Source organism: Microtus oregoni, unplaced genomic scaffold, assembly GCF_018167655.1.
Source record: "Microtus oregoni isolate MIOR12 unplaced genomic scaffold, Mior012 000021F_ref0000039, whole genome shotgun sequence".
Classification (NCBI taxonomy): domain Eukaryota; kingdom Metazoa; phylum Chordata; class Mammalia; order Rodentia; family Cricetidae; genus Microtus; species Microtus oregoni.
In genome coordinates this window covers 19,209,314-19,281,402 of record NW_024543080.1, presented here as the reverse complement: position 1 = coordinate 19,281,402, position 72,089 = coordinate 19,209,314, and the positions used below count along the sequence as shown (strand labels likewise).

Here is a 72,089-nt window from a genome sequence, read left to right as displayed (position 1 = left end):
TTAAGGAGGAGAACCATTAAGGAAGATACCCAAATCAACCTCTGACCTCCACATGCACATTCGTAGGCATGTACATCTATATACATACATGGATGAATACATACAAAATGTATTAATTTTATTTATAAAGTTAAATTTATTTTCTTCCTTGGGTCTTTTTGAAAGTGATTATGCAACACAAAAGACTTAAGGTATTTGCTGGTTTTCTTCAACAGGCATCAGAAAAAAGTAAGTCACAGAAAAATACTAAGGAGTAAAAGTTCATATTTTCAAGAGACAATATTCTTAAACACCTGAAAAAATTTCAATTGGCATGTAGGCTCTAATTCTTACATAAAAATAAGTTCTATACATTTTTATCTGAATATAAAGTCAATAGAAAATAAAGCATTCAATACATATACGTTGAAGCTATTTATTAACTAGTTCTACTTGGCATCATTATCACTGTTGGAGCTGTCACTGTCATAAATGGAAATGTTTCTAATTGAAGACACCATCATATCTGCAATGCCTTTTTTGGGGTTTTCTTCCAAGTCAGTCTGTATTGCACCAACTTCTGATAGTTTCCATTCCAGTTCTACAATAGATAAAAACCCACCATTAAACTGGATAAAAATCTCGGGGAAATGGAGATAAATTTCTCATCTACATGAAACAGAAGTTGACCTTAATAAAATTAGCATGGAAATTGGGGATGGTGAGAGGGCTCACCAGATAAAGGAGCTTGTCACCAAGTCTGACAGACAACCTGAGATTGATCCCTGAGACCCACATGATGAATCTTCTAATGTTATCCTCTGACCATGTGCACATATTGCATGCTGTTACACATACACACACACCATGTACACTATGGCATGCCAGTACACACACATACACACTAATCACACTATGCTATGCCAGTATACATACACAGCCTGCACACTATGGCATGCCAGTATACACACACACAAATCACACTATGTCATGACAGTATTCACATACATACATACAACATACACGCTGTGGCATGCCATTACACATACACACACACATACACACACACACAATAGACCAAATGTAAAAATTAATAGTGTGGAAGTGAAGATCATTTAAACCTGAATGATAAAGTGTTACACTATCAGAATTACATTGGGTAAAGTTATCCTTAACAGGAGAAGTAGGTAAAATGTTCATCTCAAAATGAGTAAAATAAGGTCAAAAGTGTATACCAAGAGGCTAATAAGCCAGATGTGGTGGTTTGTGCTGTAATCCCAGCATCTGGGAAGCTGAAGCAGGAGAACTGTCACAAATTCCACCCAAAGAAGGGATATAATAAAAGATCTTGGTAAAAATAGGAAGACAAAAGTGACCAGGAAAATCAAAATTGGATCTTTGGAGCATGTCGTGGCCCACAAAGGGAATGGCACTATTAGGAGGGACAGCCTTGTTGGAGGAAGTGCATGACTGTGGGGGTGGGCTTTGCATTCTCCTTTGCTCAAGCTTCCCTCAGTGTGACACTCAGTTCATTTCCTGTTGCCTGCTGATCAAAATGTGGGAGTCTCAACTCTAGCACCATATCTGCCTTCACACCGCCATATCCTACTATTTTGATAATGGACTGAACCCCTGCAACTGTAAACCCAGCCCATTAAATGTTCTTCTTTATAGAGATGCAGTGGTCATGTGTCTCTTCACAGCAACAGAAACCCTAACTAAGAACAGTCAGTAGCTGAGGGTTGGGAAGAAACACTTACAAGATAAGGAAGAAGTCAAGTAACAAGGAATATATATGGGTCATAACCAAACTGACAAGATACTGTCATTTCCTGGGCATCAGATGGGCATGCACAAAGTAAAGTCCCTAACTAAACAAAGCTCTGGTACAGGGCGAAAAACTAAGGAGTTCATAAAGATTAAAACTCAATATTTAAGAAATAATGGACTATTGGAAAGAGACACACACCAATATACCTGAAAATAATTTAGACAGTTAATAGGAGAATTCTTAAAAATATATATATATATATAAATTACCAAAACACAACACTAACTTCAGTGTTCTATTAATACAGGGATTGAAAAAATACAGCAGAGACCTCAGAAATATATTGGTGCATGTAAAAATTAAGAAACAGAAAACACCTCATCCCATGCACCAGGATGTTTATTTTCAAAAACAAAAACTAACCAGTGCTGAAAGGGTCAGAGAGAACGTGGGCGCCTTGAACGCTGTTGGGTAGAGTGTGATGTGGTATAACCGCCATAGAAAACTGTATGGCAATTCCTAAAATAACTTATGAATTACTGTATGATCTGGCAATTGCAGTTCTGGGTATTGGCAGATGGATAGAGACAGGAACTGCAGCAAGTGTCTGCACACTGGCTTTCTTGGTGGCAGCATTTATTACAGATCAAAACAGAAGGACTCTGACTGTCCATCTAGCCTCAAAAAGAACGGAAGTTGCAAGGCAGGACGCACTTATCTATGCTTCTGCAGCCAGGAATGCTGAAGCAGGAGGACTACAAGTTCAGGGCCAACTGGGAAGATTCCCCCCTCAAAAAGAAATGTGTAGAATAAGATAAGGAGAACGACTAAGATTGTAAAAGTTCATATTTTACATACTTTGTAGTTTAAAAGTAAGTTTAAAAACAGTGGGAAATGAAGTTTCAGTAAATGGCACTAGGGCAACAGAAAAAACTTAGATCCATTCTTTGTAATACTTCATTATAGTGTTATTTAACACCTAACCAAAAATAAAAATAAACTACTAAGAGAAAATATAGGGGGATTTCTTTTTCTTTTTCATCTTAAAAATATATATGATGGCTTTTAAAGGGAAGCATGATAAGTATAATTTAAAAAGGTTAGTAAATTTAAAAAAAGATTAGTAAGTTTGACTCTACCAATACAATTTTTGCCTGACAATAAAGTGAAACTAGACCCAGGTATGCATATCTAGAGCCTCGGCTACTTGAGCTGCGAAAGGAAGATTGTTTGAGCCAGACTCTGTATCAAGAGAAAAGGAAGAAGCAGTGTTGGCCTGGAAGTGTAGCTCAGTGGTGGAGGCTGGGCTCAATCACAGATAATACATGTACTCAGAGAAAGGAAATTTGAAGTGGAGAGCTGCCAGGAACCTGTGTGCGACACCATAGAAGCAGTGGACAGAACGTCACAGACTTCTGCAATCCACGGAAAGAACACACTGAAAAATGAGCAAAGCAAAGGGAAGACACCAAATGACCAACATCTATGAAAGAATGCTAATCCCACTAGTATTCCAAATTTAAAGAGTGACAGGATATTCTGTAGTGACATTATAGCTGAGGGTAGAGCACTCGCCTAGTGTGCATAAGGCCCTGCCCTGAGTTCAATTCCCAATATTGCCAAACCCAAAACGATAACATTGTCTATTTGTCAGCTTGACAAAATCACAGCAGCAAAACAATTCTAAGACCTGATAGGGATGTGGGTAATGAGAACTCTCTTACAGGGCTGATACGAGGGAAGTCAACAGCACCGTTGGTAGCGCCTTGTTTCTTTTCCTTTTGCTGTGATAGAAACACTCTGGCAAAAGAAGCTTAAGGGAGAAAGGGTCTATTAGCGCACAGTTCCAAGTTATAGTCCATTATGTCTGAAGTCGGGGGAGAGCAGTGGATACATGCATACATGCTCAGCGGGCTTTCTCCACTCCTACTGCAGCACCCTCTGCCTAGGGAGGGGTACCACCCACAGTCGATGGGGCTCTCCACCTTACTTAACATGATAAAGGTAATTCCCCCTTAGACAGCCCAAAGTCCACCTCTCAGGTGATTCTAACTTAACAAGTTGACAACACCATCACAGATACCTTCCTAGTGGAGTTAAAAAGTGGAAAAGACAAAGAGATTTTTCACAAATGGCACAAGGATGACAGAAAAATTGTCATTAGAAAATGACAATCAGCTCACTTTCCCTCAGAAAGGAAGTGACAAGCACATAAATTAAGAGGTATTTAATGAGAGAATGATAATATTTAAAGTTATTAAATCAGATATAAAAGGAAGACGTTTGAAAAATTGTTAAGCTTAAAAAACAAGGTTGAGGATCCTATACTGCAATTTACTGAACAGTTTCAATTTTAAATACAACCATTCCTTACATTTCTCTGTGTGTGCACAAGCTAAAATACGTATATATATGCTCACATGCACATTATGGCTAAAGTACAAGTAAATGACCCAGTCCCTCAAAACATAAATACAGAATAGTCATATGACCTAGCAATATAATTCTGGGTTTATTTCCAAAATTACTGAAAATTTTAAAATTATTTTCAGCATTATTCATAACAATCAAAAGGCAAAAGCAATGTACGTGTCGACTGAAGAAGGAAGGATGCCTGCGATGTGGCTGTTAGACACTGAACACTGCTCAGACTGCAGAAAGGAAACCAAGGGACGAATGTTGATGATGTAATGCTGAGTGACAGCAGGCACAAAAGAAAAAAGAAAACTGTATTATCCTACTTCATGATGTGTCTAAAACCATCAACTTCATAAAGACAGAAAGCATATTGGTGGCTTCCAGGGGTGGGAGAGAGGGTAATGGAAGGCTGCTGTCTAATGGGTCCAGAGTTTCACCATACGAGATGGTAAGAGCTGTGGATAAGGATGCAGGTTCCAGCAACACAGCGATGTGAGTATCAGTGTCACTGAACGGCATAATCTAGCGCGATGATGCTAAAGAATTTCAGCTTCACAAAACAGAAAGACATTTAATCAGTCCGGGGACACATGGTAGGATAAATGGAAATGAGGAGAACCTTAGGAACAGGGTTTGGAATGGAAGGTGGGGAATTTAGGTAAAGGTAGAGACTATAGGAGAAAGTGTGAGCACAAAGCTCACTGGGGTCTTCAGTGACTAAGCCCAGCCCGACTTAGGCAGGCACTACCCAGGACTGAGGAACAGAGCTGAGGAGGTAGACTGGATTCTAAATGAGATGGTTTGCATTTTAAAAGTTATTTTAGTCAGACACATTAAGAATTTTAGGCAAAAAGTATTACGATATTCTAAGCATGCAGACAGGAAACCTGATCTGGAGGTATTTTAAAAGGGAACTGAATTGGGGCTGGAGAAAGACAGATCCCAGCCCCACGTGGCAGACCATGAATGCCTGTAACTCCGGTTCCAGGGAATGTAACACCTGTTTCTGGGTTCCATGTGCAACAGACATGCACACTGGCACAGGGACACACACACACACACACACACACACACACAGAGGTAAACACATACATGCTAAAATAATTTTTAAAAACTTTAAAAGAGAAGAAAATTAAGGTAGAAATTTTGTTTCAAAGAAATAAACTTTCATACTCGTTCCTCTGGAGAGCTTTTTAGTTGTTACTTTATAAACATTAAAAAATAACATCATTACCTTCTAGCTTGAGATTTATCCCTCCACATTCTATAATTCCGATGAATTTGCCTTCTATCTGACCATTTTTATAAACAAAAATTGTTGGTAAACAGTTGTCATGGTAGTGTTCAATGCAGCTATTCACGATGGCTTTAAGAAATTTAGTTTCTGGGAACTTTCTTGCTAGGAGGCTAAGATGCTGGTTAACCAATGAGCACATGGGGACGCTGAAAAAGAGAGTGTATAAAAGAATGAATTCAGAGTATTTCAAATGCAGATTGCTTCCCTTAGTCTAGTAAAGTAAGAGAGTATCTATGGCAAAAATAGAAATTTACCTCTTATATAAATGCATATTTGTACCCTAGGAATGATGCTGGTACTCTGGGAATTGGCATCCTAATTTAAGTGAACTACATTCTATTTAGCATTTCTTTAATCGCTTAGCATCCTGGGTGGAAGAAATAGGAACACAAAGAACAGCCATGTCTAGGGACTGTGGGGCAGTCCTGAGCTGAAGTAAAGAGATCCAACTCTTTCACTCCAATTGCACAGGTGCTCACATCCAGAGTGTGTTATCTCAGACTTCTTTGGCTTTCTAAGAAACTTCACCCACAGTCTTCCACATCCTGGATTCCGGTGTCCAGAATTATTTTTCATCTAAGATTTAAAGCTTATTGAAATCAGAATCCCAAACTTCCCATTCTTCCCGCTCCATTCATCGCAGAAGTCCTGCCCCACACACTCTCCCCTCCATCTCTTCCTCCTAGACTCCCACTCTGAGCTCAGCATGTGAGCTCAGGGCTGACTTCCTGCCACCCTGTGCCCACACACCTCCATTTTCTTCCACACTCCTTGGTTTTATTCCATTTCTCTCTTCTATGTTCTCACTTTCCCTTCTCCAAAGAATTTCTCCACTTTACATAAACATATTAAAGCTCAAAATCTTGTTTTTTTTTAAAGAAAACCTTATAACTTCACATCCCTTTCTAATAACCATTTTCTTTCCTTGTAGTCATAACCAAGATGAAAAGGTGTGTGTGTGTGTGAAAAACTAACAACAAAATCTGCCCTCTTGCACTTCTGTCGCTCTGTTCTTGGGATGCTCTCTTTTGGTTTCTGTGATGCCATGTTCTGTTAACTTCCTTTTGACCTTTGACTTCCCTCTTCTGTCTCCATGTTAAATTCAAATGTTTTTCCAGGCAGCTAGTAGATGTCATTTCTCTTCTTTATCCAACTCCATGCTCAAAAGGTGGAAAAACAAACTGATATTTTTTTTGATATTTCTTAAATTGGCTTAGACCAAAAATCTCTCTACAATGTCTATTCAGTATCAAGTCATATCAACTCTACCTCCTTTTTAAATTGCTATCTTCTCTCTTTGGCCATCACTTCACTGGCTCCTTATCTGAGCTACATTAAGTTACCATAAATCTGTTTCCAGATTTGTTACTCATATCTATCCTTGGCCCTACTTACAAAGGGAACACAACATGGAAGTGTCATCATAGAACCCTCATGGAAGGGTCATCATAGAACCCTCATGGAAGGGTCATCATAGAACCCTCATGGAACTGTCATTATATAACCTTCATGGAACCGTCATCATAGAACCTTCATGGAACCTTCATGGAACTGTCATCAAATAACCTTCATGGAACCGTCATCATAGAACCTTCATGGAACCGTCATCATAGAACCTTCATGGAACCTTCATGGAACTGTCATCATATAACCTTCATGGAACCGTCATCATAGAACCTTCATGGAACCGTCATCATAGAACCTTCATAGAACCGTCATCATAGAACCCTCAGGAAGTATTGTGATATACCCCTCATGGAAGGGTCATCATATACCTCTCATGGAAGGGTCATCATAAAACCCTCATGGAAATAAGTCAGACTGCCCACATTGCCCAAGCTCAGGAAACTCCAGTGGCTCCTCCTCACTGGCATAGAATTTGAACTCCTTCATGTCCCTTCAGAAGGTCTTCATAATGCGGACGCTGCTTTCCTGTCCAGCATGGTAGTCTGCCTGACACTGCATCACACTGTATGACTGAGGCAGATCTAATATTCCAAACTCTGGAAGTATTGTGATACTTTGGACTTCTGAACTTCTGTTTATGTTGTACAGTTCATCTAATATACCTCACTCGAGTCTGTCTACTTTCCCAACCTAAGAAACTTCTTTTCTTTTCTGATGCCAACACCAGGATGAGAACTTGCTGTGTAGTTATTTCCTCAGGGTTGAAACATTTCCCCCTGGAGGGAGTTATGGAAATTTGGGGGGGCCAGGAAACCATCGAGATTTACAGATTTAGAAAGCCCACAATTGCAAGACTCCTAAGCCTACAAGACCCTGGGAATGGAGCTCCGCTGGTGCTTGTCTAACACGCAGGAAGTCCTGGGCTGGGTCCCCACTCATTTCAGAATGTTGAGGGGTGGGAGAAGGATCAGTAGTTCAAAGCCATCCTTGGCTGAGTTTGAGGTCAGTTTAGTGGGGTGTTGGGGGGGTATATAGGAGGTTTAGTTACCAAACACTCACCTCTTTTCTAACAAATGTGGCATTCTTCAGATTGGAAATGAAAATATTTTAGTATACTTAATTTAATCCCTAAAGATAAAAGTTCTATAATGTATTCATGTGTAATACATGTTCCTTTCTCTTTAATACTCCTCATCGTAGGCATCACAGACCCTAAAGCTAGGAGCATTTTTAAAGCATCATGGCACCAACAGTCTGAAATACTGTGGTAATAATTACCTTGATCTGTACAGATGAATTACAACCCACAAATCCTTTTCTGCATTTGTAACTTCATTCACATACTGATTTCCAGAAATTTCTCTCAATTCCCCAAATTTTTGTTTCTTCTTAAGTGCTTTCCATTCCTGTAACCGTTTTTCTCTAGTTGAAACAAAAATGTTAGATAAGTATCATATTCTTTTATTACGTATTTATTTATTATTTATCTCTTCTATGAGTTTATTTGTTCCAGGTGCTTGCATGTGCCTAAGGAGACCAAAAGGCTTTGGATTCCCTGGCAGTGGAGTTACAGGCAGTTGTGAGTCATCTGATGGGGGTTCTGGGAACTGAACACTTTAGCATATGCATATATGCATGTGTGTGCCTGTGTGCATATGAACACGGGAATATATGCATACCACATGTGTGGAGAACAGAGAACATCTTGTAGGAGTTGATTCTTTCCTTCCAGCAGGTGGGTTCCAGGGGACAAAGTCACCTTGGCAGAAGGCACTTCTGCCCACTGAGTCATCTCAGTGCTCCTCATTTCCTGCATTCTTGATGTTCTGGCATCTAGAACTTTGCTAATCCTTTAAGGAACATTCATTTCAGAACTGGCTGGTTCTGAGAAGGAAGAAACACTTGCCAAACAGCACATTCTTCAAATGCAAGCCAGCCAACTCCGAAAGCACATCCTTGGTCATTTTTTATTTTCTCTTAGTTTTTGAAGCAGGATTGGCTATGTCCCTGAGTCTGGTTTCACACTCCTGGGCTCAGACTGTCCTCCCAACTCAGCTCCCAAGTGTCTGGGGCTTTGGGCATACACCACCATGCCTGGTTTCAATCATCTTTTTTTCCTGTGGCTGTTTTTTTTTTTTTTTCTTACAAGGCTCCCTGCCCTAGTCATCCCAGAACCTGGTACCAGCTAACTAACAACAGACCTAACCCAGAGCCCACCAAAATGATTCAAACTAGCCAATCATAAGCCTTTACCCTGCCTTGCATGTTCTTTCCCACAGAAACTACAACGAAGGCTGTGTCAGAGATTTTTCCCTTGCTGCTTTTGATCCTGACCTAGTCAGGTGCTTCCTTTTGTGGGACCACGTGCCAGGGTACGCCCCCTTGTCCCCGAGAATGGTAACTGTTCAGTGGCACCCACCTCCTGATCATACTTGTAGCAAAGTCAACAAAAACTCCTGCACACACTTTGGAACACATTGGCCTCGTCTCATACGGGAAGCATGCCAGATGACGACTCCCTTTGGAGTCAAACCCAATGAAATCCAAAGAGAATAATGATGCAGAGCTAGGTCTACCACTAGGCACCTTAGAGGCACAACTATCAGCTTCTCTCTTCCCACTCATTTTCCCTCCCTAGTTCACTGGAAAGGTTAACACGGGTTAATCCTGCCACCAGGAAGACCCTGTTGAGTGGCCTGCAGCTTTCTCTTAGCAATCAAATCAACTGTGACTCGCGTACATAGACAGAAAACCCTCCAGCTATTTTAAGCAAAAAGGAACTTAATCTGGGAAATTAAGTGCTTTGCAGACTTTCTGAAAAGGCGGAAAGAGCAGGCTCTAGGCTGAGCAACCAGGAATGACTCCCAGGACAACACTGAAAAACTGGTCTGCCAAGGCGTCTTTGCCGCAATCCAGAAACTGGGGAATCTGGATTCCAGTTGTTGGCCCACATATTACATTACTCTGAGACTCAGAGAGGCACAATAACAACCGCTGGCACTAGGAACCAGTCTCCCTAGCAACAATCTGAGGATTAGAAAGTGCTGTCAGAACAATGGCTCCAGAATTATGACGCAAATTCTAGGTTCAGACCACTTAAGTGAATGCAACAGGCTTTTCCCCCCACTGCTTTCTCCATTAATTTAGCTTTGAACCCAAATATTCTATGAGTGTGTTAGCAGAACCTGAAACCCATTTGCTATCCTTGTTGCAATGGAGTTTGGGAAGAAAGTAGCTTTAGCTCCTAGCTTCTGTGCTACCTTGACATGCATCCAGAGAAAGGAATGCATGTCAAGGAAGACAGTCTAGTGTATCTGCCACAAAAATAGACTGCAGATACATTCACAGTGACGTTTAGGCTTTCTTCTCCCTTTTAGCTACAGGAGCATCTGGGTTCAATTCACTTGCTTTTTCATAGCTGGTTTCATAGCTGGCATTTTTGTCTCTAATTTCATGAATAAGATATTTTTCACTTCTTTATCTTAACCCGAGGCTTTGCTAGAACCTAATTATCATTGTAGATTCCTCTTCGGTGGCTTGCAGGAAAATCACATTTGCCAGCTTCCGTGTGAGAGTAGATGGTGACAGAGAGAGGTGAGAGTGGTGTATCCATCTCTGGCTCTCAGTCCTAAAGTGTCCTGTGCTGCCTTCCACACAGATCCCTGACTCATATGGGAGGAGGTTCAGGATTCTAAGGTGATCTGGTCCTAAAGTACCCAGGTCACAGTCACTGCCTGAGAAAGAGCAGCTTGGGAGGATAAAGGAGATGGATCAAAACGTTAAGGGTTCATTACCATGATACAACTCAAAATGCTTTCAAAATTTATTTTTATTTTATTTATGTGTATGGGTCTTCTGCCTGCATGTATATCCATGTGCCACTTGCATTCCTGGTACTCATGGAAGACCATGGAATACAAAAGAAGGTGTCAGATCCCCTGAAACTGGAGAGGGTTGTGGGCCTCCGTGTGCATGCTGGGAAACCAGATCCTCTGGAAGATCAGTCAGTGTTCCTAACCACTGAGCCACCTCTCCAGCCACAATGAACTTTCGATTGGCACAAATAAATCTTGTATCTATTTGCAGTTACCTCCTACTTGTTCATTCCAAGATCTGGCATCTAGCAATCTGTCCTACTTATACAGCCTTTTCTGACTTATTTCTTTCTCTGATGGTATTTTCAAAGCTCATATATTTGGTATTCATAGTAGCTACAATGCCCAAGGCAACTTATGGAAGGAAGAGTTTAGATACTCTCCAAATGGCTTATGGTTCCAGAGGGACAAGAGTCCATCATGGTGCATAAGTGTGGCGGCATATAGGCATGGCAGCCAGAGCAAGAAGTTGAGAGACCACACCCTCAACTCCAAGCATAAAGGCAGAGAGAGAAAACTGGAATCAGGGCAAGGCTATGAACTCTCAAAGCCACCCCACATGAGTGATGTAGTCCTCCCTACAGTGATGTAGTCCTCCCCACGGTGATGTAGTCCTCCCTGTGGTAAGTGACATAGTCCTCTCCACGGTGAGTGATGTAGTCCTCCCCACAGTGATGTAGTTCTTCCCGTGGTAAGAGATGTAGTCTTCCCCATGGTGAATGATGTAGTCTTCCCACTAAGGCTGCACTACTTCTCCAAACATTATTGCCAAATATTCAAGCCCATGAGAAAAAAAGTCCTACACCTTTCATATTACAAGTGCAACACTCCAGGAGAATTGAAAAGAAACTGAACTAAAATGAAGACCATACCGGAGGGTTTCACAAATCCAAGCAACCAAAAGAACGAATCAGAAAATTGAACAGTAGGACTATTGCTACTATTAACCCAGAGCACAGATAAAAAAAAAAAAAACGAAGAAAGTGAACAAGGACTAAAAGGCCTACAGGCCACTGTCCAGCAGCTCAACATAATATTTTGGGAGCCCAAAAGCAGCAGATACAAGGAAAGAGAACATTTTCAGAATTAATGGCCAATGTAATTAAAGACACAAGTCTAAAATCCAATATATCAGATACACTTCAAATAGGACAAATCCGAAGATACCCACATAGCAACACAGCACAGTCAAATTGTCAAAAGACAAAGGCAGAATCTTGAAAGAGCAAGAGAAAATCAAGTTATGGCATAAAACAGGTTCTTAGTGAGATTTAACAAGCCAGTTTCTCAAGTAGCAATCCCACGGTGGCACAATACTGTACCTATATATTTCAATAGCTTTTATGTCTTCTTCATCAAATTCATCCTCAGCTTCTTTCAACTGTGCAAGGGTCATCTTCTCATATGGTTTAACTAAAACAAAAATTCAGGTCATCTAATGGTCTGAACATTATTTCTACTTTATAATCAACTTTTAGAAAGCAAAACAAGCTAATGAAAAATCAATAACCCTAACAGCTTAGGTAACAGAAATCAATAATATCTTTAACAAACTTGTAGCAACCAGCTAAAGCATGGTAACATGTTACAAAAATTGTAATATTAGCATTTTTGATCTCCTTAAACGTCATAGAACTGACAGGATACTTGCGAGCAAAGATGGAGAATTAAATAGAACCCATAAATTTAGGTTTCCTCCAAGTACATGGAAATATTAATGAATAAGATCCTATATTGAATGAACAAAAGAGAAGGTAATTTCAAAGTAGAGGCATATGATAGAAGAAATCTCACCGTCTTATACACATATTTCAGCACTTTCATTAACTGGCATGTGCTTTTCAACACACAAATCCGACATTTTAGGTGGCACTCTCCTAACTTTGAGAGCACAGGCAGAGTTTATATTAAAAGATATCTAGTCCCCTCTCCCGTGTCACAAACTGCATTTTTACTGCCTTCACTGCATCATCCCTCCATGCAGCCCACCAAATGCACACTGTACCCATTGCCTCCTCCTGTAAGCGTAGCACCATCTCTTCAATTTCATCTTTTGGTTCTTCTTTTGGAGGAAGAATGCCAAAATTTCTTAATATTTCATTCCATTCTGTATCTTCATTTGGATCCTACAAACAAAAAAAGACAATCTATTAGCACAGTTTTACACTGTACAATGTGCTGACTGAGGGGTGGCACATCCAAATACAAAGCTGCCCATGGACTTCACAGCTAAGGTTTAGAGAACTACTTCTCCCACCAAGAGTGGGACTGCATCCTTTGATTAACAGGATACATCTATCCTCAGTATTACAGAGAAGTTTATAAGAAGATCATGCATATCAGGAGGCTCACAACCACGTGTGGCTCCAGTTTCTGGGAATCTGATGACTCTGCGCCTGTGAGCACTGCATGCAAATGCTGCACATAGATTCACAAGGCACATACACACAAAATAAAAAAAAATCGATATTGAAGCCAAAGATAAAATGACTTTAGCACACTTTGCGTAGGTCCACAAGCTCGACTCAGGTTGTGTCCTCTGGATTGAAACTTGGGTGCCACCAAGATGCTGGCCTCTCATTCTACTGTCATGGACCCCAACAACCAGACTCTTTGAAAGCGTTCCCCATCAGAGTTTAGTTCAAAAATGATCCTGAGAGGCAAAAGATATGCATATTATGGGTAAAAAATATTTTCTTCAAACACTATGAAATTGATAAAAACTAATATCCTGATATGCATTCTGGGAACCAAACTCAGGTTCTGTGAAAGAGCTGTTGGTGTTCTTAACCACTGAGCCATCTCTCCAGCCCCTTACGTTTTATTTTTAATTGGAAGTATTGTTTCTTTCATACAATACATTATGGTTATGGTTTCCTCTCCCTCAAATCCTTCCAGGTTCCTCCAACCCATCCAATGTCACATCTTTAGAAAACAAATAGGCAAGCAACAAAACCAAAATAAAAAGAAAAGTATGAGAAACAGAAACAAATATACAAGAATAAGACCCATAAACCCCACAAAATCAGGAATCATAATATATAAGCAAAAGACCAGTAAGGTTTTCTAAAAAAGGCCTAAACAAAGCAATATGAGACAAAATCATCTCCAAAATTCTGCTGAGTTTGTTTTGTGTTGATTACCCACTGCTGGGAATGGGGCCTACCTTTCAGTGTGTCTCATATACCCACTGAGACACCAGTGGAGTAGTTAGGGATGGGAGCTCCTGTCCACTTCCTCTTCTCAGCACTGGGACCCCTTCTGGCTCGGACCCATGCAGACTGTGTGCACGCTGCCATGGATTCTGTGAGTTCATACGTCCATCGGTCCTGTTGTGTCTGGAAGACACTATTTCCTTGGTATCTTCCATTACCTCTGGCTTTTATAATCTCTCTGTCTCCTCTTCCCAGAATCACGAAGGGATGGATTGATGAAGACATTCTATTTAGGATTGAGTATTTCAAGGTCTCCCACTCTCTGCACATTGTCCAGTTTTGGGTCTCTGCATTTGTTCCCGTCTAGGCAAGAGGAAGCTTCTCTGATAATGGCTGAGCAAGACACTGATCTATGAGTCTAGCAGAATGTTGTTGGAAGTCATTTTGCTGCTATGTTACTTTAGCAGAACAACAGCTCTGGTTTTCCCCTAAGCCCATGCTGTCTCTTCAGGTTTTTGACCACACACACACACACACACACACACACACACACACACACACATATATAGAGAGAGAGAGAGTCTCTCATCTACCACCTAAGCTGGCGTACCAGTCACCATGCCTGAATATCAAGCATTTTTTACTTGGAAAAAATACATAATATGAAGATGACCATTTTGGGCATTTACAGACACAGAGCAAAACCTGACAAAGCACAGCCATGCTGACACACACCCAGCCTTAGCATCCCTTTAGGGCTCTCCAATGCTCTTGCTATTTTTGAGACTATCTTGGGGACCCTTGAGAGTCCACGTACATTCTAAGGAGTATTTTTCTATTCTTGCAAAAATAATGCTAGAATTTGACAAAACGAATTGAATATATAGATTGCTGGAAGTAGTATTGATCTTTTGACATCTGTGATCTAACAAGGATCCTTGTAATTGGATTCCTGAGGAAGACAACATGATAGGAACAAAAGGGGGGAACCCAGGGAGCCCAAGAGCCAGAGAAAGACATCTCCCAGGGAACAACCATTTTGAGCCAGACACACAACTGAATCTACATGCAGATATTTATTTATTACCTTTTATATCATTTTGTAACATGGTGACAGGTGGGGCAGAAACAGATTGTGGATATATATCATTTCTGTTTTATTCCAAGTCATTACTCTTCTTCTTCTTTTTTTTTTTTTTGATTTTCGAGACAGGGTTTCTCCATAGCTTTTGGTTCCTGTCCTGGAACTAGCTCTTCTAGACCAGGCTGGCCTTGAACTCACAGAGATCCGCCTGCCTCTGCCTCCCGAGTGCTGGGATTAAAGGCGTGCGCCATCACCGCCTGGCTCATTACTCTTCTTTAACTAATTGTATACCTTTCCCTCTTAATGAAGGCAAGCATTTATTTCCAAGCTTTAAACCCAGGTAACAGTCCATGTTCCCAAGCAGAAACATGGGATATTTGGATACTTCCACTTTCTGTCTTCAATACTTCCCGGCAACGTTTTATACTTCTGTTCATGTACGTCTTCGGCCTCATTGTTTATCCTTTGTGTTCTATTTCTTCTGGTGTTATGATAAACGGAAGTTTTTATTGTTAGTACATAGACATATCTTTATAAAAATTTTATGGTCTTCAACTACTTCCTGTAGACATTTTCGGAATACAATAAGTGCAATTGTTTCATAACTGGCTTCTGTCCATTCTAACACTGGAACTCTCTGCAGCTTCTTTCACTGGTTCAGGATTGTGCTGCCCTTGTTCTTTTGAGCTCTACACTGTTGCTTGGCTTCTGCTTGCTCTCTTGGAAATTTCATTAGTGACAATTTGTTAAGATCAAACACAAAAAAGTCTTCCTCTACAACAATGTTGTTGTGAATTTGTGGGAAAGCTGCCATAGGTCAAAACTGTTTAAGGGGAAGGTTGGATTACTGACCACTCAGCATCGAGGTGGCCTTCCCTGAATTTCCCTAGGCAGTGGTCCTACTCACCCTCCTGGTTGTCTCCCACCCTTGGGCATACCATACTCTTCAGTTCTTAGTCACTGTGCAATTGGACCCAAGAACAAAATGCAAATTTTATCCCTTTCATGCTAAAACTGGCTTTGGAGATTGCAAAAACAGGATGGGTGGGGATTTACTGCTCCAGCACACACACACACACACACACACACACACACACACACACACGTGTCTGAGTTCGCAGCATGGAGGAACTTCTGGAGTAGTATAGACAAACAGACGGTTGTTAATATGTATATTGCAATAGGGAATGAGGAAATACCAAGCAGTGATCTGAAACGCAAATTTGCTTACTATCTTTAGCTGAAACAGAGAAAGATGACAGGGAGGCGAGTTCTAGGGGAGGCTACAAAGCAGGGGGACTTGGTTCACCCCTGTCTATGCCGGGACCCTCTTTACGGTAACATCCCATTGTGAATTAGAATCAGCTTTCTGCTATACACACACAAAGACTGATACCGCAAGTTGGAGATTTCTTTTTAGATGTCAATTTCTCTTTTTTTTGTTTTTTTTTCTTTTTTTTCTTTTTTTTTAAATTTATTTATTTATTAAGGATTTCTGCCTCCTCCCCGCAACCGCTTCCCATTTCCCTCCCCCTCCCCCGATCAAGTCCCCCTCCCTCATCTGCTCGAAGAGCAATCAGGGTTCCCTGACCTGTGGGAAGTCCAAGGACCGCCCACCTCTATCCAGGTCTCATAAGGTGAGCATCCAAACTGCCTAGGCTCCCCCAAAGCCAGTACGTGCAGTAGGATCAAAAACCCACTGCGATTGTTCTTGAGTTCTCAGTATTCCTCATTGTCCGCTATGTTCAGCTAGTCCGGATTTATCCCATGCTTTTTCAGACCTAGGCCAGCTGGCCTTGGTGGGTTCCCGATAGAACATCCCCATTGTCTCAGTGTGTGGGTGCACCCCTCGTGGTCCTGAGTTTCTTGCTCGTGCTCCGTCTCCTTCTGCTCCTGATTTGGACCTTGAGATTTCTGTCCGGTGCTCCCATGTGGGTCTCTGTCTCTGTCTCCTTTCATCGCCTGATGAAGGTTAATATTCTTGAGGATGCCTATGTGTTTTGCTTTTGGATTCACCTTCTTATTTAGCTTCTCTAGGAACATGAATTATAAGCTCAATGTCCTTTATTTATGGCTAGAAACCAAATATGAGTGAGTACATCCCATGTTCCTCTTTTTGGGTCTGGCTTACCTCACTCAGGATAGTGTTTTCTATTTCCATCCATTTGTATGCAAAATTCAAGAAGTCCTTGTTTTTACTGCTGAGTAATACTCTAATATGTATATATTCCATACTTTCTTCATCCATTCTTCCGTTGAAGGGCATCTAGGTTGTTTCCAGGTTCTGGCTATTACAAACAATGCTGCCATGAACATAGTTGAGCATATACTTTTGTTGTATGATAGGGCCTCTCTTGGGTATATTCCCAAGAGTGGTATTGCTGGATCCAGGGGTAGGTTGATCCTGAATTTCCTGAGAAACCGAAACACTGCTTTCCAGAGTGGTTGCACAAGTTTGCATTCCCACCAGCAATGGGTGAGTGTACCCCTTTCTCCACAACCTCTCCAGCAAAGGCTATCATTGGTGTTTTTTATTTTAGCCATTCTGACAGGTGTAAGATGGTATCTTAAAGTTGTCTTGATTTGCATTTCCCTGATCGCTAAGGAAGTTGAGCATGACCTTAAGTGTCTTTTGGCCATTTGAAGTTCTTCTGTTGAGAATTCTCTGTTCAGCTCAGTGCCCCATTTTATAATTGGGTTGATTAGCCTTTTATGGTCTCGTTTCTTGATTTCTTTATATATTTTGGAGATCAGACCTTTGTCAGTTGCAGGGTTGGTGAAAATCTTCTCCCAGTCAGTGGGTTGCCTTTTTGTCTTAGTGACAGTGTCCTTTGCTTTACAGAAGCTTCTCAGCCTCAGGAGGTCCCATTTATTCAATGATGCCCTTAGTGTCTGTGCTGCTGGGGTTACACATAGGAAGTGGTCTCCTGTGCCCATGTGCTGTAGAGTACTTCCCACTTTCTCTTCTATCAGGTTCAGTGTGTTCGGACTGATATTGAGGTCTTTAATCCATCTGGACTTGAGTTTTGTGCATGGTGATAGATATGGATCTATTTTCATTCTTCTACAGATTGACATCCAGTTTTGCCAGCACAATTTGTTGAAGATGCTCTCTTTTTTCCATTGTATACTTTTAGCTCCTTTATTGAAAATCAGGTGTTCATAAGTTTGTGGGTTAAAGTCGGGGTCTTCTATTCGATTCCATTGGTCGACTTCTCTGTTTTTATGCCAACACCAAGCTGTTTTCAATACTGTAGCTCTGTAATAGAGTTTGAAGTCAGGGATGGTAATGCCTCCAGACAATCCTTTATTGTATAAGATTGTTTTGGCTATCCTGGGTTTTTTGTTTTTCCATATAAAGTTGATTATTGTCTTCTCCAGATCTGTGAAGAATTTTGATGGGATTTTGATGGGGATTGCACTGAATCCATAGATTGCTTTTGGTAGAATTGCCATTTTTACTATGTTGATCCTCCCAATCCAAGAGCAAGGGAGGTCCTTCCATTTTCTGGTGTCTTCTTCAATTTCTTTCTTCAAAGACTTATAGTTCTTGTCAAATAGATCTTTCACTTCCTTGGTCAGAGTTACCCCAAGATATTTTATGCTATTTGTGGCTATCGTGAAAGGTGATGCTTCTCTGATTTCCCTCTCTGCTTCCTTATCCTTAGTGTATAGGAAGGCAACTGATTGTTTTGGAGTTGATCTTGTATCCTGCCACATTACTAAAGGTGTTTATCAGCTGTAGGAATTCTTTGGTAGAATTTTTGGGGTCGCTTATGTATACTATCATATCATCTGCAAATAACGAAAGCTTAACTTCTTCCTTTCCAATACGAATCCACTTGATCTCCTTATGTTGTCTTATTGCTATTGCTAGAACTTCAAGCACTATATTGAAGAGGTATGGAGAGAATGGACATCCTTGTCGTGTTCCTGATTTTAGTGGGATGGCTTTGAGTTTTTCTCCGTTTAATTTGATGTTAGCTGTTGGCTTGCTGTAAATAGCTTTTATTATATTTAGGTAGGACCCTTGTATCCCTATTCTCTCCAAGACCTTTATCATAAAGGGGTGTTGAATTTTGTCGAATGCTTTTTCAGCATCTAATGAAATGATCATATGGTTCTTTTCTTTCAGTTTATTTATATGGTGGATTACATTGATAGATTTGCGTATGTTGAACCAGCCCTGCATCTCTGGGATGAAGCCTACTTGATCATAACGGATAATTTTTCGGATGTGTTCTTGGATTCGGTTTGCCAGTATTTTATTGAGAATTTTTGCGTCGATGTTCATGAGTGAGATAGGTCTGTAATTCTCTTTCTTGGTTGGGTCTTTGTGTGGTTTTGGTATCAGGGTAACTGTAGCTTCATAAAAGGAATTTGGCTATGACTCTTCTGTTTCTATATTGTGAAATACATTAAGGAGTATAGGTATTAGTTCTTCTTGGAAGTTTTGGTAGAATTCTACATTGAAACCATCTGGTCCTGGGCTTTTTTTCGAAGGGAGATTTTTGATAACCGTTTCTAATTCTTCGCGAGTAACCGGTCTATTTAGATCATTCACCTGGTCTTGGTTTAGCTTTGGTATATGGTACTTATTTAAAAAAATGTCCATTTCTTTTGTATTTTCCAGTTTTGTGGCATACAGGCTTTTGTAATAAGATCTAATGATTCTCTGAATTTCCTCTGTGTCTGTGGTTATGTCCCCCTTTTCATTTCTGATCTTATTTATTTGCGTGTTCTCTCTCTGTCGTTTAATTAGTTTGGATAGGGGTTTATCGATCTTGTTGATTTTCTCCAAGAACCAGCTTTTTGTTTCATTGATTCTTTGGACTGTTTTCTGTGTTTCTAGTTTGTTGATTTCAGCCCTCAGTTTGATTATTTCCAGTCTTCTACTTCTCCTGGGCGTGTCTGCTTCTTTTTTTTCTAGAGCTTTCAGGTGTGTTGTTAAGTCCCCAATGTATGTATTCTCCGTTTTCTTTAAGTGGGCACTTAGTGCTATGAACTTTCCTCTTAGCACTGCTTTCATTGTGTCCCATAGGTTTGAGTATGCTGTCCCTTTATTTTCATTAAATTCAAGGAAGACTTTAATTTCTTTCTTGATTTCTTCCTTGACCCAGGTGTGGTTCAGTAGTTGACTGTTCAGTTTCCATGAGTTGGTTGGTTTTTGGGGGGTAGCATGGTTGTTGCCTTCTAACTTTAATCCATGGTGATCTGATAAGACACAGGTGGACACTGATATTTTTTTGTATCTGTGGAGGTTTCCTTTGTTACCAACTATGTGGTCAATTTTTGAGAAGGTTCCATGAGCTGCAGAGAAGAAGGTATATTCTTTCCTATTTGGGTGGAATGTTCTATAGATGTCTGTTAAGTCCATTTGCTTCATTACCTCCAATAATTCTCTTAATTCTCTATTAGGTTTCTGTCTGATTGACCTGTCCCTTGGAGAGAGAGGTGTGTTGAAGTCTCCTACTACTAGTGTGTGTGTTTTGATGTCTGCCTTGAGTTCTAGTAAAATTTCTTTTACATAAGTAGGTGCTTTTATATTGGGGGCATAGATATTCAGGATTGAGACGTCATCCTGATGAATTGTTCCTGTTATGAGTATAAAGTGACCATCTCGGTCTCTTCTGATTGATTTTAGTTTGAAGTCAGTTTTGTTAGAAATTAGTATGGCCACACCTGCTTTTTTCTTAGGACCATTTGCTTGAAACACCTTTTCCCAACCCTTTACTCTGAGTAGGTGCCTGTCTTTGTGGTTGAGATGTGTTTCTTGCAAACAGCAGAATGTTGGATCCTGTTTTCATATCCAATCTTTTAGCCTGTGCCTTTTATAGGTGAATTGAGCCCATTAATATTAAGTGATATTTATGACCAGTGGTTGTTTACTCCGTTTATTCTTATTGCTTTTGGTAGTAGAGATTGTGTGTCTCCCTTCTTTGAGATGTGCTGGTGAAGGGTCACTAGATGCCTGGGTTATTGTAGGCAGTGTTGGCAGTGTTGGATTCCTTGGGTTGCGATTTTCCTTCTATTACTTTCTGTAGGGCTGGATTTGTGGCTACGTATTGTTTAAATTTGTTCTTATCCTGGAATGTCTTGTTTTCTCCATTGATAATGAATGATAGCTTGGCTGGGTATAGTAGTTTGGGTTTGCATCCATGGTCTCTTAGCTTCTGCAGTACATCTATCCAGGACCTTCTGGCTTTCATAGTTTCCATAGAGAAGTCAGGTGTAAGTCTGATCGGTTTACCTTTATAAGTTACTTGCCCTTTTTCCTTTGCAGCTCTTAATATTCTTTCTTTAACCTGTATATTTTGTGTTTTGATTATTATATGGTGAGGAGATGTTTTTCTTTGATCCAGTCTGTTTGGTGTTCTGTATGCTTCTTGAATATTTAAGTGAATATCTTTCTTTAAGTTGGGAAAGTTTTCTTCCATAATTTTGTTGAAAATATTTTCTGGGCCTTTGAGCTGTGACTCTTCTTCTTCTATTCCTATTATTCTTATGTTTGGTTTTTTTATTGTGTCCCATATTTCCTGAATGTTTTGTGTTGAGAATTTGTTGGCTTTGCTGTTTTCTTTGATCTGTTCGTTTATTTCTCTATGGTGTCCTCAGCCTCTGAGATTCTTTCTTCTAGCTCTTGTATTCTATTGATTATGCTTGTTTCTGTAGACTCTGCTCGTTGACCTAGATTTTCCATATCCAGCTGGTCCTCAGTTTGTATTTTCTTCCTTGCCTTCATTTCAGTTTTCAATTCTTGAACTGTTTCCATTACCTGTTTGATCGTATTTTCTTGGTTTCCCAGTGTATCATGTACGTATTTACTCATTTCTTCAAACTTTTTGTTATACTTCTCATCCATTTCTATAAGGGCATTTTTTACATGTTGTTTAAGGGAGTCTATTGCCTTCATAAAGTCAATTTTTTCCCACTTCTTCTGTGTTAGGTTGTTCAAACACTTCTGTTGTAAGATCATTGGGTTCTGGTGTTTTCATGTTGTTTTTCAGATTATTGGGTGAATTCTTGCCTTGGCGCCTGCCCATCTCCTCCTATTGATCCTATCTAATGGGTCTTTTAAAAACCGGATCAGGTTTCCCTGCTGGCCAAGGGCTCCGCTTACAAAATGCCCTCGCTCTGTTTCCTGGTTCCTGCCGCAGGCCAAGAACCCTCTCACCCCTCCGAAGGGTCTTCAGGACAGGACCAGGCTCCCCATGTGCCAGTGACCTGGCCAACCAAAGGCCTACCTCTTTGATTTAATTGTAGTAGGGCGATCTGCTCTCCTTATTGCACGCCTGTCCCTGCCGTTTGGGTCTGCCGCCGTGCCGGTCCCCCAAAACCTCTTCCTGAATGCAGTGTCGCGCCGCCTCCATGCGTCTGTCCAATTTCTCTTTCAAAAGAATGATTTCTCTGTTTTCAGAGCTTCTCTTTTATTTGCTCGAAATACTTCTCATGCCTGAGAAGTTTGGGGTGAAAGCCTCTGGTCTCCTACCATCATTTAAGACCTCCTATTCTAGGTCCTAGTCACCTTGAAATTCTCCTGGTTTCCATCTTCCTAGCACGTCACCTCTCTGACATTCTCAGGGATCCCTTGATTCTCTTAGAAGATGCTCTAGAAGTTTCGTCTGCAGTTCCCACTCCAGACGTTTCTATTTTTATTTAGTAGGAGAACTGGATTGGGTACTGTAGCCAGATGTTACTACCAGTTCTAGTCATTATATTTTTCTTGAAATTTTGTTCTCTGTCTCTGTCTTTCTGTCTCTGTCTGTCTGTCTGTCTCTCAGCTGTGTGGATCACATGTCCCATGACATACATGTGGAGTACATTATCTTTCCATGGGTCTTGGAATCTCACTCAGGTCATGAGACCTGCATCATTGGGGTCGGCCAGCAAAGCGCTTTTATCCATGGAGCCATATCACGTTTATAGAACACTTTCTGCACCTCACAGTCCCTTGGTGCTTTCTTTCCTTTAGCATTGCTAAACTTCTTAAAATAGATGACTGGGAAGAAGAGGCACCGTAGCCCATTCTTGGCTGCTGCACTGGGTATTTCTCTGGCTCTCTCTGCTTGAGTTACCTACAAGCTGCGTGTTGTTGATTTCAAAGAACAGTCCTTATACACTGAGCTGAACTGACTTGAGTTCTTCCTGATAAAACATTCTTCTCAAGAGACACAATACTATATTCTTATATATTCAGTCAAACTTCTCAATTGTTCTTATTTAACTCATCTAGGACTTCGTTGCAATGTTACTTAACATAACTGTTTGACTGTGCCCTTCCCTTCACTTTGACAATGATGTATGAAATATTATCTAACAGAAATAGGGGCCACAATCTCGTTCCACAAATGGTAATAGTGTTTTGCCATGGTGTGGTTACCTTTAATATTCTCTCAGATATGCTCTTATGGGACAGGTCCGTGTTTAAAGCCTAAGAACCGGCTGTTGAATACATCAGTGGAAAACAATAGTCAGGGAAAAGAGAGGTCAATGTGTTGCTGTTTTCTGTTGGTTTCACTTCAGCAGAATTTCTGAAAAGCCAGTGCTGTAGAGCAGGACAGACTGCAGAGAGGGACAGACTGCAGAGAGGGACAGACCGCAGAGAGGGACAGACTGCAGATTGGGACAGACCGCAGAGCCAGAGAGGGACAGACTGCAGAGAGGGACAGACCGCAGATAGGGACAGACTGCAGAGTGGGACAGACAGACTGCAGAGCCAGAGCGGGACAGACTGCAGAGCGGGACAGACTGCAGATAGGGACAGACTGCAGATAGGGACAGACAGACTGCAGAGCGGGACAGACAGACTGCAGAGCGGGACAGACAGACTGCAGAGCGGGACAGACAGACTGCAGAGCGGGACAGACTGCAGATAGGGACAGACTGCAGAGAGGGACAGACTGCAGAGAGGGACAGACTGCAGAGCGGGACAGACAGACTGCAGAGCGGGACAGACTGCAGAGAGGGACAGACAGACAGCAAAGCAGGACAGACTGCAGAGAGGGACAGACAGACAGCAGAGCGGGACAGACTGCAGAGAGGGACAGACTACAGAGCGGGACAGACTGCAGAGAGGGACAGACTGCAGAGCCAGGCTAATAGTACAAATACACTTGCTAATAACCGTCTAATGTGAGCGAACTTGATTACACACAAATTATGCTTAAAACACCACAATAAATTGTATGTTCCACAAAACTGCCCAAAGTAAGTATGGTAAACCAAAAAAAATCCCAATGCACTTTACTAGGGAGCATGTAAGGGAAGGCTTTCTTGCATTGGAAAGTGCGGTTTTTACTCTGAGAAAGAAGAGGGAAGGAGCAAGGGAGGGAAGGAGAAAACAAAGGCAGATGCTCTTTAACTAAATTAAAATTTTATTATCAAGAACTCACAAATAAAAAACACCACCTTGTGAAATTACCAAGACCCAAAGTCTTGAAATGTACAGCTGTAATTTAACTTTTTCTATTTACAAAAATTTAAATGTGTGTGTGTGTGTGTGTGACAGAGAGAGAGAGAGAGAGAGAGAGAGAGAGAGAGAGAGAAGACAACCTCAGGAGTTGGGTCTCACTTCCCACCGTGTGGATCCCAGGGATCGAACTCGGGTTTTCAGGCTTGGCAGCAAGCACCTTAATCCACTGAGCCATCTTACAGGCCAATAGGTGCACTCCCTGCCTCCTTCTAAAAGAAAGTAAACAAGAGAGGACAGTTAAACCGAATCCACTTGGGCCAACGCTACTCCTTAATTCAACAATATCCCAGCATTTGGATTTCCGGGACTCAGAGGTAAAAGGCAATTCTGAAAATTGAGTGTCTCCTTCAGCCTCACATGGGAGTCATGAATATCGAAAACTGGCGTTCTCTTAAAACTAGACAGGAGATGCACAAAACAGCACTTAATAGAACGTAACTCCGGGGAGGGCCCACACCACTCCGTTCACGCCCTTCAGCTTGGAACTAGCCGGCTTATCCCACTCAGAGCTCCAAGGTCACCCACAGACCTGACCCTCACCTGCATGATGTTCTTTTATGCCCCTCACTAGGGCTCAAGGTCTCGGACTTCCTCCAGACTGGCATAGGGAGCCAGCCAGCTCTGGCTAGCAGTTTCTAACGCCCCGGGGGCGGGGCGAGGGTAACAGAACCTACTGCGCATGTGCAACGGTAAGCTCAGTTGCCAGGCAACACAGAGGCCCAGGTCCCAGGTGTGTGGACCCTGAGGCATCAGGTCTACCAGGATGGGGCTCTAGCTCAAGCAGTGGGGAGCCTGTTGGTCACGTGGTGTTCGTATTGCTATTCATTCCAACCTCTACCCCTGCCTTGTCCACTGCTCCTCAAGGTTGAATCCAGTATTCATGGAGGAAAACAAAAATTTCTTGGGTGGTGAACCCTTCCGAGGGGTTCTTAAACTGGGCCCATCATCTGTTTGAAGATAAATTTTAAGGACTATCTAGGCACTTTCCGTAAGTTGTGATTTTGATTTTTTGTGTCTGTTTTAATTTTTTTAATTTATTTTTAAACTTGGACCAAAATTTTCCATCAGATTATCAATGAGACTATAAGTTCCCCTGACACCACAAGCCTGTGGGTAGACGAGGAAGGAGAATGGAAGCTGGGGCATCAACCTGGGCTACATATTGTCTCAAAACAAAATCAAAACAGAAAAAAAATCACTAGAAAAAGTACCTCACTCCCTTTAGAAGCTCTGGTTTAGGTAGGAGACATAACCTGTTTACATTAAGAAAAGGAGGTTTTTTGTTTTGTTTTGTTTTTGGTTCTTTCGAGACAGGGTTTCTCTGTAGCTTAGGTGCCTGTCCTGGAACTAGCTGTTGTAGACCAGGCTGGTCTCGAACTCACAGAGATCCGCCTGACTCTGCCTCCCGAGTGCTGGGATTAAAGGCGTGCACCACCACACAAGTTTATGCACATGGTCCCAGAGATATACTCAAGAGAATTTTTTTAAAGCAAAGAAATGTACTTAGTGACACAATTTTAAACTTGAGTTCATCAGCGGAGCCATTGCCCTACAGTGATCAGTGCAGATTAATATAGATTCTACTGGCTTCTACACCCCAACCACCCTCTAGTGTTTGTGTATGACACACTGGTAAGCGGAAACGTTAGTAACCATGTCCTGGTATTTCTGCTTTTCACTTTTTCTCACTTTTACGTGAAGCTCCTTAAAATACACAAGCAATTCATGTCTATCCGGACTTTTAAGGGACCCTCCGACTGAATATTCAAGCCCCCCTCTCTTATTTTGACCAAAAAAGGTAGGGGGAGGGCCTAAAAAGACAAAATAGTGCATATTTTTTCTCATATGCAATATATGGATATAGATATGAAATCAGAAGAGGGATTTTTTTGGGCAGGTAATAGGGAAACAAGAAGGGTAGCAAGAACAGTGTGTGTGGGGGGGGGTAAATATGAACAAGAACAACTATAAATATGTATAAAATACCATGAGATATGATGTATGTTAAATAAAGAAATTATTCTAAAAGCCAAGTTAATAGAACTACCATGTACAAACAGCTAATTCCGCCCCATGCATTCACGGCTTTAGAGTAGAGGACCCTCACTGTGCTAAGGCTCACCCTGCCAAGGCGATTTCCTTTTAAAGGAAGAATGTGATTTTTTTTTTTTTACTCTCAGTTTCCTCTTAATTTATGTCTTTCCTAGCTCTTGGTAGGAAGAATAATTCAGGAGCTTTCTTCATGAAACATGTTATTGAAATTCCGCAGGTACGGTTATCATCAACTCCTGGAAAAGCTGTTTTTTTTTCCTGGTAATGAACGAGGTTGGATGTCCTCCACTGGTTACAAGGGGGAAACAATCTCAGAGAAACTAATCACTGCCACTTGGCCAGGGAAAGCCTTCTGATACATTTGTAGCAATCTGAAATCTACTCTGTAATATAGAAATCATAGCTTGCTTATTAGAATATTGACAAAGTCACAGCTGGAGTGGTTCCCACTGGTACTCTAACATAGCTAGGCTCTATTTTGTTCTTGTTTCATTTGTTTGTTTTTCTAGATAGAGGCTTGCTGCACAGCCCAGGCTAGCCTTGGACTTGCCTCTGTCCTGCCTTAGCATCACAAATGCTGCAATTACAGACATGGACTCTCATGAGAATCTGCATTCAGAGCTGATGACTCCATCACGGACCTAATCCAAATTGGAAAACCTAAAATTGTTCAGCCAGCTCTCTATGAGTGAGTGTCTTACCTAAACACCTAAAATGTTTGTGTGTCAACACTATCGAGAGCTACAGGACCTACGGAGCTTCTTTAAGAGCGGCTTCGCTGTGCACGATTAATCATTGCAACATTCCATGAAAGGTTTTTAAGATGCTGTTTTATTTTCAACAAATCAAACATTTATAATCTCAACTGTCACGGAGAATGCTACAAAGCAGGGGTTTGCAACAGAGTAAATTTAGGAGGAATCATTTTTTAAAACAAAATGTAAGTATATTATATATCTTATCGCACTGTTTCAATGGAAAATCAGTCGACATCTGTAAAAAGAAAAAAAATGAATTAGATTCACATATATGTGAGGCGAGGAATATGTACATATTATGCTTATACAGACATTTCTATGAATACTTTGTTATAGTATAATAACATTGGGAATTGAGATATTTCCCAACTGTTCTTCAGCCTCTCTCTCTCTCTCTCTCTCTCTCTCTGTATTTTTTCAATTTATCGCCTAATCACTCTCTAATGACAAATTTATTCTACACATATGTGTGCCTAATAGTTATAATATTTAATAATATATTTAACAATGTGAAAGTAGTTTACTAGAGCTTATTAGTCCCAATAAGAATATAAATATGTCAAGTTTTCCCCACATCTGCCTTAGACCATGGCGCAGTTCATCTGAAGCTCACGGAGAAGACTCTAGTACTGCTGAATGCTGCTGTGACCTAATCCAAGCCTCAGCCAGCCACATTTTGGCTCAGTACCAAGGATAAGTTGGTCTCCAACTCCTGCTAAGCTTCTTAGAGCTCTTGAGATGGTGAAGAAAAATCCCAAGTGCTGAAACTGAGGGTTTCCAAGAACTCACAGCTGAGGAAGCCACGCTGAATAGCTCTGTGGCCACTGAGGGGATCATCAGCAAATGTGACGTCATTGGCTGTTGTAGCTGGCGACTGGCCTTTTATATCTGATTTTGTTTAAGCTCTCATTTGAATGTTCTTGGACCACATGTGATGAGACCGATATCTTCAATAAAATAAGATCTATCAAAAAAGATTTTCTTGTTGGTTTACTCATCTATCTGCCATGATGTGATTCACATTTTATACTTATTTTCTTACTAAATGTTATCAGGATAAAGCAAGAAATTAGGTAGTCAGATGACAAAAGCAAGAGGGGAAATGACTGTTGAATTACTATTTTATTTGTAAATAAAATTGCGAGCAAAATAGACCAAGTAGACCCTAACAGAGGGAATGTACATAAAATTGCATTTTCTGAAATTCAGAGCAAAATTCATACTAAATTGTTCAGATTCCATGTCCGTTGTGACTGTGTAGAAAAGGTTCTGGTGACTTTAACTCCTCTAGTTGTTTCAATCTCTGGCTTTTCGTTTCTGCTTTTGTATATTTATAGTTTTGTCTTTTTCTAGAATAAACTGGGCAAAATAATGTATTTTTTCAAAGATCCAGATTTGCTTTAAGAAATTTCTGCTTTGCTCATTTTTATTTTTAAAGAATTTGTGTGTGTGTGTGTGTGTGTGTGTGTGTGTGTGTGTGTGTGTGGTGTGTGTGGTGTGGGGTGCCTGTGGAGATCAAAAGAGAGTGTCATATCCCTAGGAGCTATGGTTAATTATAAGCAATTGAGAGCTGTCCAGTGTGGATGGTGGAGCCAAATTCTAGTCCTTTGCATAAATGACAAGCATTCTTAACCTCTGAGTCATCTCTCCAGTGCTCCCCCACCTGCCACTTTTTAAAAATGTAATTTATTTTTTAAAAGAAAACAAACTATCTTTTTTCATTTTTACATACCAATCCCAGTTCCCTCTACTTCCCCTCCTTCCATTCCCTCTACCTAGTCCCCCATTCCTCAGAGAGGTTCAAGGCTATATCGACTCTCTACTATAGCTAGGCTACTATAGCTAGGGATCCGTCCAAAGAGAATATGTTTCCTAAAAGCCAATACATGCAGTAGGGATGAGTCCTGGACCACTGCCAGTGTCCCCGCAGTCTGTTCCATCCATCCATCTGTCACCCACATTTAGAGGGTTTAGTTTGGATTTAGGCTTGTTCCTTCCTTGTCCAGCTGAAGATGGTGAGCTCCCATTAGCTCAGGTAAACTGTTTCAGTGGGTGACCCCATCATGGTCCAGAGGCATCACCATCCCTGACATCAATCTCTGTTATAGAGCTACAGTAGTGAAAACAGCTTGGTATTGTCATAAAAACAGACAGCAAGATCAATGAAATCAAATTGAAGACACGGATATTAATCCATACACCTATGAACACCTGATTTTTGACAAAGAAGCTAAAAATACACAATAGGAAAAAAAGCATGTTCAACAAATGGCACTGGCATAACTGGATGTCGACATGTAGAAGAATGAAAATAGATCCATATCTATCCCCATGCGCAAAGCTCACCTCCAAATGGGTTAAAGACTTCAATAGAAATCCAACCACACTGAACCTGATAGAAAAGGAAGTGGGAAGTAGCCTTCAATGCATGGGCATAGGAGACCACTTCCTAAATATAACACCAGCAGCACAGACACTGAGAGCAACAATACATAAATGGGACCTCTGGAAACTGAGAAGATTCTGCAAAGGACACAGCCAAAAAGACAAAAAGGCAGCCTACTGAACAGAAAAAGATCTTTACCAGCCCCACATCAGACAGAGGACTTGTCTCCAAAATAAATAAAGAACTTACGAAATTAGACATCAAAATTCCAAATAATCCAATTAAAAATGGTGTACAGAACTAAACAGAATTCTCAACAGAAGAATCTCAAATGGCTGAAAGACACAAGGAAATGTTCAACAACTTTAGCCATGGAGAAACGCAAAAACAACTCTGAGATACCGTCTTATATCAGTCAGAATGGCTAAGAAAAAAAAACACCACTGATAGCTTATGCTGGAGAGGATGTGGAGTAACGGGGACACTTTTCCATTGCTGGTGGGAATGCAAACTTGTACTACCACTCTGGAAATCAATGTGGTGATTTCTCAGAAGATTGGGAATCAAGCTACCTCAGGACCCAGCAAGACCCACCACTTTTGTGGCTTCATGCATGTCAGCCACCACCCTACCCACTGAGCTGCAACCCTAGATTTATAAACATTTTTTGAGTATGAGTTAGTTAGAAGACAGAAGTACCTGCCAGTGAATCCCGGCCTGCTCCGGTGGAGCTGACTAACAGAATAGGAATGAAATCCCTGAAATTTTATGATGTGCACAATAAACAATGATGGTGTCATCATCTCCAAAAATCTCTTTGGATGACTACTATTGTGTCATAGACCAAGGAATACTAGGATCAAAGCAAATCTAACCCTGAAATACCAGTACTTCCCATTCCTAAAGCTTGCATTGCCCCTACAATTGAAGTTTTATATATAATGTTAGTGTATATATGCAATTGAACAATTGAAGCATATATGAGTATGGTTTAATTTGTGACAAACAGAATCTTCCAAGTTGAGTTCAGTTGTGAAACACATGCTGTTTCATGTTTATTTATTTATGTATTTTTGGAACACATACCATTTTAAATGAAACCTGTTGACCTCTTCCCATTGCGTGGCTGCAAAAGAATAGATTGGAAAGAAATTGTGACTAATGATGTGAGGTAATTCCATTGAAAGAAGCCTAATATTATAAAGAAGGGTCCTTACTGTACACTGAGGTGACCCGACAAGCTATGGACAGAACAGAAAAGGGCTTGTTGGACCCCACAGATGCAGTTTCTGATTTACTAAATCTGAGGTGGAACTTGGAAATCTATATTTCTACCAAGTTCAGAGACACTGCTAAAGCTGCCAGGACCATGATGAGTTTGAAACTACTCCGTTTTGCTTGTAGGGAACCAACATTCGATAAGAAATGTTCTCAAAATTCATTTTGATGCAAACCAATGCTAACTTTCCAAAGTCATGGTGTTTCATTTTATATACTCTTGCTGTCAATCCAGTCTTGCAATCCAGTCCAGTCCATTCTCCAATTTGCTGACGTAAATTTTCCCACAGGAACACGACCTTGGGCCTCAGGATAAAGTTGAAAATTTTCGGCTAAGTGTTTCATTAAATACATCCTGTCTAATCTCTGGTACCCACACGTAAAGTCATCTCTGTGTCACCTCGAGTCCCCAGGTAAGATGTTTGTCCCAACTCTCATCTAAAGCAGACTTACAGAGGATGCGGTAGGACGTATACAAATAACACATCATTTAATACAAAGGACTTGAGTATCCTCTGATTTTGGTTTTTTAAAACAATCCTCCTTAGATACCAAGGGATGTCTTTATAAGAAAGTCTGAGCTACTGGGCCAACAAGTTTCTAATTATTGTAGACCTCTGTGTGTTTCTTTGGGACTGAACAGCTGAGGGGCCAGGCAGGACAGAAACCTCCGCCAACACTGTACCTTCTTTTAAAATATTTTCTTTTACCATAAATTCCATATATGTGTTGGTGTATGTGTAGATGCAGGTGCCCACAGAGGTCAGGACAGAGCTCTAGATGCCCCGGAGCTGGAGTTATAGGCTGTGAGCTTCCGGAAGCAAATGCTAGGAACTGAACTCTGTAAGAGTAGTATGTGCTCTATCTTTTCATTCCCATCGATTAATACCTTCCCTAATACCTTTCAGAAGTCCAGGAAACAGTTGTTGAATACATTTATTAAATATCTAACTTTTTGGTTGTGTGTTAAGAAACATGCAGAAAACATGGCTATTTAGAAGTAGATTTATATACAAATGCAAAATGATAAACCTGGTCATAAAAATATCTCTACTTGTAGTTTTTATTATCATAGAATTTTTAACTAATAGTTTGTAAGCATAGTCACAACTCTTGTAACCTATTTGATCAAAACTCTAATAACCAATTCCTTGGCTTTTGTTTCTTTTACATAAAATATCATGAGATTAAACACGGGGTAGTGGAAGGGAGATCAGAGATGCTCTGGTTCCAAACAATAGGGTAGTGTGAGGAATAAAACCAAATCAAGTGTCTATAAGTTCACTGCAAAACTTCATTAAGACAAGTTAATTCGGTGAGTATACATTTAAAATACTTTGTTAACTTTCATAATGTTGATCATAAAATGCCATATATACATACCCTGAATAAAAAGTATCCCCTACTTTGACCAGCAAAAGGACTCCGGAATTCTTCCTGAAAGAAATAAGGATGGCATAGCAAATTAAATAACACTAAAACAAATGTGTAGCAAAGTTCAATATTATTTTAAGTTTTCCAACTCAACAAAAGGTACCAAAGGCCTGAGTAGAGTCTTCATATCATAGAGAGCTCTTACGTTTACACCTGAACCATTTCGACAGCCTCCAGTATCCCCAGAATGGTGTATTTAAAAATACATTCTTCATAGATTTTCTTTTAAAAATTTTGTCAAGTATATGTACATTCATCAATAAATAGAAAGAAAATGTCAGGTACGATGTATTTAAAAGTCTCTTTTTGACATTCTTCTAGAATAAAATACTCCCTTTAACAGAAGTGTTAGATGTGGTGACACGAACAGGGAAAATACAAGCTGGAATTGCTGTTAAAGCAAGAATAGAATACTTCTACATGGAACCCGAGGGACAGCTTTAGCCAATGCCTTGAAAGAGGTTGTCTTAATATTATTGCATGTGCAGAACAATAATGAAAAAAATGCCAAATAGGAACAGCTGTAATACAGGCATATTACATAGCGTTACTTAAGCATGCCACCCTAAACTATGAAAAGAAAATTTAACTTTTTGTAGTTTCTTTATAATTGACTTGTAGTGTCCTGTTTGCATTAATAATTCATGGAGATCAATAAATTTATCAGTCAAAACTGTTTTCTTATAAGTAGAGTTATATTCTTTATTCTAAGAAATGCCTCTCATATGTATTTAAGTTCATAAATCCTTGATTTACAGAAAATCTATCTCTAATTCCCAGTATTTGTACTTAATTCTTATTTTTATTATACTTCTCAAATTAAGATTGAACCATTGGTATTTAAAATGTATATGCAGAAACTGTGTGTTTAGGTACTTGTCTAAAAGCAGGTCCTGAGTATATTCAAGATTTAAAGAGGGCACAATGAAAATTAAAACATTCAAATGCAACACCAAAGCAAAGATTTTCAGGATGCTGTCATCAGAGACAGAGTCCTCAAAAACTGAAATACTTTGGAAAGGAGAGATTAAAAAGGGACTAAAGATAAAGAGATTTAAAAGATAGCTGTCTGCAACTACGATAGTCTCGCTCAAGCCAGAAAAGGGAGCCATGTGCTAAACTAGGCATAATAATGAATATCACTCAATCTTTCCTTGTGTAACTTGTGAGACTGAAATAATGTAGTCAAAATAATTATCTCTGGTTGATACAGACATTGTAGGAAATAAAGTCAACCTTTTAAAGTGTGCATTTATGTCTAGAAAACTTGATGACACTGACTTTCTTTTTCAGTCTGAGAATTCTACCACTTGGGGGTGGAGGGGTGCTGGACTTGAACCTAGGGCCTCCCACATGCCAGGGTGGTGCACTACCACTGTACTTTAGTCCCCATTTTGAGAATTCTACATAATTAAGGTGTCATTAAATCCCCTGTTAGGTTTCTCTTTAAAGTTAGCAGCACATAGCAGTATTCAACTGAAGCTAAAATTCTAAAACGTGCGTTATGAAGAATTAAAAAAATCAGTGTCAAAGTTAAGAAAAACACCAGACCCAAATTCAGCTTTTAAGTATGTAGTGGTAACCATATAATAATGAAAGTAACTATCATTAAACCATAAAGGGAATATCACAATGAAGACATTCTTGTTTGTTTGTTTGTTTGTTTTGCCTAGACTAAGGGTCAGTGAACTGCATGGTCACTTTTCATACTAGACAACTCATGGAAACTTATCTAACTAATGTGACTTCCCTTTTGTCACCTTGAGTTCTCAGAACCTGCAAAAGCCCAGCCAGGCTCCTAATAAATCAAAGGTGGTAATACTAGACCCAAAATACAAAGTCTCACTTTATTTTTTTTAATTTAATTTATTTATTTATTAAAGATTTCTGCCTCCTCCCCGCCTCCCATTTCCCTCCCCCTCCCCCGATTAAGTCCCCCTCCCTCATCAGCTCGAAGAGCAATCAGGGTTCCCTGACCTGTGGGAAGTCCAAGGACCACCCACCTCCATCCAGGTCTAGCAAGGTGAGCATCCAAACTGCCTAGGCTCCCCCAAAGCGAGTACATGCAGTAGGATCAAAAACCCATTGCCATTGTTCTTGAGTTCTCAGTAGTCCTCAGGACTGTTCTTTACTGACCCTGAAAAGTCCCAGTTTCTAGTTAACAGTGTGTTAACTTAGTTATAGTCACCTTACACATTAGTACTAGTTAACAGTGTGTTAGCTTAGTTATAGTCACCTTATATATAAATACTAGTTAACAGTGTGTTAGCTTAGTTATATTCACCTTACACATTAGTACTAGATTTAGGTCCTATTTTTGCTATTCATGGGAAAAATGGAACATTGACATTTGTTTTATGATGGGTATGTTTACGATCCTTATTCTTATCAATGTTTTAACACTTGGACAAAAAAAATAATTATACCACCCTGGCTATTTGTCAGCAAGAACACAGGGGTAATAAATTTTACTTGATTGGATTGTCAGTTCCTCCCTAAAGACCAAACACCCAGCAGTTCCACTTCTTAAATCAGGAAAACATTTTCTCAATGAGAATGACATGGAAGGTCACCCAAGTTTTCCTCAATGTCCAGGGCTCGAGCTAGAAGGGGCCAGAACACAGAGAGGGGAAAAGATTGCACAACGCGATTATGCAGGTTAACCAACCATGTGATGGTTCGGATATGCAATGTCTCCCAAAGGCCTTGTCATCAGCCTGTGGTCCCATTGAGAGGTAGTGGGATCTTTCCAAGGCAAAGCTAGTAGAAGGACATTATGTCCCTGCATGCATTCAACTTGAAGAGAATGGGGACACTAAGCTCTTCCTCCTCCACTCCGGTCACTGTAGAGTGAGAGGCTTTGGCCAACTGAACACCTTCACCACAACCACTTCCCCACAGGTAGAAGGCGATGCGGTTGATCAAGTTGACCAAAGACTGAAACCTCTAACTCATTGAGCCCAAATACTCCATTTAAGTCGTGTTTTCTCCAGCATACTGTCATTGTGACAGAAAGCCAATGTGAGGGCCTCACCCTGAAGAAGGGTAGCTTACAAAAGACCAGCGCTGCAGGTAGCAGAAGGGACTGCCCCCAGTGGCAAAGCCAGCATGCACTTTATGTTACAGACGCCCACCTTGAATCTCTTCATTCTTCTCTCATGGAGTTGAGGAACGAGCTGCAGCAACGGATGCACGACAGACGACTGAGGACATGAACACACACAATGAGCACCAGGCTCTTCAGCATTGGGTAGTACGACGCTTTCCTGTCTGTCTGTCTGTCTGCCTGCCTGCCTGCCTGCTTTTTACCCACTATTCTTGCCCCAGATCAGAGGACCAAAAAAGGGAGATTAAAGATATTACCCGACAGCCTGTTGTAAGCCACTTAAAGAACTGCAGTAAATAAACCGAGGAGTGGGATAGAATTTTCTAGTCCATAAACCAAGAGGGGGAGCAGGTTGCTAGTCCTACACTAAGCTCTTTGTCGTTATTTGAAGAAGCATTTTGCTGAGGGCCTCAGATCATCTACAGCGCCAACAGGTGCATCCCCAGATGCCTCTCTAGGGGGCAGAAAGCCATCTGCCATCTTCTACTCTTACTCAAAATAATTTGGTCCAAATGAAGGCAACTTGCCAGTATCAGTTTTCCCTTACAAACATTGCTATCTGGGTGCGTCTAGCACACACACCTGGAAATCCCCTTCATAAGCTAAATATTTAAAACGGAACAAGAACAAGACAAGAGGGGACAGAAAGATGACAACGTGCTACTGGCAACGGAAAAGGTGACAAAGACGCACTTTCTAAAAATGAAGAGATATATGGAAGAAAACGAAAGCGCAGCTGAGACACACAGCCACCTGATACAGCTGCACTTTCTTAAGGTCTGGGGCAAACTGAGCTTCCTCGCTAACAGTAAATTCATTTAACAAATGGATGACTTTCGATCCTAGATGATGATTATCTGCTTATGAATGCAACCTGTGTTTGCTATGTAGCTAATCTTACTTAAAACCCTCATCTGTTCACATGTAAGGTTATTCTGTGCGGTGCAAACTTCAAATAGAATTCAAGTTCACATTTACCTTTCCAGCACATGTTGAAGACACATTGTCCTTCTCATCCCCTAAACCGTGCACAGTAGTGGGTCCCAAGCTTGCGAAGACTAACTACTACAGACAAATAACTTCTATGCTTATTTATTTTTCTGGTGCAGAAGATAAAGCCCAGGGCCTTGTTTATAGCATGCAAGGACTCTACCTACCATGCTACCGCCCTAGCCAGTTTGTATTTTTAAAGTCCATGCAAAACTGAAACTAAAATGAAATAACAAAAGCAAACAACCCAAAAACGACCACCGAAACCACAGAAGTCTGATGTGACTTAAGCCTGGGTTACTCATTTCTGGGTACTCTGAGATGTTCATTCTCACAATGAACATCTACCTAATGGTAATGAGCAAGAACAGATGATATTTCCAGTTGGCCACCGATCCTTGTCTTTTGAAATAATTCTTTTTAAAAGTGTCTTTGGATGACACTACATTTCTCTTCCATTAATATCACCCCAAACAATTCATTTTACTTATTTGTTTGCTCTTAGACTTCTTCTTTTTTTTGGTCATTGAATACAAATTGATAAAGGAGGGGTTTCTCTCGTAAATGTTTTTTACTTACTACCATATATCTGGTATTTAGAGTTGTGTCCGACACAGAATTGTGAATGGGTGAATATAGGCACACACAGTTATTGACATGAAAAGTAAATATTGATTTCTATTCATTCACTCACATAGAAACTTAGTTCTTTTCCCTTTATGCCACTGAAGAAGCAGACACTGAGCTACATCTTCAGACCCATACATAACTTTTTGAGCACAACATATGAGTTGTAGTCTCATGCTATGCTAGATAATTTTTTAAAATTAGTTTCCTCTCAAACACATGCTAGTGACTACTTACCACAATATTTGAGTTTCCCGACTTCTCTGTCTTTGAATAATGAAATAAGAACTGTTAAAACAGAAAGGAGAGTTGCATATCAAAGAGCTGCGGCTTCCGCTGTTCTTCTATAGGGTATATGTATTCAGGAAAATCACCTTACCCTCTTAGTATTATCTTTCTCATTTTGTTCCTAGTGAAGAGATATATATCATTATAACATACATTATAAAACTTTATGTTACATACTTGGAAATTATGGAATGATGTAAAATTTCAAAAATATGATGTTGTATTTCAAACATAGGACTCAAGTTCATTAAGCATCTTTTGCTCCAAAAATAAATGAAAAATTGATTAAATATTACTTATAAAAATATAGTGATCTTTTCTATAAAATTACTTATAAGAATAAAAACTCAAAGCATGCTCATGTTTAACAGTGATGGGATGGGAAATTATAATGCAACCGCATAATAGAGTGTCCAGAGCAAACGAATAAGCAGACAACATCAGAGTACTTTTAATTGTCATGCTAAATAAAACTATGAGTTATTTTTCTATCATAAGCTTCCCTGTAGTCGCTTGTCTCTAAAATGTCTGTGTTTTAAGACTCATATCACTTTTTTTGTTTCATTTATTCTTAGCACCAAAGAAAGCCGATGGACAGATGTTACTGTCATTACTTTGATCTTAATTAGAAAAAAATATGTTTTATTACACTTTTGGAGGGGAACGTCACCACTAGAAAGAATAGATTAATTTGCCACTGAATCTGAAATTTCAGAAAAAACCGATGCCTTCAAACTATCAGTTTCTTTCCTTGAGTCATTGTTTGTGGAAGGTTTGGTGGCTGAAGTTTAGGGTAGGTTTGAAAGGCTAATGAACATCATTCGGAACCTAAGGCTTTCGCCTTTAATTGGGGGGGGGAGGGGGTGAGATTTGTTCAACCTGAAGCACAGGCTAGAACTGAGGGTTAATGGTGTGTGATCTCTTAGGTTTCCACCTGTCTTCACCTAGGCCAACGCGCTCTCCCGGAAAAATCAGATAATTCAAAGCAGAAACCAGGACACTGAAGCCATCAGAATTTTCAAACTGACATTGATAATTTTGTTGTCTGGTTTGGTTTTCCTTGTGTCTGCTTGTTTGTTTGTTTGCTTGTTTGTTTTTCCCGATGTTGGGGTGAAAGCTGAGGCTTCACGCATGCCAGCCAAATGCTCTCCCCAGCTCTGTTTTTCCATTCTTAATGTCCTACGCTATAACAATATTCAGCAGCTTAAATTCATTCTTGTCTCCCAGTTGTACGAGTGGGTGAGACAAGACTGTATATGATCATTAATTTGTTCCATCAGACCACATTTTATGCTTGAAGGAGACCTGTGATTTCCTAATTAGCTGATTATGAACTTTACCAATATGAAAATATGAGGTATCAGAGAAACTGAAGCATTTGTTTCTCATCCCAAGTCAGTGAGTCTTCTAGCTCCTGTTGACAGGCTTCCTAAATTGGGCGTATTTTCTTCAAGGAGGAGGAATTTCAAGATGTTAGTTTGGTTGGCTGTTTGGCTACAGTACTACAGTCTTACCTGAGGCTTCTTGCGAATCTCCGTCACCACATGGCAAAACTCCCTCAGTGCAGCGGATGCCTAAGGCAAACAAGAAGACACATGAGCTGGGCTTCTCTTAGCACCTGCACACAGGGTGAAGCTTAAGATGTCGGAAGCGCAAGTGTGTTCCATCTGCACTGCAAAGAGGTCCTTACTGTGGTCCACTGAAACTCTGTAGGGGTCAATGGATTTCTCTCAAAATAATCTTTTGGCTGCTAAAACATCCTTGGGCCAGGGCGATGGCTCAGCGGGTAAGAGAGTTTGCTGGGACTGCAAGAGGACTTGAGTTCAAATCCCAAGCACCTTCACTAAACTCTCCAGCATTGGGCACGGAGACAGGTAGATTCTGAGAGTGTGCTGATCCATCAGTCTAGATACAGGGACAAACTCAGGCTCTATAAGGTCCTCATCTCAGCAAACACGGTGGAGAGGGATGGTGGAAGATGCATGGTGTCTTCTATGGCCTCTGCTTGGGTGGACATGGGTGTGCATTCCCATGTACACACACACACACACACACACACACACACACACACACACACGTATGCACGCGTACTTGAGCACACGTACAAGAAGCAAAGAAAACCCTCTCTCTTTCCTTGCAGCAGCCATGCACCGATTGAGGCTTTCGCTATGGTCCTGTTAGCTCTCAACACTCGCTGAGAGATCATGGAACCCTATGACTAAAATAACCTGGGTCGTGCCAGCAAGGGATTAATCCTCCCTCCCGGCTTGTGGTGGAGTGCGTGTGCATGCCAAAGCTGTGAGCCTCACACAGCATTACTCATTCCTGGCTAATTTGAAAATCCTGCCATTGCTCTCAAACAATGGGAACCCAAGGACGAGAAGTCGTGCGTGGTGCCCCTAATCTGGGTGCCTCCCTTTCCAGGTTGCTGACTGCACGTCCCAGGATCAGGTTTGTCAAAACATCAGAGAGCAGAATTAGGACAGGAATCCTGTGGTTGGTAGCCAGCTGGGGCGTGGTAAGGAGTGGCACAAATGGACAAGCAGGGGCAAACCCTGCCGTGCACAGGACCTAGCAGAGTCGCCCCGTGAGCCACGGGGTCCTTATAGGCTCCTTTCTAGAGTAACGTAAAGCTGGGGCAGCGTGACCGTGGTTCAAGTGAAGAGCCTGGAACCAGACAACAGTGCGGATCCCATTTCTACCCCACACCGTGTTACTGCAGGCTGGTTACTTAATCTCTTTACACCTCAGTTTCTTCAGCCAGAAATCTGGGGTGACGTCACTGCAGGAAGTTCCTGGAAGGATTAAAAGCAGGAAACGCTCCGGTTTAATTTACGGTGGCAGGTACTCTCAGTTTAGAAAAGATGGCTCCATGTTGTCAGTATTCTCACCCATTGGACCTGGCGTGACTGTCTGTGCTCAGAAACACAGCTGGAGCCACCGTGCTGAAGGTCTGTTTTTTATCTTCCTCCTGCTGTCTGTTCACTTTCCAGGTAAATCGTTGGGATATATATGAACACAACATGCACCATATGTATACATGGTGTTTCAATGCGTTAGAAAATACTCTCCTGCACATAATTTGCATTCCGTTCTGGAAACGTATGGACAGGGGACACAGGACAGCAATTGGCACTTTTTGTATAGAGAAAATGAGGTCCCACCCGATTGTCACTTGCCCGGTACCTTAGGAAGTTGTAGTTGACTGTGTGGACTGGGAGCCAGGCCTTCTACTTAGTGATACACCTTGGTGGCCTCCGCAATGCCTGCTGATTCTATAGTTTGGAGTTAACTATTTTTCAGTTGTTTTATGGTGCTGGGGTGTCACATAAATGCCTGCTGGGTTGGTGCTCTATCACTGAGGCCCAGCCCCCAGCTATGGGGAGTGGAATGACAGAAGTCCACAGTGTGGCCTGCCCTTCCTTACCTGTTCCTTTCAGGCCACTCCTGGAGAATCTGGTAATAAAAGCCCTAAAGTTATTTTTTCAAATAGCCCATATGGAAATGCAGTAAAATCCAAAATAACAAAAGGGAAATCCTTAGCTATGTCCCATGTCAAAGAGGCATTTCAATCAAAGAAGACTGTATATACATGCGTATGTTGTAGTCGCTCCTTAAGAAACCGTGGCTAGGCTGGATGAGACTTGGCAATAACACTGATGTTTGACTGGAAACATTTAAAAATGATGCATTTTTGCTCTAGCTCCTCTCTGTAAGAAGCCTTTGTCCTCAACAATTCTTAAATGCCTTTCATACATGGGATAGGTGATATTTTATCTTGTATTTATGGGTCTTAAATTTTTATTTGGAAAAACATCTTGACGCACTATTCAGATTAGTCACATTGTTAATAAGAGTTAATGTGAAATTCATATTTAAAGTATTGAAATGTATTATAGACGTTATAGATGTAAATGACAGAGACAGCACACCTGCCAGGCTCTTGTTAATGGGAGGCCTTCCCATTAAGGGGAGGACAGGAGAGGAGTAGATGTGAGGAGAGGGAGGGGAGTCAGAGGAGAGAAGGGAGAGGAAACAGCAGTCAGGGTGTAAAATAAATGAAAAAAAAAAGAGTTAATTTTAAAAAGGTGTCCAGAAATGAAGTTCAATAAAGAGTTAACTTGTGGAGCTGGGGCAATGGCCCAGTGCTTAAAGAGACCGCTGCATAAGTGTGGGGGCAGAGTTTGGATCTTATGCAAAGGCAGGGTGAGTGTGTTAGCCCCATTTCAGCCTCAGAAGGTGGAGCTGGGATCCCTAGAGCTGGCTAGCAAGACTGGCCATATAGGCAAGGTCTGGGTTTGATTGACAGACCCTACTCCAGTGAATAAGGTGGGAGGTGAATGGAAGATGATTCCTGACATTAATCTAGAACCTTCACATGCATAGCACACATGTACAGTGTAGAGTGTACACCCACACATAGAGTGTGTCCACACATATGCACATATATATACATACACACACACATATATGTATGCTTGCACCACACACATACACATACAGATACACACATGCACACACACACAGATACACACACATATACACCATAAATAGAAAAGGATTAAGTTAGTTTATGTTGATAAAGTTTAAACAAGTGATTAAAAATATATCCAGTGGGCATTGTGGATATGAAATTATTTAATGCTGTTCCTGAATTATAAGTTCAGCACAAAGGCTTACATGCTAATATCTATCACATGTCACTCACCTGACAGTGCTTCTTGTGGTTTGAATACGTCTCCCAGAGACTCACACGTATGAACACTGGGTCCCCAGTTTGTGGCCCTTGGGGGAATCTGTGGAACCTTTGGGAGGTGGAGTTTTTGGTGGAGGAAGTAAATCACAGAAGATGGGCCTTGAGGTTTTATAGCCTGGAACCACTTCCTGTCACTGCCTGCTTCCTGTGTACTGATACAATGCGGCCAGTCAGCCTGCAGCTCCTGCCGCCATGCTTCCCCTGCCCTAAGGGACTGTATTCCCCCGGCCATGAGCCATATAAACCTTTTAGCCCTTCGCTGTTTGTTGGGATGCTTTTTCACAGCAGAGAGAAAGTAACTAAGGCAAAATTTGGAGTTGAAAGCAAGAATTTGAAATATTGTTCCAAAGATCTTGCTTCCCTCCCCTCTGCCCAACCCCACGCAAATGCCTCTAACTCTGGCAGGGAAATCTCTGCAGCTAGGAAACAGCATTACACAAGGCTGCATCTCCACTCCTGCCATATGGAGAAGCATATAAATGGTCACTTAGCCTGGGCCAGAGGATGTGGATGAGGTGTTTCTGTCAAAGACCCTGGAGGCACTGAATCCGAAAACAGAGTCAGTAAGGTGAAGTCTGGGTCCTTGCACTCAGACCTGCAGGCCGAAGCAGCAGCAGCCAGTAAAATCTGGATAGAGATAACACACTTGTCTCCCTGTGGAGGAGGTAGATCAGCACTCCCCTCACCCTCCTCCTATGAGAAAAGAAGTAAGCTACCTCCCTGGTAGCTGGAAGCAGGAAAGTGGGCATGCGCAGTTCAGCCTTTGGTCTTCTGCGCCAACACAGTGGTCAGCGGTCCTTGTGCAGTATCCACCTGGCCCTGATTTGAAAGGCCACCAAAGACATCCATGCCATAAACACAGCTTCGGGCTTAACTTGCCAGCATAGCTTTTTATGATTCCTATAAATCACTTTATTCTTCTTGTTTATAACAGTCTCTCTAGGTAGCCCAAGCTGGTCTAGAACGTTTGATCCTCCTGCCTCAACCTCCCAAGTGCTGGGCTCATAGGCAGTACAGTTTAAGACTGGTGGGAGACTCAGGGACACTGGCTAAGTCCTCCCAGAAAGCTCGATTCTGGTCCTAGATCTATAACAATAGCCAAACTAGCATTTTAATAAGTGTTCCAATGGGTTTCAAACTCACTCGGGAACAAGTTATCAGCTCTCTGGATAGAGCAGTAGGTATAGCATTTTTTTTTAAAAACACAATTTGATTTTGAAATTAGCATTTTGATAGTTTTCAATTTCCATAATAACTTTATTTTACTTAAAAATAAAAGGCTGCCCTTTTCAAACAGAAGCCCATGGTCCTGATATTACCTGAAGGTAATGCACTAATATAGACTGTGACAAGTCTCAATGAGTCTGAGGGAGAAATGGAGGTTTTTAAGCAGCAGCAAATGCCCGCGTTATTACACAACACCGCCAGATGAAATTACCTCAGCTTCGGAGTCAATAGACAGAAAGGATGAACAAGCTTCATGCACCTGCAGGAAACAAAGACCTCAGTTATTTTTGTGGAAGGAGACTGCTCGTTCGTTTCCCGACTGCTCAGACCCAAATAATCACACAGAAACTATATTAATCACAATACTATTTGGCCAATAGCTTAGCCATATTCCTTGCTAGCGCTTACATCTTGAACTGACCCGTTTGTATTAATCTATGTATTGCCATGAGGCTGTGACCTATCAGGAAGGTTCCATCTGGTGTTACATGGCGTCCCCCTGATTCCGCTTACTCTCTTTTTCCTGCCTGGCTTTAGTCTGCTAAGCCATTGGCCGATACAGCTTTATTCATCAACCAATAAAAGCAACACATATACAGAAGGACATCCCACATCAAGTTATACCCTAGAAATAGAAGAGACCAAAACATAAAGCAGACTTCACGGAGTTATCACATATACAGACAGCAATCAAAGAGCGATGGCAGCCTTGACCCCTCAGTTCAGAGAAGAGGCAACTCTATAGCCTTATAAGAAAGTCCTGGGTGTAGAGTGTGGTAGTATATGCCCATGATCCCATCTCTGCGGCAGGGGATTGCTATAAGTTAGATGCCATCTTGGACTACACAGTAGATTGAAGGCTGGGATGCATAGTAAAACCCTGTAGAAAGGAAAGAAAGAGAAGGAAAGAAGAAAGACGGAAGGGGGGATGTGAAAGAACAAAGGGAGAGAAAGGAAGTCCTAGAATTGGGAGCTGTCCAAGATTCTTCCCCAGCCATTGGGATATATGTCCCCAGTAACAGCTGATAGAGACCCTCAGAGTGTTTGATGCAAAGTGAAGAGTCCTGAAATCATTCAGCCTGAGCAACCTGACAACATGACCAAAAAAAAAAAAAAAAAAAAAAAAAAAAAGACCTCAAAATGGAGTGTGCTGTTGGTTGCTGTACAGATCTGCATTAGATATGACTCTGACGTCATTTCACTTAGCCTGATAATTGAATGACACACAGCATATAGGAAAACTCTTAGGACAATAGAAGCCACAGGTCTCCATCTCCCAAGGAATGCTTACGCGACTGTGGCTGGCAGCTGCTGTTCTCAGCCTTTATCCTAAGGAGAAAATGGTAGTGGTCTTACACTGTAGCGCACAAGCTGCCTCAGCTGGCACTGCCTATGAGCCCAGCACTTGAGAGGCTGAGGCAGGAGGATCAAACATTCTAGACCAGCTTAGGCTACCTAGTGAGACTGTTATAAACAAGAAGAATAAAATAAAGCAGCGATTTATAGGAATCATAAAAAGCTATGCTGGCAAGTTAAGCCCGAAGCTGTGTTTATGGCATGGATGTCTTTGGTGGCCTTTCAAAACAGGGCCAGAAAAACTAATAGCACTGATGCTCGGGGTGTCTGGAGTTGTTTCAGTTAAATCTTCTTTATAGCACGACATCACAGAGCCCCTTCCTGTGACAGAATTCTTTATTGGTCTACTTAATTGAAATTGTATTCTCACACCAGACTACGAGGGGTAGTTATGCTCCTCAACTTAACTTCTTAAGCTCTCTGTTGCTTCCAAGTTGACAGCCTCTTGAAATATAAGATTTTTGAGCTTAGGGAATAGAAAGAGCACAAGCCAGTGCAGAAAAGCATGATCTCACATCTGCCACAGCTCACAGAACACATCACCTGGCAAACCACAGGTATGTGAGGAATATTTAGAAATTGTGTCATGTACCTGCTCCCACTTACACACACACACACACACACACACAGAGAGAGAGAGAGAGAGACTTTTGAGTCAAGAATTACATTGTCTTTAACTTGATCAGAATCAATATTAAATAAAAGTTCTTGAATTGAATTTTTGAAAGACAGAAATGCAAGAAGAAGAAGAAGAAGAAGAAGAAGAAGAAGAAGAAGAAGAAGAAGAAGAAGTTAACTGAAGGGTGAGCTGAAAAGTCAATGCTCCCTGAAGCTGTATTGACTGGTACACAATGCTGTCATCTCCAAATACATGGTCTTTGCTTTGGTAGACTGGGAGGAAATGGCTTCTGAAGTGTTCATTGGTGCAGAGAGGCATCGAACCTGCATCCCAGGGGAATGTTGGGTAATCCTGGTACAGTAATCATATGCTACCACACTTGGCTAGCATGGCAAATCCTTTAAATATGTTTTCCTCCAAAAGAAGGACAATGTTGTCAGAGTCACTCTCCCCCTGCAAACCATGCTTCCCCAAATCTGTGAAGTGGCATGCGCACAGGAACAGGCAGCCTGGAACCTCAACTAGCTCACTGGTGCATCAAGCTGCTTACATAAAAATACCAGAAACTTCACAAACCTAATGAACCCAATTAGGAGAGTATTGTGAAGCTCTGGTCTTTTTTTCCTTGTTCACTGGGAAGGGGGCAGCAGCTCCATTCACTGCCTCACCATTTGGGTAAGCATTTGCCAGCTTTCCTCAGCTGACGGCTCCAGTGCTTTCCAGTGCTGCTAATGGCTTTTGAGACCTTGGCACGGTCCGTTGGTGAATCTGTTGGAAATGGACAGGCTTTTGCACATGGCTGGAGAAGCACATACTTCCAGTGTCTGGGCCACTCTGTAATGTAAAAGCTTCCAACAGGAAAAAACAAAACAAAACTGTCTTTTGTGTTCTTAGTGGGTCACTTTCTGTGCACTGTTATTGGGATTTTGTTTTCTTTGGGAGAAGAGATACAGGGTCTTACTGTGTAGCCCAGAATGGCTTTGAAATTGCCTCTTGAATACTGGTACTACAATTACATGCTACCATACTTGGCTGCATGTTATTAATTTATTTAACTTTCCTGTTAAAGAAGGTCAATGTTTTCATAGACACCTTTCTTCCTAGCAATTATGATCTAAAATATTTTTCAAAGCTATTCCCGAAAGAGATCATTTCATGCTAAAATACATTTCTATATTGTACATTAGTAGGAATTATTTCAACGATTCATCTTGCTTTCTGTTCTCCCCATGTTCTTTGATGACCTAGCGGAGCAGAGACCCTTCTAAGACACTTTATGAATATCTGTTCTGCTAAAGACTGTTCGGTACCTGGTACTTATCATTTCTTTGTCTTCTTACCTAATGTACTTTGTTGGGGGGGGGCTTAGTGACAGAAAGATTTCTCAGCTTGACGTACATATAATCGTCCGCCTTCTTTGTAATATTTCCTTCTGCTATTCTCATTTCATCCTCTCATAGACAACTCTTCTAATGTATTTGGCATATGCACCTTTCATTTGTAAATATTCTTGTAAAATCTATTTTACCTGCATGCATGGAAATTCTTTAAGATTTTTCATTTATTTTCTACTTAATATATTACTTAGAGTCTCATCATGATGCGAAGTGTACATCTATTATGTGACCTCTACCCTTTGCATAGCCCTCTAGATTGTGTGTGGTAACCTATTGCCGATCCACTTCCTAGGGACGGACAGACACTGGGTCCCATCTAATTCTTTCTACTGCAAACAGACTGCAGCTAGTCTCCTTGCACAGCTCTTTAGGCATCTTCCTGTGAAAAACTTGCTGGGGGCTCTCTTCCCAGGGGAGGAAGTGCTGGAGCATCTGAAATTCTGTTGGAGTTTTCGCTATCCTCACGCATCTCTCCTATTCCTCTATGATCTATCTTTTATGTTTGGCTCTTTAATTCTCCTCTTGTCATCTTTGTACAGGGTGTTGGTTTTATGTCTCTCCATACAGTGCACCCGTTTCAACCTGTTCTTCTCTTTCTCGAACTCACAGTATTGTTTATGTGTGTGTCCATTTCGCCTTTGGTCTGGCTTCCTCCAGAAACAGACTTTTTAGACAATGTTGTAGCTGGGGCTATAACTCGGGAGTAGAACACTTGTCTCACATGCCGAATTCTCTGGGTTGGATCCCCAAATGCCGCAGTCAATAAATCAGCAGAGTGGAAGAAAGGAAAACAGGAGAGGCTAGATTGCAAGTGTGTCTTTTTAGGTGTGAAGCTCAAAGCATCAGCAGAAGCACGAAGAAGGGAAACTGAGGAGAGAAGAAATTTAATAAGGGATCGTCATCATGACTGACTGGGTTCTGTCTGTCTGGAGAGTCTGGAAGAGAGTGCAGAATAGGTTGCTGCCGGCCACGCTGAGGGAGTTAAGGGGGCAAAAGTAATTTCCTACCACTGCCCTTCCTGCTCCATGTGAGTGCTGCCCTCTATGGTGTGGTGGTTCGGGGGGCCGACTGTGGTTTTGCCAACACCTGCAGAACAAGCAGAATCACAGAGGCTTTTTGATAAGAAATTAGCTGGAGGACCTGGGACGGCAGCTGTCAAAGGCTGGACTTTCCAAGTCCTAATTTTTACTCCAGGACTTCATGCCTTTATTTTTGGGTCCTCATATGACTTTTCCAAGTTGTCATTTTATAGGCATCTTCATAAGCAGGAACAGACAGTTCTCACCCTTAAGCTCCCTGTATTTAAAATGTCATCTGGATTTGTAGACATTTAGTTTCTCGTGTCAATGTTAGGTTAAATTTAGATGTTCCTTTCAAAAAGTAAGTGGAATTATTCTAAATAAAACCACACTGATAGTATGGACTTTGCTTTGACTAATTTGTGGAAGATTGGGTATTTTTATCATGGTGAATGACTTATACTGAGTCCTGTGGGCAAAGCAATTGTCCCAAAAGGGCTTAAGCTGAATCCCCCAACACTCACATAAAAAGTCACCACTCTTAAAATCACTATTGGGGAAGCAGAGACAGAAGGTATCATGGGACTCACTGATCAGTCAGTTCAGCCTAGCCGGTGAACTCCAGATCCTAGTGAGAGACCCTGTCTCTCTCTCTCTCTCTCTCTCTCTCTCTCTCTCTCTCTCTCACACACACACACACACACACACACACACACACACACACACGACAGACAGCTCCTAAAAATAACCTGCAACACATAATTGTTCCATCGAAGAAAGGATGTCTCTCCTTCTAGTCACATATTTAGCTTTTAATATAATTTATTTTTCCCTCTATAAATGGACTGTGTGTTTATCACCTGCTGGTTTTTGTTGCCCTTGTGGATGACACACAATTGTCTCCAAGTATCTGTAGGGATTGGCTCCGGCACCCCTGAGAATACTAAAATCCATGGGCGCTCAAGTTCATTATATAAAGCAGTGTAATACTTGAATATAGTCCACATTCTCCTGTATTCTTTAAGTCATCTCTAAACTATTTGTAATCTTCAACACAATGTGAATGTAATGTAGACCAGGCTGACCTAGGACTCACTGAGAGCCGCCTGACTCTGCCTTCCAAGTGCGCAGAGTAAGGCGTGTGCCACCATGTGAGTGCTATGTGGGAGGTCACTATACTGAAGTGTTTGGGAAATAACTGAAAGAGCCTGGGTACACTTAGAAAAGCTACAGTTTTTCAGCCCTAAATATTTTCAACCCCTAGTTGGTTGAGTCTGTAGATGTAGAACTAACTCATGGATTCAGAGAGCCAATTATATCTTAAACTATATTGTTATATTACTTTCTTCTAGGCAAAGGAAATGTTAATGATTCTTACATATTGGTATTATACCCCCAGATTCTGTGAGCTCTTGTACTAGTTCTGACATCTGAACATCAAGATACTTAACTAATGCAATTCTTCACCATCACAGAGAACAGGAAGAAAAAGACCATTGCTTATCTCAAATGAACTCAGATAAAGTATTTGATTAAGCTAGAAGTTGAAGTCTGACACACCTCTTTGTGAGACAGAGAAAGAGAAGTTCCTTGGCTAGGTAAATGGCAGACGTGTGCACTTTAGTGAAAAGTTTTCTTTTATAGAGAAACATATGACACATTGACAGTGTAAGACAAAAACAGGCTTTGGCCATTGACACAAGAAAGGAACTCTTACTTGAGGGCATGTTAAAGATGGATCATTTCACACCTACGTATATCATGTGTTGTGTTCTGATCAAAGCCCCAACATCCCTCCCCTTCCCCATCCCTCCACCACTTTCCCCTTAATAAATAACTATTCCTAAATCTTTAACAAATAGAATACAAACTCGATCTGAGAATCCATGTCTGTAAGTGGTATATTTTGGCAAGTTCAAATTGATTATAATTACTCTGTTTTTAAAGCTTTTTTTCTGCCTTCTAAGCTTTACCATTTGCTGTATTATTTTCTTTTATCTTTCTTTCTCTCTATTTTAGAATTTCCTGAGATAGTATCTTGATATTCATATGTCTACATATATGTATGAATCTATAGATCAGGCTGGCCTTAAACTCATTATGTGTCTCGGTTCGGTCTCAAACTTAGAGGAATCTTCCTGTCTCAGTCTCCCAATTATAGGTGTGTTTCACCGTATCTGACTCTTTTATTTGAAGACAACACTCTTAATTATTATGATGTCACAGTGTTTGTAAAATTAAAGTTTTTCCCCAAGTTCGATTGCACTATTTCACTTTGCCATAGTAATTCTAAAGAAGAATGAAATCTTTGCCAATTTTTATAAGGATAATTTTTTTTACCTTATTCCACAATTGTAGTTCTTGCTCTGGCTCTAATCTTTGAGTTGGTATTGGAGCACCTAAAGATAAAGTTTTGAATACATTAATGTTACAATATTATATTTTTCTCAAATCAGTTATTCCTATGCAACTCCTTTTCAGAATTTAGTTGTCATTTCTTGCTATAAATTACTACTAAGCTAATTCAACTAGTCATGTCAGCATTTGACCTTACATAAAAACCATAATTATGAAAGAAACCCCAATAACACAGTGGAGATAGTACTCTCAAGAATGAATTACCTATATCTTTACATAAAAGCATATCTGAATACTCATAGCAGCTTTTTCAATTGACCTGAAAGAGGAAACAATCCAATAACATATGAAAAGCTGTGGTAAACACTTCAAATACATTATTCCTTAATCCTCATATCATATTATTTAACTTAAGTTATAGTAATAGTTGCAATTAGCTACATTTTCTGTGCTCTTGATCGGATTCTGGTATGTGCATGCATTGTGTATGTGTGCTGGGACTCAAACCAACAGCCATGAGCATACTAGGCCTTTTACTAACGATGCCCAGTCCTTTCTGTGGTAGTTGTTTTAGGAATAACTTAGAAGCATCATACAGAGAGTTGATTGCATTCAGAACCTGGTGGAACCCCTTCTGATGGAAAAACCCTTCACATAGTGATACATTTCTCACCATTCCACAAACATACGTGTCCGGCACTGTTTTCTGAGCTCTTTCTGCCTGCAGGAAAGGATGAATCTGTGATATCACATCTTCTTATAAAGTCTAAAGTTTCTGGAGATCTTCCTGAGAGAGACTCTGTTTGACAGGCACTTCTATGATTTAGTCATCTTTATTTTATATGTTTGAGTATTTGTCTGCATGTATGCATGTGCACTACGTGCATGTCTTATGTCTGAGAAATCCAGAAGAGAGCATCAGATCCCGTGGGCAGTTGCAAGGTCCCACGTGAGTGCGTGGGAAGAGAACCCAGGTTCTCTGCATGAGCAGCACATGTTTTTAATCACTCAGCCATCTCTCCAACCCCAGCATTTTAGTGTGAAGAATAAAGTTTTCCATTCCTAGCCCTTATCATCTCAGGACCAAGTGAAATTCCAACTCAGCTACCCTGCATTAGGCAAGACTTCCTCACCGAGACCGTAGGGAGCTTGACTCCTTCCAAACCCCAGGCTCCCATGAGCCACTTAGAAATTGCCATTGTGCTTAACCACTTCTATCAAAATCAAAAATGGGTGCTTTGTGGCCCTTCTACAAAACACATGAAGTACAGTCTCAGGGTAAGAAAGGTGCAGAACCTAACATAAAATGTTTTTCTATAGTTGATAGAAATCCACTGATATCTGTCTGAACTCAGACACAGAGCAGCATTGCTTTTCTCTCCTCTTTTCTAGAACCGATAACAATGTTTCCCTCAAGCCCTTGGTATGTTATTCCAGTTTCTGCTGGGCAAACTATAACGAAAGAAGCTTCACAGTTTTGGAAACTGAGCGTCTAAGCTCAAGCCTCTGGTGAGAGCCTCAAGGTGGATAGAGGACCTGTTAGATCAGTAGTTCTCATCTTCCTGATGCTGTGATCCTTTAATAAAGTCCCTCATGTTGTGGTCACCCCCAACCATAAAATTATTTTCATTGACACTTCAGAACTGTAATTTTGCTACTGTTATGAATCACAATGTAAATATTTTGGGAGATTGAGGTTTGTCAAAGGGGTCATGATCCAAAGGTTGAGAACCACTGTGGTAGAGTGGTTGTGTAATGAGAGAGACAGCCAGAGGGCAGGGAGGGGCCAGTCTCAATCTCATAACAACCCATTCTCCAATCATCCAGAGTCCCAAGGGAACTCCTTTAATCCCTTCTCAGGCAGACTAACACACCCTTCTACCTGCTAACCAGACTAACACACCCTTCTAGTCTCCCAGTGCCCCACTAACCCCAATTCACAAAGGCTTGTCATCTCTCAGTGTTACCACACTGAGAACCGAGATTCCCAAACTTAGACTCCAGAAGGTACCCTCGATCCATGTCACCTGGGATGTGGACTGTACAGGACTGGCAGAAGCTGGCACTTGCACTACACTCCTCATTTTCCAAAGCAACACTGCTCTTTCCTTCTAGGTCATAAAAATGGCAGCTTCTGCTCATTTTCACTCATGTATTTCTACTTAAGCACTGTGTACTAAAACAGATCTGATTACTTTGAAGGTGGCACCCATGCTGTTCTTGCTAACCCTTCCCTGCAGTTAGTGTGTGAGAAACAGCGACTATTAATGGAGTACGGAGAATTAGTCAATGAACAGGAGTTCTGGGTAGGAAAAACATTCATTGTTAGTCTTGGCCATTTGATCTCTTATTGCTACAGGCTTAATCAGATGACTGGCAGATACCCAGAGTATATTCCTCTTTATGAGAAGTCTCCTTCTTCCAACATGTCCTTTGAGTTAACTGTTTCTACCCTGCACATCTGGCTGGCTTTTATCATCTCACTAGCTCACAGCCCTTGTGTATTCTGCTACTTTCCCCGCCCCCCTTTCACTATGTTTATTGACACTTATTTTCCCCTGCTTTTATGGCATGCCTCTCTCTCTCTCTCTCTCTCTCTCTCTCTCTCTCTCTTTCTCTCTCTCTCATGTCTAGTTACATTTGTATACTGATTGATCTTGTTAGATTACTGCCAATTCTTGCTTATGTATGCTATGCCTGTCCCTCCCCCATGTTTAGGGGCTTGGGACTAATTGCAGATCAATCACACTGGCCATTCATCCTGCCCACTCCTCACCCTACTACATTTTAAGAGAAATGAAATTTGTTTGTTTTTCCTGTCTGAAAAGGGATGAAGGGAGAGAAAAGCAGTCAGGGGACTTGCCGACAGTGGAGGAAGCCTTTTGCTTGAATAATATCAAGGTTATTTATGATATGATAGGTCAGCCAGCAGATTTGCTCTTTTAGAAATAAAACTGAAGGCTCACCTACTTTTTTCTGGAAACCTGCAGCCCACCCAGTTCTCTAAGATAGTCATTTCCCACAGCAGCAGAAGCCACTGCAAGCACCTTACATGCAACATGCATGAAAAGCATAGCTTTTTTTCCCCCTAACAAAACAATTTTTAAAACTATAGCTATTAAGGCTGGTACTATGGCTAAGAGCACTGTGTGTCCTTCTAAGAGCTTGGGTTCAATTCCCTGAACCCTCATAGTAGCTCACAACTGTCTATCTAATTCTAGTCCCAGGAGATGCCACACCCTCTTCTGACCTCCTTGGACACCAGGCACACAAGTGAGGCACAGACATACATCCAGACAAAGAACCCATATACGTTAAATAAATAAATACCAATAAAGGTTATGATTATCTGGCTACAGGCTGTTTATCTGCTACTGCCAGGCTACTGATTTCTCTGCAATGTATTAAATAAACCTGCTTTCTTTCTTCAAAGATGAAACAAAACAAAAAGTGCTATAATTATCTCTTTCCTTGAGAAGGTAAATGAAATTATCATTCTAGTATTTCCAATAAGATATTTAAAAGAGAAAAAGGCTACTTTAGCTTTCCTAAGTCTTGGTGAATCGCGGCTGCAGAAGGTTTGTATGCTGCTGTGTGGCTGCTGTCGGACTTTCATTTCCTTCAGAGGACAACTTGTGGGTGCCGGGGATCTAGCTCAGGTCTTCACCCTTGGCACCAGGCACCGTCACTAGATGGGCCATCTCACCGTTCCTGTTACCTTGCTTTCTAAATGGGGAAACCTATTCTTCCTCAATGTCTTAGCCACAAAGATCAAAATGATGAAACAAAGGCAATAAAAACTCGCCAGGAAAGGAATATTTGTCTCTTTCCGTCTCTAACTGAGGGTTAGGCTATGAGCTCGAAAGCGCTCTGCAGCTGTGATGTGAAGTCCTTAATATTTCTGAAAAATTAACAGCCTGCTGACCTGGGCCTAACTGGAGAATTTGCGTTTGGAACAAGACAGTGTTTGGAATTTGAAGGACCCTAATAACGCAGGAATGAATAGCCCCCCAGGTTGCCTGGTAACTAAACTTTCTTTACAGAACAGTCAAGGGACACATTTTGCTTCGCCACTCATTCGGAGGTCAGACCTTCCTCTCTGGTTTTGCTGCCCCTGTGGTTTCCCAGGAGCCACGCTGGGGGAAGTCCCTGTTGTCATCAGCTCCCACGCGCCTTGTTAGTCTTAGGTGCCCATCACTAGACACCCGGTCAGCCTAACATCGCTTCAACTTTCTGTGATCAGAATGCTAATCCTTCTGAAAACCTGTAAGCCCTCTGCCTCTCCTCCACTCTGTATGTAACCCAACAGCCAGCTTACCGGGAGGCTGAGCACACCCCAACTTAACCTCGCCTTGGAAAGGGGAGCAGTAGACTTTTTTTCCCTCCAATAACTGCGATGAAAGGGGAAATGTTTTAGTTTTTTTTAACTCCCACTACGGAGTCTGCAGTTCATCCCCGCTGCTTCCCCAGCTGGCTGTCCCGTAGCCTTGAGCCAGACCATGGCTTCAGTGGAAGGTGGGTTCTAGAAACCCGGAGAAGAGACAAGGAAGGTAGTGCAGAGAAATCGGTGCAGCGAGAGCCTGAGGAATGCAGAAGGCAGAAAGCAGAGGGTGGCATCTTACCTCTGCAGGCGTCCGCGAAGCAGGCTAGGAGCAGCAGCAGTGACAGGAGCGGGGATGCAGAGACCGCTTGTCCCCCAGACAGCCCTAGGCGGCTACCCGCTGCTCGCGACATCTCTGTCACTTCCAAGCGGCTCTGGACTGGCGACCAGGGACCCTGTGCTGTGCGGGTGTTCTGGTTGTCCCTCAGCGTCCCGTCCCTGGTGTGTCTTTTGTTGAGCTCAACCACCAAAGCGACCATCACCGCGCACCGCCAACTTTTAAATCTGGCGCACACGTGGGCTGGCCTGTGTGGTCTCCGCGCGTGACCTCGCCGCCCCCTGGCTCCCTGGCGTCACCCGGACCTGCAGCCGCCCCCGCGGGACATGCTCTCCCTGGCCGGGTGTCTGACTCAGGGCACCACGCAGTTGGCTCTGAGCTGGAGACTGAAATTAAACCACGGCGGTTCACTTCCACCTCTGGTGGGTCTTGGGCGGGAGCCAGAGGAGTTGTCAGCATCCAGAACCTGAAATCAGAGTGGTCAAGTTGACGGAGGTGGCAACACTGTCCCTTGTGTCTCTTGGAATGGCACAATATGCCTAGTCCATTTGTGTGGGTTCCCTGGCCTGCAGTTACTTGAGCTCCGAGTCTTCTTGTCAAAGTGCCCTTTTTTCCCTTCCCTGCTTGAACTCCAGTTTGGTGTACAGTACCCAGGGTGTCAGAGCGATGCTACTTCTGCCACAATATAGTGAGGACCATGACTATGCGGTCCAAAGCCCCAAATGCCTGCAAAGTCTGAAATCATTCCTGGAGATGCAGTTGTCAGTTTGAAAACGTGAAGAGGAAAGGACAGAACTTGGGCACAGTGGTTGAGATGTAGAGGGTGCGGTTGTCTGCAGGGCACAAGGCTAAGGCGGCCTTTTCTCCCCCGAGGATGCTCTTCCCTCTAATTTCCAGGGAACCTCACTTCCGCTCTCCCCACATTCCAGGAACCAGCCTCTAACAGGACCCGGAGAAATGCAATTCTAATTTCCTTCTGCAGAAGAAAGGGCAACTGATCTTATTTGACCTCTTTGAAAGGTGAGGAGCTCCAAGGAAAGGGCAGGAAGGAAGCACAGTATGGTTCCTTAAAGGGGCACTTTGGGGTCATGTAGCCATGAACTTTCTCATGCAATTGCATTTAATATTCATGAAATATCTGCAGTGTAAAAAATCCTAAAAAAAAAACTATTGTAAAACACACTGTTAAAATGTATGTAAGAAAATTCTGATTTAGAGAGAGTGATAACCTAGCCAAGCTTAGCAATCCCTAAAACAATTAACTTTTGGTAAAGCATTCTGAATCCATACCCAATACCGTGCAGTGTGAGGCGGAATGGGGTTGTGTCTTTGCAAAAACAGAGAGAAGTAGGAATGAAACACTGGTGATTAGATTAAAAAAAATTACTGGTTGCCATTTTAAAGTTAATTATACAAGACACACGTGAGAAAGGCAAGGTTATAATGCGGTGGTGGAGGAGAATATATTTGATTGAAGACTGCTTGCATCTTGGTGCAATCCCGAAGTAGTAATAAATGAACTAAGGCAGGTGGTACAGGGGAGCAGAGAGACCCGTAATGGAGCAGGGGCTGGGGGTTGTGGGTCTGGTCCTCTCCTGTCTTCCTCATGTCTCCCCGGGGTATCTGAGAAATCCCGGGTCTAAGGAGCCAGTGTGGTGTGGGTCAGCCACGACCACCGGGTGCTGTCTTTACCATGCCCCTCAGCGCCAGGAATGTAAAAGAAAATGCATGCATGACCCGAGCTGGGCTGCTCTGAGTGTTCTCAAATGAGTTCCTGGACCACACGTGGGAGAGTTTTCTGCGCTGTATACCTAGGGATGGAGTTAAGAGGTCAAAGAGGATGATCTAGCTAAACTTGATAGCAAATAGGTTTTTAAATGATTATGTGACTTATACTCCCATCAACATTTATGGAATGAAGTTTCCATAGCTGCTAATTCATGTAAAAAAAAATTGCCAGCCTGGTGGATGTGGTATTTCATTGTGGACGTACTTTGAAGTTTATAGTTTATCAATGAGACCAGGTGCTTTTTTTGTAAGTATATTGACCATTATTGTTTCTTCTATAGTGAACATCCATTGATCTCGTCTTCCCACCCTTTCACTTGGTTAGTTAGTTTGTGTTCTCTCTTTTTTTTTAAAATATTTATTTATTTATTATGTATACAATATTATGTCTGTGTGTATGTCTGCAGGTCAGAAGAGGGCACCAGACCCCATTACAGATGGTTGTGAGCCACCATGTGGTTGCTGGGAATTGAACTCAGGACCTTTGGAAGAACAGGCAATGCTCTTAACCTCTGAGCCATCTCTGATTTATGTTGAGGCTTTATGTACTGTGGAACACTTTTTGGTTAAACTGCAACAGACACCTTCCTACTTGTGGCCTCTCTATTGTCTCATGTGAGTTTCAATCTTTGAAGATGTGTTTAAGGAAACATGGACCCAGAGGTCACATCATTCTGAGACATGGATAACAAGACAAGGTAGATGGGTGAATAGAGCAGATTACAAAGATGGGGAATAATTAAATGGAAAATGATCGCACATGTGTATCCCTCTTTGTCTCAATACTTTTTAAAATAAAAGCTAAACTCTAAATCTGGATTATATCTCAATTTCTAACAGAGAAAGAGGCCAGGACTAGATATGACAGGTTGAGCTGGACACTGGGAATCAAGTTAGTGAGAGCTAAATGTGCCTATTCGTGTTACAAAATCCAAATTTTGTCGTATACTGTATTTTTGTCTTCATCTATCTCTTCTAACCCTGTAGACACTAACCTCTCCCTTTCCAAAGTCAAGTTTTTTGATTGGAAAGATGTTTGGATGCACTATTCTTACTGGATCGACTTCTCAGGAGACAACCAAAGCCATTACTTTATACAATGAATACATCACTTCAAACAAGACTGTCTCACGTGACCAAAGATCAGCTGGAGACCAAGTACGCAGAACAGTCAAATGTATAAAAAGAGGAAGAAAAAAAGAGGAGGAGGAAAAGAGCAGGGGGCTGAGCTAAACACCTATCAATGCAACCCTTAGGAGGCTAAGGCATGAGTTCCAGCGTGAGCCTAGACTATGTAGCCAGACCCTGTCTCAGGAATTCATAAACCGAAGCAAAACAAAACAGCAAAAGTACAATAAATACAAGAAAGAGAGGGACGCATGCCAAGTAGGTCATTGCTGTTGAAGAATTCCCACTGTGGGGTAATTGATGTTGGTGAGACAGCAGGGCACGGGACTGTGAGGAATACCACATCTTTTGCAAGAGGGAAGCTTTCTGTACTTGCTGTTAATAGTCATTTAAAGTGCTTTCCAGAAATAATAAGTCATGCTGTTCAAAGGCCTTCCTCATGAAGTGATTTTCAGTTTCATCCAATGTGTGCTGTCACTGGGAGGCAAGGTGATGGACACGTGAAAGTCCAAAGCCGCCTTGGCTACTCTTCTGCCGCACAGAACTGGTTTGGGGACTCTTGAAGTCAACTGCCATTTACAGGTAGGTGTCTAGTTACTGACTTCCCCACGTGGAGGTCAGGCCAGGTTCAGAAGCAGCAGCACAAGGTTATCTCAAGGACAGCCTGGAGGCATAAAATCCCTTTCAAAAAAATGTAATGATAAGACACAGGTGGTTACTAATATTTTTTTGTAACTGTGGATGTTTGCTTTGTTACCGACTATGTGGTCGATTTTTGAGAAAGTTCCATGAGCTGCAGAGAAGAAGGTATATTCTTTCCTATTTGGGTGGAATGTTCTATAGATGTCTGTTAAGTCCATTTGATTCATTACCTCCATTAATTCTCTTATTTCTCTGTTAGGTTTCTGTCTGATTGACCTGTCCATTGGTGAGAGAGGAGTGTTGAAGTCTCCTACTATTAGTGTGTGCGGTTTGATGGCTGCCTTGAGTTTTAGCAATGTTTCTTTTATGTACGTGGGTGCTTTTATATTAGGGGCGTAGATATTCAGGATTGAGACTTCATCCTGATGAACTGTTCCTGTTATGAGTATAAAATGCCCCTCTCCATCTCTTCTGATTGATTTAAGTTTGAAGTCAACTTTGTTAGAGATTAGTATGGCCACACCTGCTTGTTTCTTAGGTCCATTTGCTTGTTAAGCCTTTTCCCAGCCCTTTACTCTGAGAAGGTGTCTGTCTTTGTGGTTGAGGTGTGTTTCTTGTAAACAGCAGAATGTTGGATCCTGTTTTTTTATCCAATCTCTTAGCCTGTGCCTTTTTATAGGTGAGTTGAGTCCACTGACATTAAGTGATATTAATGACCAGTGGTTGTTAACTCCGGTCACTTTTTTAGTCGTAGAATTTGTGTGTTTCCCTTCTTTGATTTGTGTTGGTGATGGGTCTCTAGATGTCTGAGTTATTGTGGTCATTGTTGGACTCCTTGGTTAGTGATTTTCCTTCTATTACTTTCTGTAAGGCTGGATTTGTGGCTGCGTATTGTTTAAATTTGTTTTTATCCTGGAAAATTTTATTTTCGCCATTTATAGTGAACGAAAGCTTGGCTGGGTATAGTAATCTGGGCTTGCATCCATGGTCTCTCAGTTTCTGCAGTACATCTATCCAGGACCTTCTGGCTTTCATGGTTTCCATGGAGAAGTCAGGTGTAAGTCTGACCTTTATAACCTAGATGCCCCTCAATGGAAGAATGGATGAAGAAAGTATGGAATATCTACACATTAGAGTACTACACTGTGGTAAAAAACAATGACTTCTCAAATTTTGCATGCAAATGGATGGAAATAGAAAACACTATTCTGAGTGAGGTAACCCAGACCCAAAAAGATGAATATGGGATGTACTCACTCATAATTGGTTTCTAGCCATAAATAAGGGTCACGGAGTCTACAATTGGTGATCCTAAAGAAGCTAAGTAAGAAGTTGAACCAAAGGAAAAACATGTAGTTATCCTCTTGGCTATGGGAAGCAGACAAAATTGCCGGGGAGAAAATTGGGATCTTGGGGGTGGGGTGGGATGGGGGTAAGGGGAGATGGGGAGAGAAAAGGGAAAAGGGGAGGATGGGGGGAACTTGGGGAAAATGGAAGATTGGGATAAAGAAGGTAGGATAGGGGAGCACGGAAGCACAATTCTTAGTTAAGGGAGCCACCTTAGGGTTGGCAAGAGACTTGAACCTAGAGTGGCTCCCAGGAGCCCAAGCCGAGGTCCCCAGTTAGTTCCTTGGGCAGCTGAGGATAGGGAACCGAAAATGACCCTAGCCTATAGCAATACTGACGAATATCTTGCATATCATCATAGAACCTTCATCTGGTGATGGATGGAGATAGAGACAGAGACCCACACTGGAGCACTGGACTGAGCTCCCAAGGTCCCAATGAGGAGCAGAAGGAGGGAGAACATGAGCAAAGAAGTCGGGACCACGAGGGGTGCACCCACCCACTGAGACAGTGGAGCTGATCTACTGGGAGCTCACCAAGGCCAGCTGAACTGTGACTGAAAAAGCATGGATTAAAACTGAACTCTCTGAACATGGCGAACAATGAGGGCTGATGAGAAGCCAAGGACAATGGCACGGGGTTTTGATCCTACGCAATGTGCTGGCTTTGTGGGAGCCTAGCCAGTTTGGATGTTCACCTTCCTAGATATGGACAGAGGGGGGAGGACCTAGGACTTACCACAGGGCAGGGAACGCTGACTGCTCTTTGGAATGGAGAGGGAGGGGGAGAGGAAAGAGAAGAGGTGGCTAGTGACAAGTTCTAGGTAAGGGATGATGATGGTAGCTTTGTTGAAGGTGTCAGAAGTGGAAGATGTTAAAAAATAACCTCTCATCAATTTCCTTCACTTCATCTGCACATGTTGAACCATGACAAGTCTACTCTCTAGAAACCCCAGCAGTCTGGTCTTAGGGCCAATATGACATCTTCTCATCTTATTTTCGTTATATAAAAATGAATAGACGGTCTTACGACCTTGACAAAGCACATGCCATTCACTAATATATCATGTTTAGGGAGGAGGGGGAGAAAGGGGGGAGGAGGGGGAGGGAAATGGGAGGCTGGGAGGAGGTGGAAACTTTTTTTTTCTTCCTTTTCTCAATAATAAAAAAAAATGAAAAAAATGTAATGAAAGACTCAGCTCCTATAATCTCAGCTGTTGGGAGACTGAGGCATCGGGAGTTCAAAGCCAGCTTGGGTTCCACGGCAAGCTTGAGGCAAGCCTGGGAGAAGGAAGAAAAGAAGAAAGGGAGGGAGGGAGGGAGGGAGGGAGGGAGGGAGGGAGGGAAAGAGGGAGGGAGGGAGGGAGGGAGGGAGGGAGGGAGGGAGGCCATATGGACGTTTAAAAGAGTAAAGGCTAGTGCTGGTTGATTGATGCCTACGATGCTTGGTTTTCACACCATAGTTGTTCTGAGGGTGAAGCCGTTACAAGGCACAGCAGTGGTTTGCTGGTTTGAGATGCCACCTTAAAACATTCCAATCCGTTGAAGGTAGCATCTCTTCTTTGTTCCTTACATCGCAATTAGAATATTAATATACACCAATAAAAGATTTATTAGATTTTTCTCGACACACTTGTGAATCACATCCGGACAATGCTGGCAGGTAAACACATACTAGTAGATTTATGAGGTTTAAAAAAAAAGTGGAACCTAAAATTAAATGATAGCCATGAAAAATACAAGGACAGATAGCGTAATTGTTGCAACTTGTACACAGGACATTGTATAAACCATTTTAAATGACTAGGTTGTTTTTAATCCTCCTAAAATAAGTGGAAATATTTCTTTATTTCCTCAAATGCATTATTTATGAGACTACATTAATTCTTTATATAGATGTCTTCAAATAAAAATTTTATTGTGTTTTAGGCAAAAGAAATTGAAAAGATGAAAATGGGTATAATTTGACATTTTAAAAACATTGAAATAAGCCGGGCGATGGTGGCGCACGCCTTTAATCCCAGCACTCGGGAGGCAGAGGTAGGCGGATCTCTGTGAGTTCGAGACCAGCCTGGTCTACAGAGCTAGTTCCAGGACAGGCTCCAAAGCCACAGAGAAACCCTGTCTCGAAAAACCAAAAAAAAAAAAAAAAAAAAAAAAAAAAAAAAAAAAAAAAAAAACATTGAAATAATCAAGAGATCTGGAATGAATTTCTAAATACAGAAACAAGTGACATGTTATTGGCTATCATAGGAGGGGGTCACTACTCACTTAATCTCAAGCATTTCTATATTAGTTCTAGTTTTTAATGTGTACTACAGAAACATGGATGCTGTAAGCTGTATTGTGTGTGCGTGTTCTCACACACGTGCGTCAGGTTGCTTTAAGATAAATGATATTTGCTATTATTTTAAAATATTTGTACTCTAGAACCATAAGATTACCCAATTTTGAGTAGTTTAGTCTTTGTACAGTTATTGTCAAACCCTTTTTTTTCTCAAAAATCAGTCTGTGCATACCTATAATTCCAGAACTCTGACAGGTAAGGCAGAAAATTGTGAGTTCAAGGCAGCTTGTGCTGTCTAGACTGGCCCTTTACTGGTTTTACCCAGTAGTGTGATTTCTGATGGATGCTAATTTCAATGTTACTGAATCTCAGCCATAATTTAAAAGTTTGTGTAACAAAAAGCCAGGCCCACATGGTCTACATAGTGAGTTTCAGGACAACCAGATGCCATAAAGACACCTTTCTCTCTCTCTCTCTCTCTCTCCCTCTCTCTCTCTCTCTCCCTCTCCCTCTCCCTCTCCCTCTCCCTCTCCCTCTCCCTCTCTCTCTCTCTCTCTCTCTCTCTCTCTCTCTCTCTCTCTCTCACACACACACACACACACACACAGACACACAGACAGACACACACACACAGAGAGAGAAAGAGAGAGAGAGAGAGAGAGAGAGAGAGAGAGAGAGAGAATAATTCAAGTGGCTTAAGGTTTCAGGATTGCAAGTTTGAGGCCTGCCCAGGCTTACCAGAAGAGCTCAAGGCTAACTTGTCTTAAAAGAAAACAACAGAATTTTTTAAAGGCCAGGGCTATGGTTTACTGGCAAAGCACCTAGGAAGTGAGGCCCTCTGTTCTTTAGTCTTTGCCCATCCCCCTCAATAATGAAACACAAAAGCATTTACTTCTTAGAGGAAACTGAAAACACAGACAGACAATCACTTCTTTAACGGAGCGGCCTCCCAGGAAGGCCACCTCTACAGTTTTCTGTGGCGTGGCATCCGTACATTCATGTTGTCCAACAGCACCTTGTAGAACTTGTTAGTCCTTAGAATCAGCGTCAACTGCTTTCTCTCATTTTTCTTTCCTCCTGTATTTTTATTCTGCATCTAAGAATTCAGGGCTTTGCTTCATCCACCTATCCCCTTCCAAGACAGCAGTATTATTATCCTTCTTAGCTGACTTTCAATACTGTCACCAAGACCACGACCAAAGGCAACTTGGGAAGGAAGGGGTGTATTTGCTTTACACATCTCAATCACAGCCAACCACAGAGGGAAGTCAGGGCAGAAACTGAAGCAGGGCAGGAACTTGGAAGCAGGAGCTGATGCAGAGGCATGGATGAGTGCTGCTTACTGGCTTGCTCTCCATGGTCCACTCAGACTGTTTGTGACATCGACCACAGTGGACAATCATTAGTTCGGACAATGCCTCCCACAGACATATAGGTAACTTGATGAAGATTTTTTTTCAACTTAGGGTCTGTCTTCCCAGATAACCCTAGCTTGATCAAGTTGCCAAAAGTCAACTAGCACAGCCTCTCACACAGACTTTCAGAGAACTGTGTCGATAGTTCAACAGCACTTGAGTGTCAATAGTACTAAGGTAGGTGACATATTGCCTTCTTGATGACGTCATCCTTCCCCATATCCTGATAGTAAATGGTACCCTCCTTCCACTCAGCATTTTCTATCTTCCTTGAGTTGTTTCCCTTGTTCTCCTAAAGACTTACTTTCACCTGTTACATGTTTTGTCTGCATGCATGTATGTGCGTGTGTGTATAAATGGATATATGTGTGTTTAGTTTTCTCCTTCCAGAAGAAAATTCTGATTCTAGGATTTAAATATCTTTAGCATTTGAAAAGACATTTAGTCTATATTAGCTTTCTTAGTATTTCAATATCTCAAGATTTTAGTGCTGTTAGAACTTGCCTCATGGTGAACACTGCAGGTTATGAAAATTAACAAGGAAAAATTAACAAGGGAAATAACAGGCTCTATGACATTTTAATTCATTTTTTTGCAGCCTTTAAGCACGTGTGCGCGCGCACGCGCGCGCACACACACACACACACACACACCACCCTGTAACTGCTGCTATTGCCTTACTTTGTGTGGGAACGAGAAGTAAGCTATTGCCCGGCATCTTCCTGGGTTCTACTCCCTACTGTGTTCTAGTCCATCTGGGAGGCCTGGAACTGATAGACAATGTTATTAATCATATGGGAGAAAGTGAAAACAAACAGAGGCCTTGTTAGGTACGGGGCCGCTTAACCAGGAGAGCAGGAATTCTTGGAGGCATCAGTACATTCTTGAGGGACTGTGGAGAAGCTGGCTCTTCCCTGTGTATCTCACAAGTCAGGACAGTGTTGGCTACATGGGAGGAGCTTTCTTGGAATGACATCAAGTAGCAATGAGAGACAGAGGTAGGGGGAGAGGGCACAAAGGGAAAAAGAGGGAAAGGGATGAAGAGAAGGGGAGAGAAGGGGGGCAAGAGGCAGAGAGAAGAGGAAGGGAGGGAGAGAGAAGGATGCTCCAGCCATCCCTGAAACTAATTCCATCTTTTGACTGCCATTTTGGACTGAGGATGTAGTTTGGTTGACAGAGTGTTTACCTGCCATGCACAAAGCCCAGGGTTCGATCCCTAACACCACACAAACCAGACACGGTGGTGGCAACTTTGTAGTCTGAGCACACCGCGGTAGAGAAGTTCAAGTTCATCCTTGCCTATATAAGGTCATCCACGGCTGTACAGCAAGTTCTAAGCCAATTTGGGCTACTCAAGACCTTGTCTAAAAGAACAAAATCCTGCTAATTTTTCCTTGTGAGATCTGAAGTCCTCAAGAGTGAGTGGCACTCAGTACACACCTAACAATATTTAGGATGCTGGTGATAAACAAAGGAAGAGACTGATTTGAAAGCATCTATTTCCGCTCCCTTTTGAAATAGTTTATGACGAGAAGTGGAAATGTATAGAAGTAGAAGATCGTGAAGAAGGGAATTTGTTTTCTTCTATGATATTTTCTAAGTCCTATGTATTCAGGAAGATGGGCATGGAGGTAATAATCACAATTGTCTTTATGCAGCCGAGCTTCTCAAAGAACAAATGACCCAGGCTCTCAGAAACTGAGGATTGATCGAGACAAAGTTATGTCATCCTGGCTGGTCTTGAACTCTAGGCTCAAAGTATCTTCCTGCTTCAGTCTGTCAAATAGTGGAAACTACAGGAGCATGTCCCTATGCTTGGCTTAAAATTGCTTTCCTTTTCCTTAATGGTGCTGATGGATTCAGGTCTTCTTACTGCTAGGCTGGAGTGCTACCACCTAGCTGCACCCATATCATCTAATTCCCCCCTTAGGACAGAGACTCCCATGTATTCCAAACAGGTCTCCAAATGCAGATCCTTTTGTTTCAGCTTCCCAAGAACTAGGATTATGGTGATGTACCAACACACCTGATTTTAATTATAATATCACAATAGGTTCATGAAAAGTTGCAAAACTGTACAGAGAATTTCTACATATATCTCACTTGCTTTCTCCAGTTGTCTTAGTTGGGGTTAATACAGCTGTGATGAAGCACCATGACTACAAGCAGCTTGAGGAAGAAAGGGTTTATCCCACTCACAGTTCCATACAACAGTTTATCAAAAGCAGTGAGGACAGGACCTCCAACAGGACAGGAACCTGGTGGTGGGAACTGATGCAGAGGCCGGGAGGGGTGCTGCTTCCTGGCTTGCTCATCGCAGCTTGTTCAGCCTCTTTTCTAATAGCACCTAGGACCACCATAGATAGCGCCATCTAAAATGGACTGGGTCTTCCCACATCAACCACTAATAAGAAAATGTCCTTGGGCAGCTGAGGATTGGGAACCTGAAATGACCCTATCCTAGAGCAATACTGACGAATATCTTGCATATCATCATAGAACCTTCATCTGGTGATGGATAGAGATAGGGACAGAGACCCACACAGGAGCACTGGACTGAGCTCCCAAGGTCCCAATGAGGAGCAGAAGGAGGGAGAACATGAGCAAAGAAGTCGGTACCACGAGGCATGCACCCACCCACTGAGACAGTGGAGCTGATCTACTGGGAGCTCACCAAGGCCAGCTGGACTGTGACCGAAAAAGCATGGGATAAAACCGGACTCTCTGAACATGGCGAACAATGAGGGCTGATGAGACGCCAAGGACAATGGCATGGGGTTTTGATCCTACTTAATGTGCTGGCTTTGTGGGAGCCTAGCCAGTTTGGATGTTCACCTTCCTAGATATGGACGGAGTGGGGAGGACCTAGAACTTACCACAGGGCAGGGAACCCGGACTGTTCTGTGGACTGGAGAGGGAGGGGCAGAGGAATGGGGGGGAGGGGGAGAAAGGTGGGAGGAGGGGAGGGAAATGGGAGGCTGGGAGGAGGTGGAAACTTGTTTTTTGTTTATGTTTTTTTAAAAAAAAATTAAAAAAAAACTGAAAAAAAAAAGAAAATGTCCTATAGCTAGATTTTCTCACTTGAGATTCCTTTGCAGATAACTCTAACTTTTGCCAAGTAGACAAAAAAAAAATAGCCAGGAAATCAACGAAACATCATTTTATTATTGAGAGAGAATTTTAAATATCTGTAACACAATATCAAAACCAGGAAATAGGTATATTAGCACAAATCATACAGCTTAATCAGACTTCACACATACACACGTGCTGTGTGTGTGCCTATGTGCAACCCGTTTCATTTTCGTCATAGGTGTAGATTCTTATGACCATTTTTCTCTCCTCACACGTGAGTAGATTCACCCATTTGAAGTGGACATTTCAAATATAAGGACATTTCCTTATATTTGTCTTTTTCTGAATATTTGATGAAAATTGAATTGTACAGTACATAATTATTTTGTATCAGGATTCCTTCACATTTCATGATATTTTGTGATTCTTCTAAGTGTGACATAAATCTAGACTTCATGCCTTCTTATGGCTCAATAATATCCTATCATCTGCATAGGCCATATTTTGCTTATCCGTTCGTCTGTTGATGAACATTTTCGTTGCTCTCTTTTAGTGACTGTAAATGACACTTCTATGAACATTTGTATGTAGAACTTGGAGCATATGTTTTCCCTCTTCCTGGATGGATGACGAGGAAAGCAATTACTGGGACATTTATGTGGAGCTTTAGAAGAAACTGCCACATCGTTTTCCAAAGTGGCTCCATCATTTTACACTCCAGCAGCAATTCCTGAGGGTTCTGATTTCTCCGTTCCTCAATAACGTTTGTTACTGTAATGTAATCACAACCATTATAATGAGTATATCTAAGAATTCTCTTCAGATCCATCTGTGTTGTGTATGCATTAGTAGTTCATGCTTACATATTTTCATTATTATTCTATTATATGAATGTTTCACTTAAAAAAACGCTTTTTTTTCTATCCATGAGTACTTGAATGCTTTTTCGTTGGGGTCCATTATAAGAGAGGCATTATAAATATTATTGCACACAGTGTTCTATAAATATATATTTTGTTTTTGAGTCCAATTTTGGGGAGTGAAATTGCTAGATGGCAGTAGATATACATTTGATGTTGTAAAAAGCTGAAAAATGATTGTGTTGTTTTATTCTCTCAGCAAAAAGGCACAGAAGTTATATCCTTAGGAACTGTTGGCTTCAATCTTTTTAATGGTTATCTAATATTATTGCTTTTTTAAAAATAGTATTATACACATGCTTTTTCTATGTGCCCTCAGTATTTAGGGGCCATGATAAATTTTGTACAGGTTAAATCCAGTGGGGGACTAGATTAGGGTTGAGGTGGAGTTGAATGAAATAAGATGCCCTGAGTCGATAGTTGTATAGCTGGTGGATGGGTGCCTAGGGTCCATTCAACCTTTCTCTCTAATCCCATGCTTGAAATATTCATAATAAATAAAGGTTTAACACACACAAACATATTTTTGAAAAGGAATTAAGTAATCTGTTAAGCCAGCCTTTATAATATATAATATATGATATGTAATATATGATATATAACATATAATATATAATATAAATATCTGCTTCAGAACACAAGTATGTATTAGTGCTTTATAGTGCACACCACTTACCTTGGAGAGATTATTGCTGATACATTCCGTACTGTCATGTGATTTGGTGTTTTTTGAGGGAGGTCTGAAAAGTGAGGGAAGGTCGCCCGTTAGAGATGTTTTTAACTTGAGTAATGAAGATGCCAGCTCCTGGGAGACCGACTTCACCAGTTGTTTCAGTTTTATTTACAGAATATAAGGAGGTAGAATAATATTTATAAGTCATTCCCTGTTTTCCCTCTCTGAGTGCATTGGTATCCCAGGAACATAGACCATTTATTTACTTTTTTTTCCACATAATATTTTGGTTGATCCTTTGGGAATTTCACACCATGCTCCCCAATCACTCTCACTTCCCAGTCTTTCCATGTCTTCCACCACCCTTGTGACCCCTCCAAAAATAAAAAAAAATTAATTAAAGGATAGAAAAGTAAGCAACAACAAAAAAGCTCAAGTTCCATCTGTCTTATCTCTACAGTCACTGGAGAAGCATTGTAATTGAACACTACGTTATTAAATCATTGGATTATTGTCAGTATCTGAAGGCGACTTGTCCTAGGCCACAGATAAAGAAACCGTTTCTTGGGGACTGAACTTCTAGTATATACTTTTCTTTTTTAGGCTAGTTTTTTTTCTTGGTATAATGATATCCCACGTGCCTAACTTTAGCATTCTCATCTACGATCGCTGCTCATCCAAAACACTGCAGTCAGAACACTGGCTAGGCCAGTCGCAGAGGATAGTGGACCACCATCATTCTGATGAGGTCAGCAAAGAGTTCATTCTAAATGTCATTTCTAAAAATGTGCCCTCCTCACAGGCTGGAGACGAGAAGGCTCCTATTGCCCATGGTTTTGGATGAAGATTTCACTTCGAAGTGCACAAAGTCCCCACTTAAAACTTAGAACTGTATCAAGTAGATAGTATCGAATTTGATTGATGTTTTCACCCTGTCATCTTCTCCTGTGTGGGGATGTGATTTCCTGAGAGTTGTTTTAATTATCTAAGCTGTGGATAGAACTCAAGTGTTCCTCCAGACTTCATTAATGGGGAAATCTTGCATTTCATTTTTATTCACTTTGGGATATTATAACACCAAAAAAAGAAAGAAAGAAAAAAGAAAAAAAAAAGGACACACTCTAGGCAGGCACCCTGAGTTCTTTATCTTCACTGTGATCAACTCAAGATTTCTGAACTGCTCTTAACCTAAACCTAGTTGGACAGTGAGTGGGTATGATGAAAGTTCACCACTCCAGACAGTCCCCAAGTCCTAAATCTTCCCAAAGTGAAGGGCTCTTAAAACAGCAGAAAATTGTCCTTTTGTGAATTATATTAAAATTGGATCAATGAAAGAGTGATTTTTACAGGTCCATCTATACAGGAGCACAAGAAACTTGAAAGGGAAAGTTCACAGTATATAAAAGTTTGTCTCATGAATGAACTTTCTGCACATTGATGTATATTAAATGTCTCTGCTTCAGAAACCATCATTTAAAAAATAGTTACTATATATCCTCAGTCCTCTAGAGGAAAGGCCAGACCAATCCTTCTCATGTTTCATTTGTATATTTGGATATGTCATACCCAAGGCAAAATTGAGCTGCAAATCTGCAAAGTTGGAGTCTCAGAGATGATGTATCTGGTGGATGGATGCCTATGGTCCACTCAACCTTTCTTTCTAATCCTGTGTCTGAAATATTCATAATAAATAAAGGCTGAAAACACACAGACATATTTTTGAAAAGGACCCAAGCAATTTGTTAAGCCAGCCTTAATATATAATATATAGTGTTAAATATCTGCTTTCCAAAACAAAGCAAACTGATCGTGATCATTTGTATTACAACTGTTCCTGGAGCTGCAATGGTCAAAAATCAGCCCCACCCTTCAGATGGTGTCCACTCCTTGAGAGTCTCAGAAACCAGCACCACAGCTGGGTGAGGGCAATTACTCTTCAGGTGAAATCAACCCTGTGTGACCCAAGCCCGAGTTGTTTAGTGATAATGGTAATAAAGTTCACAAACTTGTATCTGCAATTTTGAAATCGAAAAGCTCTCACCTAGCTTTCATAATTCATCTGGCAGTGAAACTTGACCTGGATTTTGGTAGCAGAGCATAGCCTGAGATGTAAAGACTGTTCATGGCTTCGGCTTACGTCAGCTGGTGGGAATGTTCACACAACAGCTGCGTAAACTGTAATGTGTCCATTATAGGGTTCTTCCCTAGACCAAACAGGGGTTGTTGCGGGCGGAGACTGCTCATTAGTTCCTGGCCACCCAGACTGGAAATAATCACACAGAAACTATATTAATTACAATACTGTTTAGCCAATAGCTTAATCGTATTTCTAGCTAGCTCTTACATCTTAAATCAACCCATTTCTATTATTCTGTGTATTGCCACAAGGCTCATGGTTTACTGGCAAGGTTCCAGATTGTCTCCTTCAGCAGCTGCATGCATCTCTCTAACTCTGCCTTCTTTCCTCCTCTTTCTGCTTGGAATTCCCACCTTACTCTATTCTGCCCTGTAGAATAGAGTAGAATTTGTTGTAGGCCAAAACAGCTTTATTCATTAACCAATCATAGCAATACATATACAGAAGGACTTCCCACACCATTCCCCCTTTTCTGTCCAAATAAAAAGGAAAGTTTTAGCTTTAACATAGCAAGATTATATACAACAAAACAGTTATTTGAGAACTCACCTGATGTGGGAGTGTCATATATCAATCTGTTGATTTCATTGGTTAAGCAATAAAGAAACTGCTTGGCCCTCATAGGTTAGAACATAGGTGGGAGGAGTAAACAGAACAGAATGCTGGGAGGAAGAGGAAGTGAGGTCAAACTCGACAGCTCTGCTCTCTGGAGGAGAGACACCATGCCCCCTTCTCCCGGGCAGACACACGCGATGAAGCTCCGACCCAGGATGGACGTAGGCTAGAATCTTCCCGGTAAGCGCACCTAGCTGTGCTACACAGATGATTAGAAATGGGCTAAATTAGTATGTGAGAATTAGCCTAAAAGAGGCTAGATAGAAATGGGCCAAGCAGTGTTTAAAAGAATACAGTTTGTGTGTTGTTATTTCAGAGCATAAGCTAGCCAGGCGGCCAGGGTGCTGGGGATGCAGCCCCACCGCTCTGATTTACAACAAGCAAGAATTATAGTTACAATATTTATATCTGTTTTATATTTTATCACAACTAAGGGAAACTATAATTATAACTATCTATTCTTCAATTTCAAAAAGATCCCAGAAGGATATAATATTACCTAAGTTAATAGGAAGTGCATTGTAAACAACTTCTAAACCTCTAGAATTGACAGAGACATCTTGCTGCCTGGACAGTCACCCAAATTATTATATGTAGTTTTGTATTGGGTTTGGAACTCTTTTGTTTAGACAAAAGTGGGAGGTACCAATGGCCTTTAAAATGCTGGACCAGGTTGGGTGTGGCCTTGGGTACTAGAAACGTGCTCTCTCTCTCTCTCTCTGCTGTTGGATTTGGTTCCTGTTTCCCACTCATACAGAGGACTGTGAGTCTACCCATAAATAAAAAACCTTTATTAGCTGGGTGGTGGTGTTGCACGCCTTTAATCCCAGCACTCGGGAGGCAGAGGCAGGTGGATCTCTGTGAGTTCGAGGGCAGCCTGGTCTAGAAGAGCTAGTTCCAGGACAGGAACCAAAAAGCTATGGAGAAACCCTGTCTCGAAAATCAGAAAAAAAAAACAAACAACCCTTTATTATACCCTATTCTGAGCTAGTGTGGGATTACCTTGTTGTATCCATCTACAGGTTGTTATATAGCATTGTTAATATGTGATATTAGTTATATATATACATATATAATATAATTTATATATATTTTATATGTATATTTCTGAATTGGGGAACTCACCTGACCTATGAGCTTTAAATAAGAAACTTACAGACCAGAAGAAGAAGGAAGAGCACCCTCTTTTAGATGGAGCAGGTACTGTTTACATGTGTGTGCAGACAAAATACTAATGCACATAAAATAAACCTTAAAATGTAAAAGAACAATAATTATAGCAAGATTTGCATTCTA

General features: G+C 41.4%; 2 protein-coding genes across 2 annotated transcripts; both read right to left on the bottom strand.

Annotated features, from left to right (window-relative positions):
- Positions 1-428: 428 nt before the first annotated feature.
- Positions 429-12,873, bottom strand: Pdcl2 (phosducin like 2). The gene is made up of 5 exons (XM_041671038.1): positions 12,753-12,873; positions 12,070-12,160; positions 8,151-8,294; positions 5,403-5,611; positions 429-580 (listed from the first exon to the last, which is right to left on the bottom strand). Exons 1-5 carry the CDS (start codon positions 12,781-12,783, stop codon positions 429-431), a joined length of 627 nt encoding a protein of 208 aa, XP_041526972.1. The 5' UTR covers positions 12,784-12,873.
- Positions 12,874-27,382: 14,509 nt separating this feature from the next.
- Positions 27,383-55,009, bottom strand: Nmu (neuromedin U). The gene is made up of 10 exons (XM_041671039.1): positions 54,732-55,009; positions 50,092-50,150; positions 43,572-43,619; positions 38,892-38,951; positions 37,469-37,498; positions 37,327-37,377; positions 35,501-35,569; positions 32,316-32,369; positions 30,741-30,780; positions 27,383-27,503 (listed from the first exon to the last, which is right to left on the bottom strand). Exons 1-9 carry the CDS (start codon positions 54,967-54,969, stop codon positions 30,745-30,747), a joined length of 645 nt encoding a protein of 214 aa, XP_041526973.1. The 5' UTR covers positions 54,970-55,009; the 3' UTR covers positions 27,383-27,503; positions 30,741-30,744.
- Between the last annotated feature and the right edge of the window lie 17,080 nt (positions 55,010-72,089).

Coding starts and splice junctions, on each gene's coding strand:
- Nmu (XM_041671039.1), bottom strand. CDS start 54,969: ATGGTCGCTTTGGTGGTTGAGCTCAACAAAAGACACACCAGGGACGGG. Junction 50,151..54,731: donor CTTCGCGGACGCCTGCAGAG/GTAAGATGCCAC, acceptor CTTTATCTTTAG/GTGCTCCAATACCAACTCAA. Junction 37,378..37,468: donor AGAAAGATAATACTAAGAGG/GTAAGGTGATTT, acceptor CTGTTTTAACAG/TTCTTATTTCATTATTCAAA.
- Pdcl2 (XM_041671038.1), bottom strand. CDS start 12,783: ATGGTGCTACGCTTACAGGAGGAGGCAATGG. Junction 12,161..12,752: donor CTTACAGGAGGAGGCAATGG/GTACAGTGTGCA, acceptor TTTTTGTTTTAG/TTAAACCATATGAGAAGATG. Junction 5,612..8,150: donor ATTCATCTGTACAGATCAAG/GTAATTATTACC, acceptor TCTCTTTTTCAG/CGTCCCCATGTGCTCATTGG.